A 72,089-nucleotide genomic window follows, 5' to 3' on the forward strand; every position below is an offset into this window, starting at 1 on the left:
ATTCGAGTCGCCAAGGTGGAGGCCCAAATTAAGTTCGAGTCCACCTCGGAATACAGGTGCAGTCCCGAGTAAAATCAACACTCAGGGCGCATACAGACTCCATTTTCAATGATCCACATATGGATGGAAAGATAATATGATAAGCTAACCAATGGCTTTGGTTTCACGCAAAACTCATCTAGAGTCAGCAGGAATCGTCGAAATAAGTGAGCGTCCAGAATCTATAAGGGTGCTGCGACACCGTCTTTTGGTCCGTTGGGCCGTGTATCGTCTTAGAGCCCATTAGGGGGCGCGTCCAGGGGGGTGACGTCCGAGGCTCTATAATTAGCAGCCGTCGCTCTCCTTAGGGTTTGGGTTTTGTTGCGTTCTTGTTTTCCATGTGAAACATACATTGTTTGCTGCAACTGTATCACCAAGATCGTTTGCTGATAAACCAGGGCACCTGTTCTTGATCTTGTTCGCATGTGGCGATTAGTCCTTTCGAATAAAGACTAGAACTCCTCTTCATATTCAGAAGCCTCATATTTATTTGCATTTTTAGATTGCGTTTATCCGTTCTTACTTGTGTTCTCGATTCGCTTACAGGAAAACCTTCTCGACGAGGTCAATCGCGTTCACGTGGTTGATAACCAACGGAGTAGTGGTGTTAGGGTTGTGGGGGTCCGAATCAAACTTGGCTCGAAGCCTAGATCGTGGATGTCGAGTTCTCCACCAATCGAAGTTATCATACCTATCGGAAGATAGGGCCTTGTCTATATCAAGTGGTATCAGAGACCTATTTGCCTGTTAGGTATATCTCTGTGTTTTTCTCTTTAGATTAAATCTGTTTTTGATTACCTAGAGTCCACAAAAAGTACAGATGCGTTGTGCCATCTTGCTAAAAAAGGAAAGTTTAGTTATACATGAGCATACAAGAAATAGGACGATTTGCATAATTTCTTATCTAATAGATATCAAGTCCAATTTGGTTTCTTCTTTAGCATGTACGTTGGACTTTGGAGAGAGACTTTTGGAAGCACATATCGTGCTGCCTTTTGATATCCTAGGACTTGAGTCTTGCATCATATCAGAGAGAAATTAAACTCTAATTGCATTGTACCACAAGATATATTTGAAGGTTGTATTGCGGCACTTATCTGGTTAAAAAATCAATCAAAGGCAGAAAAAGACAAAGAGGTGCAAAAACCAAAAGAAGGGAAAAAAAGCCACACCTAAAAAGAGAGAGAGAGAAAATAAAGAAGAAAAGAAAAAGAAAGTGAAAAAAAATTCAGAAGTGCTTGCATCCTTTTGAGTCCTTGTGCTGAGTTGTATTGTATTGCTTGCTTAAACTAGGTCCAGGGCGAGTTTAGGCCAGTGATATAAACTAACTTGGGACTACTTTTCAATCTTGCAATTTCTGAATTAAATTATTGCTATTCCTTGCTACTATATTATGCCTGTCCAAGCTCCACTTTCTTCTGACCAAGTACAGGTTCGCCTTACAATTGTTACACTCAAGCTGCAACGGTATCACAACCATCCGCCGATTGCACCGCCTGCTGCGTTGGTAAGAACACTTGTAACCATGGTAAGACGCTTGAGAGTGTGTGACTTTACTCCTTGGCCACATCCTAGTAGCTGATAGGAAAATACATACTTGTGTGTTTTCTTGTTTGATGCTAACAATGACAGGTTACTAACACTCACCGATATGAAACATGAATGATGCATGAGATACGTACTATTGCTGCTACACCTCCTCCCGCAGGTCATTCTATTCTTTCTTCCCCACCTACTTATGATGGTATTGGTGCTGATGAGTACATTGTGTGGGAAAGTAAAATAGATAATATTTTTGCTCAATGTCGTATGTGTGAACGGAGGAAGATTAAGAATGCATCTAGTGTCTTCAGACATTTAGCATCAACTTGGTGGGAGTCTTTAAGTTTTTCAGATAAACCTCATATATGGAACAATATGAAAATTCTTATGAGAGAAATTTTTGTTAATCCATCTTTTGTAATTAATTCAAATGATGAGGTGCATCAAATAGATCAGTCGCTTGTTATTCCTCCTGCTATGCCAAACCTTTTGCAGGACAATGTACAAAAGAGCGAGGATGACGTGACAGAAAATGAGGTACTCACAGGCTCATGTGAAAATTCAGAACCATCACCTATTACACCTGCTGACAATGAGAGAAAAGGTAATACCCATGATGCTAAACTCACAGAAGATAAGAGTTCTCTTGATGTGCTGAATTTTTCCACCAATCAAGCTATGGTAGAGCAAATATTAGTGAAATTTTTGCTTGATTTACCTTTGTCACAGGATGAATTGCTTGATGTTCCTTGTGATAAAGATGACTTGCATGATGATAGTTATTTTATTCCCATGCAACCATTAATGAATGATCATGCTATATGTGTGTTGGAATCAAACACTTGTGCTGAAAATAGACATGTTATTCATGAAGCTAGTGATGTTGATGAGTTGAAATTGTTGTCTTCTTTAAATACTTTGGGTTACATTGAATTTGATGTTCTTTGCAATCTTAGTTATTTGGAGGAAAAACTTTATGTATATGTTGATTTGCCATAGTTGTCTAGACATGCATATCATGTTTTTGGCAAATATAACAACAAAGGACAATGTATGATACAACGAGTTTACATTTGTACAAAACTGAATTCTCCTTTTGTTGTGCAAAATTGTGATCAATTAGAGGACTCTAAAATCAATAATGTTATCATGTCATATTCCTCTAGTTTTGCTTTACGATCACAAGTGGAATCTAAAGAAGGGGAGCATATGTTTCTTGTTAGTACTAATCTTTTGCAGGATAATATTGACAAAGATCGTGTGCATTTTAATCGAGGAGACTACATGTTAGTAGGAGAAGACATGCTGCAAACAAAAACATGCGGTCCTATTCTTTCTCCCAATATTGTCCATTCCCATTATTTTGGCAACCTCGTTTGTCTTCATGTTGTGCAGGAACGGCTTCAAGCAACGTCGACGCCGAGGATGGCTTTTCGTCAAGAAGGGGAGGATGATGAGGACATGACCACCATGCAGCCAACCATGCTTGGAGAGTCACATGGATGCCGTGGACATTAGCAAGGGTGTCCAAAACAAGAAGGAGGCCCAAAGCTTATCCGGTTCGAGTTGCCATGATGGAGGCCCAAATCAAGTTCGAGTCCACCTCGGAATCCAGGAGCAGTCCCGAGTAAAATCAAATCCCAGGGTGCATACGGACTCCATTTTCGATGATCCACATATAGATGGAAAGATAATTTGATAATCTAACAAATGGCTTTGGTTTCACATCAAAAATCTTCCGGAGTCAGCGGGAATCATCGAAACAAGTAAGCATCTAGAATCTGCAAGGGTGCTGCAACACCATCTTTTGGTTCGTTGGGCTGTGTATCGTCTTAGAGCCCATTAGGGGGCGCGTCCAGGGGGTGATGTCCGGGGCTCTATAATTAGCAGCCATCGCTCTCCTTAGGGTTTGGGTTTTATTGTGTTCTTGTTTTTCATGTGTAGAAAATTGGGGAAACCACACTTTTCTATATCTAAATTGGCAAAAACTTAAATTGACCTTGACAAGTTTTATACAAATATTTAAACCATTTATTTTATTTAATGTTTTGTATTCACAACCCAAAATTGGAAATTTTGGGGTGTGACACAGGCTATCGGCCCTACAGCCACCAAGGAGGAGGCCCGCGAGGGCTGACGTGATCGACCAATGTGGAGATCAAGGCAAACCAAGGCAGGTGAACCTGAACGATAGTTAGGACCAATCTATTGTTGTATCATGTAACAAACTAGGAACTCAATCTGATAGCCCGATCGCCCTCTCTATAACCCTACCTCTCCTACCTATATAAAGGAGAGTAGGGACCTCAGGCTCGAGATCAACACCATCCGCTGTTCCAATCTACCTCATAGCTAGGAACAACAACCCTTGTAATTGAGTATATGAATACAAGAGCAGCCACACCACTGGAGTAGGGATTAGTGCGCACCGCTCCCCAAACTAGTATAAATCTTTGTGTCTTCTGTACTACCATCTAGATCTGTCTACATGATCACATTGCTAGGCAATGCCAGAGCTAAATAATCCGACAGTTGGTGTGTCAGGTAGGGGCCTTCCGCGTTCAGACTAATCTTGTGTTTTAGATGGGAATCGTCTTCAACTTTGGTGATGAACTAGAAAAGGAGCAACCGGGCAAGAGGATCACCTTCGGCAAGCTCGACTTCATCACCGACCAATTTGGGGACCTATGCCTTTAGGAGCCAGAGCCAGTCGAGGAAGGAGAATAGTCCCTCTAGATCCGTGCTTTCGCCGCCGGACTAGAGGAGGCTATGGATGCAAGACCAGACACCCTCACAAGGTACCTCAAGCATTACGCCCATCTTTTCATCAAGGATGGGCGAGAATGTGAGCCGGTCCCCACTTTCTACATAAGCAAAACCATGGATCTCGACTCCGCATTAGATCCGATACCAATACCTCATTGTCCCACTTCAAAATCCTCAGCAAGATCGGGGCGGACGGTGACAACCCATGGTGAGACACTCTCGCAGGCTATGGTGGAACCCACCGAACCTCCCATGGAGGAACTCCAGCCACAATAACTGATAGACCAAGATGACATCGATGACACCCCCGATCAGCAAGATTGGTGGGACGCCACCGATCATTGACGCAGAGCCTTTCTGTCGCTTCCTCTACAGCTACGACCAGCTACTCGAGGACTCGGATTTTGATGGCGATGATAAAGAGGTCATCTCACACGCATTGGGCACTAACACCAAACCATCACTGGACGAGCAGTCGAAACTCGGATAGTTCCCAATGATGAAAGGGTGAAGCCTTTCCCCTAGTTTGGAAAAGCAGTGGGATAGCGAGGCCAGTCACTCGAGCACTGACCCCACCTCAGGAAACTCTCGATACCAACCGTGTGCCTAGAATCCGACGACCAATGGCTATGAGGAAGAGGGTGTTATCATCCCTCCTTCATCAAGAAGGGAACCCCCGTTAGGCAACAAATCATAAAACAGAAACATTCAAAGGAAGGACCCGATTACCATGTGCGCCCCCCTAAGCTGAGTATGGTTGGAAGCTCTACGAGCTGGCTTACATGAATAGCTGCGTGACTACACCGATCGTCTTGTCGTGCTCTCACCCGCCCAAGAGCCCGATCGTTCTCGACTCACCGGTCATTCAGGATTGGAAACCCAAAGCTGAACGGCCCTTCCATCATCAACAAGATGCCTCACACAGATGAAAGAGATAACAAAGGGCTACAAGGAGGAAGGCAATGGGATTGTTCCCCCAACTTCGAACCCAATGTCGACCTTTGCTCTCGAAGACACGATCTGGCAGTGGGAACTCACTGAGCACCCGAACATCAGCAGACAACCATCAGTTACGTTTATTTCACCCCTGCTATTTCACATTTTCCTCATTGCATTACATTCTATGAGAAATCTACATGTATCCATTTGATGTGAATGTATACCAACACCTCCTGAGCACCTCGAGGAAGTTTTTCCCGAATCACTCGGGGGCTGGCTGTATTAGAATGACCCAGTCACAAATGTCTATAGCTACTATGATTGAAAGGTTACACTAACCTACCATCATGATCAGAGACTTAGGAACGGTCCCACGGACCGCACACCCACCTCTTTTTTCCTTTCACTGAACAAAGTCTTATAGGCCTTGAAATTGTATAAGTGACTTAGCAACACCTCAGGTGTACTCCAATAGGATGTTTCATTCTGGTCGGATAATCACCAGGTAGCTAGCCTAAACCTTAAACCAGCATCAAATGCTAAAGATAAAGAAAGACGAAAGATGAAAAAGTGTGAAGGCTATGTGAAACATAAATTTGCTGCGAACGACATCGTTCTACTCCCAAACACATCAGGAGCACCGCCCCAAATGCCGATTAGACATAAGGCTGAGGCTCAATGTGTCAATGGCATTACCCACAAATGAGTTCTGGCCAGCCCCAACTCAACCAAAATTCACCATGAGTCAAAGCTCTATGCTCCTAAAACTCGGGGAGCCACTTCCTCAGAAGAACCGAGCAAAGCTTTGGTTTGGCATGATAAAACAACCAAGTTCCCTGACCCTAACACATCTTACAAGATATTAAGGTGCCACAAAATTAACGTCGGCACAGCTACGCTAACCGACCAATATGCCACCCGAGGTATGGCTATGACTAATCAAATGGTGTTCAAACAGAATGCTCGGGGCTACATGCACATGACAATACTCATCACAAAACCAAAGGACGGTCCCCAGACGACCTATCCTACTCGAATGGTAATACGCCCTACGGGCGCATGTCGATTATGGTGTGGCTCCAACTCTCGGTTGTGTCACACTGACCCACCCGAGCATTCGGGGGCTACTAGCGCACATAATCACCATGTACAGAGGACTCGACTTGCAAAAACACCATGAAACTACAGGGTCCAAGCTTTATTGCACTTTATTTTCACAAAGAGGTACATAATCTATTTCTAAAGAGGGGTGTCCTTGATGATCCGCTCCATGTCAACAACGGCAACAATCGCCTCAGTGTTACCGCTGAACTCATCAATCAGCCCCCGACGTCAACATCGTCGGCAATCTCCTCCATCGATGGGAACCCGAGCATCACCCCTCGTAGATCCACCTTGTGATAGAGCCAAAGATGTGTTGCGGTCAAAGCTCCCATGGCCCTATGGTGAATGCCATGGGCCACCACCTCCTTAATTTGTGTCAGGAGGTAGTGGAGCCAATTGGGAATGCTCATCCCTACCGGCAACACCATCATGATGGCAGCAATATTCACATCATGAAGCACCTAGTAGCCCTCACTGCTGGACTACGCTAGAGCAGCAGAGGAACGAGAACAGGCGACTGCATCATTCCATCCATGGGAAGCCTCCGCCAACTGCCTAGCTAGATCCTCGCTGGCTCGGCTCTGCCCTAACACCTCACCCTATGTGGCGGCTAGCTGCTCCTTAACGTCTATAAAGAAAAGGGGTAGAATTAGAGTTGCCCCCATCAAGACACAGATCGGACAGATCTCAAAGAAATAAAACCCAACTCACCGACAAGCTTCGCCTGGGTTGCCGCCGCCATAGCCTTGGCCTCGTCGGCCTTTCCATTTGTGATGTCAAGCGCCACCCTGGCAACTAAGATATACTCCCTTAGCCGCCCCTCCTCTTGAGTGACATCGCGAAGGGCTTCACGCCTCACGTCGGCCTCCTGCAATACGGCAAGCAAACCTCCCTCGCCACCGCCTTGCCTCAATGGAAGTTACAATGATGATGGAGCATCCCTATCAAGTGGAGGCTTTGGTGCAGCACGGGCCGTCGATATCACTCTGCAACAGATGACTTGCTTAAATTGCCTCCTTTCCCGACAAGATCAAGGGGCAGATCTGCACTTACCTGAGTTGCACCAGCGCCTCACGGAGAAGAACGGGGCCCTAGAACACGTGCTTCCTAGTGGTCCCCTCCTCCTTTGTTTCTACCCTTGCACGTTTGTTGCCAGCGATGGATGATGAACAAAGGCTCAGGAAAACTACGGCAAACTATGAAAGGTAAAAATGCAGAAGCTATAGCACAAGCTTACTAATCCTCTCCTCTTCCTCTATTTTTGTAGGCAGGGGATGCGCACGACTAATGGAATTCCAATAATCTTTGCAAGTAGAGGCGCTAGTTAAGGCTAGGCTATGTCCCCATGATCTCTGTGGGGACGCCTTTCGAGAAAAACGTGTGGGGAAATGAGCTACCGAAACTGATGCCTCAGCTTCACCGAGAAGGAATCCATCCGCGCAACCGTGAGAACCATGGGGCCCAATGGCCCAAAACTCGACGTGCCATCACTCGAGCTGGTGCAGGCGAGTGGTCTGACTGTCAAATCGTGTACTCGTCCCGGCTCACCCTCACGGCAGGTGTAAGCGGTAGTGATTCGTTCACTATCGACCCTGCCCCAACTAGAGATAGGGGGTATTCAGGAGGGTTACTAGCTGACCCTAAAACCGCTGACATTTAGTATCATGTAAATCTCCCAATACCCGGATGAGCTCTAAGTACCTTATTTCAGCGAATGTGTGCCCCTTTGTGGGAAACTGGAAAACTGGTTGGCCCATGGCTGTAACCAAAGTACGAGCTCCTAGAATCTGGAGAAAGAGTTTTATGATTACCCCCACTGGTCAGGCTTTGTCCTACCCCTCCTATTCATTAGGATGTGGACGTTCACTTGTTCTACCCATTACTAGCTCAAAGAGTAATATGCGCAACTGCCCATAGCTGCCCATGCGTTCGTTACTCGACCACAGTAATTCTTGGCTCAGGATGCTGTTATATTGGCCTTAGGGCTCTGAGATAATGACCTCACTCCTTCCACTAATGGGGCCATTGAAAATTTGAGATCTGTTACTTAACGGGTTTCGAAGAAAAATGTGATGCCCTGAGTGTTGTTAACCGAACAACCCGAATCAGGTCGTCCAAAAATCAACTGGCATAGTGACGCATGAGGAACAGCGGTGCAGCTTCCCCGTCCTCATTATTGTTCTACTACTAGGACTTAATGATGCACAACCACTAATTATACACTAAAATACCTTGGGAATCGACTTCCCGAGTACCGTGGTGCTACCACCCAACCACGACGCCTGTGAGCGTCCTGGAAGCCATGCTTCCGGTTATCGGGTGCCACCACCCGAACGTGACGTTGACAATGTCCTGAGGGCTATGCCCAGGAAACTACATTTCCCGATATAGGTGTACCACCCAAGCTAGGCGCTTACAGGTGCCAGGGAACTATGTTCCTTGATGTACGGCGTGCCACTGCCCCACTCGATGCTTGAAGAAGATTCTCGCTACCCGAGAAATGATCTTGGCACTCGAACGATGACATACTGGCTCCCCAAACGCTTGGGTATATCTAGTTGCACTGCTCGAAACTTTGATAACCCAAAGGTGCTCATTGGTACTTACAATATATAGAACTTGTAGGGAATTGTGACATCTCGAGGACTAAGGCTACATGCTAGCTTATCATTAAGTCCTATGGGGGCTACTGTCAGATATATGCACCAGGGGTACCCGCACTGTCTGTATATGTGACCACCGCCAAGCTATTGGCTGAGCAGCCACAAAGGAGGAGGCCCGCGAGGGCTGACGTGATTGACCAACGTGGAGATCAAGGCAAACCAAGGCAGGTGAATCTAGATGATAGCTAGGATCAATCTGTTGCGCGTATCGTGTAGCAAACTAGGAACTCAATCTGATAGCCTGTTCGCCCTCTCTATAACCCTACCTCTCCTACTTATATAAAGGAGAGTAGGGACCTCAGGCTTGGGATTGACACCAACCGCCGTTCCAATCTACCTCGTAGCTAGGAGCAATAGCCCCTGTAATTGAGTATACGAATACATGATCAGCCGCACCATTAGAGTAGGGATTAGCATGCACTATGCCCCAAACCAGTATAAATCCTTGTGTCTCGTGTACTACCATCTAGATCTATCTACGCGATCACGTTGCTAGGCATTGCCGGAGCTAAAAAATCCGACAAAGCCACTCAACACTATTCCTACACTCAAACAAAATAGTGCACCAGCATGAATGCAACAAAAGTGTTTCTGAAACCTTATATTTGATTTTAATATTCATGAAAATTATTATTTGGCCTAGGTAAATCATGAATAATTAAATCAAAATAAGAAAAATTATTTACTATTTCCGAAATTGATTTTTAGGGTGTTACAAACCTACCCCCTTAAGATGAATCTCATCCTCGAGATTCGGAAGACTGAAAGAGATGAGGATGCTCTCACTTTAGGTCTTCTTCTCTTTCCCATGTTGTCTCATCCTCGGAATGCTTGTTCCACTGAACCTTACACATTCTGATAACAATACTCTGAGTGACTCTTTCTGCTCTGTCCAAGATCTTGATAGGGTACTCAGTATAAGTGAGATCTTTGATATCAAGCTCTTCCAAAGGCAATTGTTCTTTAGGCACACATAAGCACTTCTTAAGTTGTGACACATGAAAAACATTTTGCACCCCCGATAGATTTTCAGGTAACTTAAGCTGATAGGCTACCTCACCTCTTCTTTCTAGAACCTTGAAAGGGCCCACATACCTTGGTGCCAACTTTCCTTTAACATTAAACCTCTTGATTCCCCTCATTGGTGAAACCTTGAGATACAGATAATCACCAACTTCAAAGACCAACTCTCTTCTTCTAGTATCTGCGTAGCTTTTCTACCTTGATTGTGCCACTTTTAGATGCTGCCTAATTGTTTGCACTTGTTTTTCTGCTTCTCTCAAGATATCTAGGACAAACACTTGTCGCTCACCTGCCTGGTTCTAGAATAATGGTGTTCTACACTTTCTGCCATATAATGCTTCAAAAGGTGTCATTTTCAAACTTTTCTGGTAGCTGTTATTATAAGAGAATTCTGCATATGACAAGCTTTTATCCAAGCTAGTACCATACTAAAGTGCACATGCCCTCAACATATCTTCTAGGATTTGATTTGTTCTTTTTGTTTGCCCATTTGTCTAGGGATGATAAGCAGAATTGAAATTTAGCTTTGTGTCCATGGATTCATGGAGTTTTTGCTAGAAGTGTGATGTGAACTGAGTTCCTCTATCAGAAACTATCTTCTTTCGTATGCCATGCAAACACACTATCCTCTCCATATACAACTCTGCTAACTTTGCTCCCGAGTATGTGGTTTTGATAGGAATAAAGTGTTCCACCTTGGTTAATCGGTCCACGACAATCCATATTGAGTCATACCATCTTTGTGTACAAGGTAAACCCACTATAAAATCAATGCCTACTTCTTCCCATTTCCATTCAGGTCTTTTCATGGGTTGAAGTAGTCCTGTAGGTCTTTGGTGTTCTGCTTTGACTCTTTGACATGTATCACATATTGCCACATATTATGCTATATATCATTTCATTCCATACCACCAGTACCTCTCTCTAAAATCAAGGTACATTTTAGTGCTCCCTGGATGTATAGAATAAGTAGAGTTATGAGCCTCTCTTAGTATCATGTCTTTGATAGATTTGGAATCAGGCAAGCAAATCCTTTTTCCACACCACATAGTTCCATGATCATCCAGGTGAAACCTAGGAGCTTTTCCAACTACAATGTTCACGGCAATTTCATTGATCTTTTCATCTTCCAACTGTCCTTTGTGGATTTCACACTCTAAAGTGGGTTCCACTTCCAACTCCATGGTATTAGCCACTATTGACAAATTCAAAAGTGCGAAATCTTCACGTAACTCCTTTGGAAGTTGGGACACATAAGCCATGTTAGCCTAACTCCTTTGGCTGAGGGCATCAACTTCCACATTTGTTTTCCTGGGGTGATAGTGTACCTCAAGATCATAATCTTTTATTAACTCTAGCCATCTGCGTTGCCTCAAATTCAAATCTTATTATGTGAAAATGTATTTTAGACTTTTATGGTCGGTGTAGATTTCACACTTATGACCGATCAAGTAGTGCCTCCATATCTTTAATGCGTGCACCACTGCTGCCAACTCCAAATCATGTGTTGGATAGTTCAACTCATGCTTTCTTAACTGCCCTGATGTATAGGCAACAATTCTGCCTTCTTGCATAAGAACACAGCCTAAGCCTTGTCTTGATGCATCACAATATATAGAAAAACATTTAGAAATGTCTAGTAGAACTAGCACTAGGGCTGTGGCTAACCTCTTTTTCAACTCTTCAAAACTAGCTTGACACTTTTCTAACCATACAAATTTGACATTCTTCTCAAGCAGAGTTGTCATTGGTTTTGCAAGCTTTAAGAACCCTTCTATGAACCTTTGATAGTATCCTATCATACCAAGGAAACTTCAAATTTCACTCACACCTTTGGGTGGATTCCAACTCAGCACATCTTTAACTTTATTTGGATCCACAACCACTCCTCCATTTGAAATAACATGCCCAAGAAACGATAATTCCTTCAACCAAAACTCACATTTGCTCAACTTGGCGTAGAGCTGATGTTCTCTGAGCTTCTGTAGCACTAGCCTCAAGTGTTCTTCATGTTCTTCTTCATTTTTGGAGTATACCAAAATATCATCTATGAACACCAGGACAAACTTGTCGAGGTACTCCATAAAGACATTGTTCATTAAGTACATAAAGTATGTAGGTGCATTTGTCAGCCCAAAAGACATAACTATAAACTCATATAGCCCGTATCGAGTTGTGAAAGCAGTCTTTGGAATGTCAGATGTGCGGATCCTCAGTTGGTGATACCTGGATCGAAGGTCAATCTTGGAAAATACACAAGCACCTCTTAGCTGATCAAACAGATCACCAATTCTTGGCAGCTGGTACTTATTCTTAATAGTCACCTCATTAAGCGATGTGTGGTCTTTTTCTTAATAGTTCACAAGCAAAACAGGTGCTCACCATGGTGATGAACTAGGGCGTATATAACCCTTATCTTGTAACTCTCTTATCTACTTCTTGAGTTCTTCTAATTCATTCACTCCAATTCTATATGGTCTTTTTGCTATAGGTGTAGTGCTAGGTAGAAGTTCTATTATGAACTCAACATCACGTTCAGGTGGCATTCCTAGCAAGTCATCAGAAAAAACATCTAGAAATTCATTTACTATTCTGATATCTTCTTTAGAAGTACCCTTCAACTGGCTGAGCTTACAAATTCCTCCTGTAGGCTTGGTGACTTCCACTTCAATTTCATCCCCTAACGGTGTTGTCAATACCACTGTATTGTTTTTGCATTGTATGATGGCTTTCCTTTGTTTTAACCAATCCATACCTAGAATCAGCTCAATTCCTGTTGTTTTCAAAACTATTGGGTTGGTAGTAAACTCTACCCCCTTAGAACCAAACTCATAGTAGGGCATCTTAACTTAGCTTCCTCTTCACCTCCTAGTGAGCGAACTATCATAGGGAGTTTCAAAGCACGCATGGGTGTACCATGTTTCTTGACAAATGGATAGGCAATATAAGAATGTGTTGCAACCGAGTCAAAAAGAACTGAAGCATAACTAGAGTTAACTGGGAAGATGCCAAGAATTACTTTTGGTGCATCTTTGGTGGTCTCAGCAGTCACATGATTAACTTTCCCACGCACATAATTTTGTTGTGCTGACTTGCTTATAGATGAATCCTTCAACATCTGATTACTAGGATGACCCTGAGAATTCTACGTTGTCTTCTTCAGGCAATTGTAAGAATAGTGGCCAGACTCACCACAACCATAGCACTTGTTATTCCTTGGTAGAACAGGGGTGTTGTGAGTGCTAGTCTTCATTGGAGCATTATTTGTTTGAATTTGCGGAGGATCTTGAGTTTGATACTGCACTTGCTGCTACAGGATATGCTGCTGATTCTGAGTGTGATTAGCCACATTCTAATGCCCTTGATGTTTCTGCTGATTATTCTAGGGTTGAGCGTAGCGAGGACAATTATTGTTTCTTGACTGCTGCTCTTGAAATTTCCTCTTTTTCTGCTCCATGTCATGCCATTTATTTTCAATCACCAGGGCCTTATCAACTAGCAATTGAAAGCTGGCAAAGCTATGAGAGAGTAATTGGTACTGCAAGCCATCATTTAAACCCTCCATGAATAGTTCTTGCTTCTTGTAATCTTCATCAACATATGCGGGTGCATAACGTGAAAGTTGGGTAAATTTATTCTTGTACTCACTTATGGACATTCCTCCTTGTTTCAAGTTGAGAAATTCTTTCTTTTTAAGATTCATAAGCCCCGCTGGCACGTGATGTGAGCGAAAACTAGCTTTGAATTCCACCCATGTAATTTGGTTGGGATTTGGGTGGCCATAATGGAATGCTTCCCACCAATCAAGTGCAGCTCCCTAGAGTTGACCTATAGCATAAAGCACCTTTTCAAGATCATTGCATTAGGCAATTTCAAGTTGCCTCTCCACTGCATGGAGCTAATCATCTGCTTGTAGTGGGTCGGGAGAGTGACTAAAGGTAGGTGGGCATCCCTTCAAGAATTCACCCTGCTTACTTCTAACTTGTGGAGCATGTTGTGGAGGATTGTTCTGCAAGTGTTGGATATTCTATGCCATCTGTTGGATTAGTTGAGTTTGCATCATAAGAAGCTGCTCCACAGATACTAGCGGTGGAGGAGGTGGTTGGTTCTGATTATTCCCTCTCCAAGTAGAACTCCTAGTTTTAACCATCTATTCCAAACAAGAGTTTCATCAGTTCAACATTTGTCAAACTGTAGCTGACTTGATAAAAGATGCAAGATAAGGGATAAGCGATAAAGTGTATGAAGGGTTGATGGGAGACATACAACATGAGGAACCCCACTATCTATTCACTAAGCCTTATACCTTAGTTCTTAAAACTAGATGTAGTTATAGGCATCACCCCACAACTCATCCACACTCAGTACAAAAATCCAAATTGGACATAATCATAATAACAAGCATGCAAACATTTAGCTACACTTGGCATGCATAAGACTCAACTAAAACTCGATACTAAGCGTTCTTTTTACATAATGGGTAGTCTTCTAAAGATTAACAAGGGTTCATCATCTCCTTCATCCAGGCCACGCAAGCAGAAGTTGAGATTGAGGATCTAGTAGCATAAGTACCAAAATTTTCAATAGAATGGAGAAGAGGAATTAAACATAGTTTTCATTAAAATACAAGGTAGAGAGAGTCCTTAAAATGATCATTTCTAACTAGGTTGAACGTCCTACAGTCAGCACTACTTTGATACCAATTTATAACACCTAATTTTATAAATAAAACCGAGGGAAGAGTATATGTGGGCCCAGGAAGTCCCAAACCACATATACTTACAAATTGTATTAATATCAGCACAAGTGCAACATTTACAACTTTATTACACTACAATATTGTAGCTCAAAAGCTTAACACATCAGAAGCATCTCTATCTTCGGGCTCCATTCCACTAGGACTCTGACTGGTGGCACCCTCAACTCAGATCTCCTGGAACTCTTCTAGAAACTCCTCATACGCTCCACCAACTAGTACCCATCCGGGATTTTTGTTGAACAATGACAAGTGTGAGCGCACCATACTCAGCAAGTATAACTATGGGGGATGCAAGGCTCAGAGGCTTGACTTGGGTTACTGTAGTAAGATTTTAGTTGATCATATTTTATTTTTATACCTGAGTTGCTAACTTAGTGAGAAAACCCATTCCCATGTGAAAAGTAATTATAGCATCAATATTAAAGATATCTCCCATCCAACCACATATTTGGCTATACATAAAGGATCCAGGCCACTCGTGTCCGTGACCACGACTGATATATCAGTTTGATCAAACTCTACAGAGTGTGTACACTTTCACCTTGAGTCATGATTCCCATGTGCCAGGGTTTGCAAAGCCCACAATACCTCTTCTTAGGAGGCGTGGCAGGGTCTCACTATGAAGCCTTTCACTAATTACCCTAACAAGTTAGTAGCCGCAAGGTTTCAATAGCAAGTGTATATGGATGCTCTCCTCCCAAGTGGCACACATGACCACAACCATATACTCACTTGGGTAGGACAATAGCCATATCCAACATGGCACCCCCTCTTGTGCCTTTTGGTAACCACTAATAAGCTAGAGAAAACTAGTTACATGACTAAGACCGTGCCCATTTGATTCTCAAGGCTGTACGGATGTCCTAGGTTGCCGCTTTAAGTGACAGTCCTTATGGAGAGCAACTGGAGCATAAAAGATCCCATGCTCCAGCCCCCCTTCTTACCAAGTTGCTAAAAAGCATCTTTTATTCATGGTTGCATATATCCATTTGTCAATATTAACATTAAGAATTTGTTGAGCGTAGCAAAACTATCCTTTTGTTATGCAAAACCTCTCATGGGTAACAAGGATTACAGATCAAGTATTTCTAGGCATGTCCTTAGGGTATATCAAATTTAGACACGTGCATATGTATAAAAGTGATTAGAGTTTCTGGGTAATAAGGAAACCATAGACTATACTTGCCTTGCTCACAAGCTTGATCTTGGAACTACTCCTCAAAACTTGATCCTCGAACTGCTCACCCTCTATACGTGAGATTAGCACCAATCAAGAATTCTAGACAATCATTACATGCAGAAAATTATACATCTATTAGAACATTACACCAAACAATAGAAACATATAGAGAAACACTTAAAAGCTATTCTACATGTTTCTATGAACACATGAACGCGAAGATCACTCTAATCGGACCTAAAATGAGAAAGTTATGAACAAAACCATTTCTAGGTACTTTTCTATAAATAAATTCATTTTTCGAACCGAGGCCTACAACGTGATTAAACATAAAACATAGGTGTTTTAGAGCAAAAATAGCCTCTCTGGACTGCGAGTTCAAAAACCAGAGAGATTGGGGTCTAAATGCTAAAAACTGGACCTAAATCTTAGGCTTTTAAAACTACGTTGGACGGCTGGTTAATTTCCAAAAACTCTAGGGGCCTTTGCGCAAACTATGCGGCTGCTGTCTGCTGGGCGCCGACATGGTGCCACGCGTCATAGCATGGTTGGTTAGGGCCATGGATGTGGCCGTGCACCACGTGCACGGGCTCGGTCCACCGTGGACGGCCTCAGCTCATGACGCAGGTAGCACTAAGGCAAAGTGGGGGCGATGGCGAATGTGACAAGGGACTCGACATGGCCGGAGGGGCTCACCATGACGGCGGCGGCTGTGGCGAGATCTGTAGAGAGAGATAACTCCGGTGAGCTCTAGCTCACACAAAGCAAAGGAAAAGGGCTCGTGGTTGCTCCTGGCGGATGCGGCCTCACCTTCCGTGGCTCGACGACATCACGATGGCGATGGCAGCTTGCCGAAGATGGAAACCGAGAGGTGGGAGGGGGTGCGGACACGAACTAGAAAGGGGAGAAAAGGGAGGCCTTGGCCTTGGCTTTATAGACTAGAGAGGGGAGCGGAAGGGGGCGCGAGGTGGTGGCCGCATCTACTGAGGTGAGTGGGTGGCCATTATGGCCACCATGTCAGCAGTTACAAGCAGAGGAGTAATGGTGGCAGCAGCTACTCAGCTAGAGGAAGGAGGAAGGGTGCGGGCACGCTGGCAAGCAGGGCCGAGCTAGCAGCGGCTGTGGGAGGAGAGCGGCGGAGCAGGCTGTGCCACTCCCACGCGAGCAAGCTAGGCCGCGATGGCCCAAGGCAGGAGTGGGCGTGGGTGCTGGTGGGCAGGCCGAGTAGGCCATGGCCTAGTCCTTGGGGTGGGCTGCCGCGCGCACAAAAGCAGGCCGGGCCGGCTCTGACTATGGGCTAAAAGAGAGGAGGGAAAAAGAGAAAAGAAAACTTTTTTCTTTTTCTGGTTTTTGAAAACTTGCCCAAATTCAAACAAATTGGAATTCAAGCCACTCAATACTATTCCTACATGCAAACAAAACACAGTGCACCAGCATGAATGCAACAAAAGTGTTTCTAAAACCTTATATTTGATTTTAATATTCATGAAAATTATTATTTGGCCTAGGTAAATCATGAAGAATTAAATAAAAATAAGCAAAATTATTTACTATTTCCGAAATTGATTTTTAGGGTGTTACAAATAACGACCGTCAACATGCCCCCCACACTTGTTCTTTTCTCATCCTCGAGTAAAATTGAGATAAAAGTAAACATAGACATAACATCTTAAGATATACAACCGACACAAAAACTTATTCCAAAACATTCCTTACACAGGTGGGATATGTGGTATTGGCGAACATATATCCTTGAGTGATTGAAAAGTAGAACATCTTTCGAAGCGAAGTCCTCTTCCCAAATTCTCATCTTAGTAACTTGGAGTTTTTTAAGTTTTCACAAGAAAATCATAGTTCACTTTATACTCCTCAAATGGTACTCTCAAATTGCTCAATGGTGTATGATTCCTTACCAAGGCATAACACTGCAATGCCTTCTTTTCATGGCATCCTACTTCTAAAAGGTTTATGCGGAGTTTTAGGTAGGGAAAAGTATGAAGGCATACTTGCATTGCATATATTGTTAAGTCAAACAAAGGATCCATTGAGAAAAATGTCATACTCTTAGATCAAGATGTGCATGTGTGTGGATATATGGTGGATTCATGTACTCCTCTTGTAGATATGATCTCTCTCTTCTAATTTATAAAATTTTGAGACATGGCTATCTTTCTTTTTCTTTCTAAACATGAGCTTTCCTGTGCCCATATATTTTTCTCTTTTTTATACTTGGACATTCATGTGTCCATATTTTTTTACTATACTTGGACCTTCATGTGACCATTTTTTTCTTCTTCTCATACTTTTGCATAGCCATTGTCTCTTCTACTAAACCATATATTTAGAAAGAGATCACTATCCTTTAGAACATGGAGTATTTATTTTGTGGAACCAAACAAGCATGTTTTTGTCTACTCCTAGTGTAGGAATACAATATTTTTAGGTGGATCTAAATGGAAAGCATGTTTTTGCGCCTACTCCTAGTGTAGGAGTAGTGCATATTTGGTAGTGTGTACGTGATCTTGATCTTGGGAGCATGATGAATTTCTCAACACGGGCCACAAGGTTTGACAAAATTCAACACAACTACAAGCAACTTATGTATAAAAGGGTTTAGATATGTAAGAACATCATATGGCTTTGGTAGGAATTTCTCACCATTGAGGAGTATGTGATACTTTGGTTTTGTAATATTTTATCAAAAGGAAATTCTCCAAGTACATTGATTAGAATTAGTAGGATTTGTAAGCCAGAACTATATCACACTCCACAACATCTTAGTCAATATGATTGTCCTATAAAGATATTTTCCCCACAAGCATAAGTATATGTATATGGAACAATCTTTATGCAAGCTTCTATCTCAAACATGTTATAAACATGTCAATTTTCATAATTTTAATTGAAGTGTGATTTTGGTTCATTTTTAAAAAAGCATGTCAAAGTATCACACATGTACCACAGAGATGAGAGAAAGTGTCAAACCAGCGTTTTGAAATGAAGCCTTAGAAGTGGAAGCTGGTAGGTGGCTTAAGGCACCAGCTGTGGTAGAATCGTCTAATCTAATGCCCTCCCAAGAGTACTTGTCTTCCATTAGATACTAAGTACCCAAGAGAGTGCACTAAATCGTGCTATTCCGTCGAGCACACCTCAAGGGAGAACCCAAAAATCAACTTTTTTCCATCAGGATCATAAATGAGAGAATAAAGCTTACAACATTTTTAAGCTATTTCTTACATCACTTTATTACAGTAGCAGAATATTACCATAATTGATTATAACAGCGGAAAATAACAATGTTATCAGAGTTTTTAGCGGAAATTTATACAACGATAAGTTTAAGCGCTAACATGAGGAACATTTATATACATGGAATGATAATAGGCTATAAGTCTTTTCCTTTGCAAAATATTTTGTGAAAATTTTGAATAAACTCTACATCAACAACATAAGGAAATCCTCGCTGAGCCCACCAGGAGGTTTCCACACACAAAATCCTTCTACCATTCATCGGTCACCTGCAATGCAACAGGGGGAATAAAACCCTGAGTACTCGATTGTACTTAGCAAGACTTACCCGTCAGGAGGAAAATAGAAGACTCCAAGGATATGCAAGGCTATCTAGCTTGTGGGTTATTGCGTCTGCAGGAAGCATTACTAAACGTGCATCCTTATATTCAATTTTATTAGCAGTCATCATTAGTTCATTAACTAACCATTCTATGTAAGCACCTATGCTACTTTCAAGCATGTGGTAAGCAATCAGAACCATTTATCACCTTTCAAGTTCTAGTTCTTACTATGGTGCTAGACCATAGCCAAGTCATACCATCTCACAAAAACGACGATTCGTGAATCAATGTATCCCAGCTGGGTACCCCAAAACACACATGCCGCTAGTACCCTAGGCACAAATGAGACCAACCTATTTCACTCCTGTCGAGGGGTCTAGGTCCCTGTCCAAACTTGGACTCTAAGCCCCCACACTTGAGACCCGGTCTTAGCATGGTGCTTAGACCTCCACCTTTCCCCACCTCCAATTAGTCAGTCCGAAAAGAGCCAGAACCCATGACAAGAGTGCAATGAGCCCTCCTGCTCCAATAAGCAAGTATATGCTCAGGATAATAAGTCAGTGACCTTACTACCATCCACAGCAATGGACGATCCTCAATCGATACAGGCAGAACAAGTGCAATCCAAGCCTCGCTCAAATGCCTAACCAAGTCTAGATCCAAAGTACCATTCCGCCCGGTCTCCAATTATCCTCCTTGTATATTCCATGTGATAGTAAGATAATAACAACAATAATATCTTTCCTATCTCTCGTGAGTGACATGTAATCACCCGACTTCTACCGGATCCCATAGCATAGCAATCTACACGATCCTGACATACTAGTAATACTCATAGGGTAAGTATATATATGCAAGTGGTTTTCATTCAACTCCTTAAAACTTAATGCACAAGCATAAGATAAAGCGCAGAACAATAGGGGTTATGCACCGGGGCTTGCCTGGGTAAGATATAACCAAAAGTTAGCATCCCATCATGGCGACACAATCATCGGGCACCATCTTTTCCGCTATTTCGGTCAACTCCATGATCCATCGTTGTTCCTATTATGACATGCGTGGATGCAACGCAGAGACATAAATAATCAGCGGAAACTTCAACTCTTAGAATTACGATTATGCCTCTCAAGCTAACGAGCTAGCTCTAATGACTAATGCACTAGGCTATGTTTCCGCGTTGTCAAGAAAGGCTTCATTTTTGGAAAACGTTTTAGTTTTACAACCCAAGGAGTTTTGGCATTTTATTGATTAAATATATATATATATATATATTTGAACTAGGGCTCATTTAGGTACCTTAGCAAACTAATTATTATGAAGCTACAAAAATTACAGTGAGCACCTAATAATGGTAGGAATTCACTGTGAAAGTTTTAGAGCCAACACTATTACCAATTTATCATGAAAATTCCTACAAGTTTATATCTTAATAATATTAAGCATCCCAATTTAATTAGATAGCCCCTGGAAATACTATGAAACTATGTGAACAAGACATACCAGCAGATAGATCATGATTTTAGGAGCCTAACAAAATTAATTTCACAATTGTTGGACATCCACATGATTTTATATTAATTACCAAAGATTAGCTAAAAATCTAATTAGAAAATACTAACTCATTTATCCGAATAGAAAAAGACAAGCGGCCCAACATGGCCCACTACGGCATAGCCCGCGCGGACGCAACCCACGCATGGGGGGAGCCCGCGCGTGCTTGCAATTTTGCAAAGGAGGGCTCGGGTTTTTGGATAATCACGCGGAGCAATGGAGCACTATTACTATAGACTCACGCTTTGCATTAAAGACCCTGGAATGTGTTGCCTTTGCAACGGGGCGGTCCTCGGCGTACCCACGTGCGGTAGCGCGGTACACCGGTAGTTATGCCAGGCAAACTAGGCTCGCTTCGACGGAAGTAAGGGTCCGAACACCACCTATGGCTAAACGCGTAAGGTTGGGTGGCGGTTAGAGACTCGGAGGCACACGGGTACGAACTACAGCAGTGGCGTGACTATTTCGACGAGCTAGAGCACCTAGAAGACTAACGAGTGAGCGGGTGAGCATAAGGAGCTTACAGCGAGCTCGTCCGAGGTGATGGTCTAGTCAGCGGCGGCCCGAGCAGAGCTAGCCACATGCGACCGAGCGGGGCGGTGGTGCTCCGTGATGGACATCAATGCGTCACCCCACCGTCGATGAGCACCCTGGCCAAAATAGCGCGAGCACCGGATGGAGGGAGTCAAGGCGAGTTCAGGGTTACGAGCAATTGAACTGCTATTAACCCTATGAGTCTTATCCCCAAACCTCTTGGCACGGCGGCATTTTGACCGGCGTATAGCGAAACGCTAAATTGGCGGTCGGTAGCGCTTGGCCGATCATGGGGAAGATGGGGCGCCTAGTTAACCTCTTATGCCACTTACTGGCGTGAGGAATCAAACTATGAAGCCCTGAGCTAGCGAATTAGAGGGCAGAAAAGGTGGAGCTTTAGCCATGGTCATGCCATAGATTTTGCAAAGGAGGGCTTGGGTTTTTAGATAATCATGCAGAGCAATGGAGCACTATTACTATAGACTCACGCTTTGCATTAAAGACCCTCGAATGTGTTGCCTTTGCAACGGGGTGGTCCTCGGCGTACCCACGAGCGGGGGCGCAACACACCGGCGGCAACGACAGTTATGCCTGGCAAACTAGGCTCACTACGATGAAAGTAAGGGCCGAACACCACCTACGGCTAAACACGCAAGGATGGGTGGCGGTTAGGAACTTGGAGGCGCCCTAGTGTGAACTGTAGTGGCGAGTGGCTATCCACAGCGGCGGCGTGACTGTTCCAACGAGCTAGAGCAGCTAGAAGACTAACAAGTGAGCGGGTGAGCATAAGGAGCTTACAACGAGCTCATCTGAGGTGATGGTCCAGTCAACGGCAGTCCGAGTAGAGCTAGCCACATTCAATCAAGCGGGACAGTGGCACTCTGTGATGGACATCGACGCATCACACCACCGTCGATGAGCACCCTAGCTAAAATAGCACGAGCACCGGATGGAGGGAGTCAAGGCGAGTTTGGCGTTTTGACCGGTGATGAGCAAAATGCTAAATTGGCGGTCGGTAGCGCTTGGCCGGTCATGGCGAAGATGGGGTGCCTAGTTGACCTCTTATGCCACTTACTGGCACAAGGAATCGAACTGTGAAACCCTGAGCTAGGCGAATTGGAGGGTAGAAAAGGTGGAGCTCTAGCCGTGGTCATGCCGTAGAGAGGGCACCCGAGTGAGGGCGAGCGGATTAAGATGGGGCACCCAAGTTGATATATGAGTTTTCATCGCCTTCTCATGAGAACAATTATTCCTGAACCATATTTATTAAACACGGGCGCAACTCATAGTCAGGTGTAGGATGGGTTTCGAAGATTTTGGTGGCTCTAGTTGTGTGCTCGTGGGAGCAGCAAATTGATTGATAGGTGTGTTATTCATAATAAATATAATAAAAGATGCAAGGACAAACTTGGTTCGACGAAATCACAACAACTATTTCCCCAGCAATGGCGCTAGAAAACTTGTTGACACCTGTGGTAGCACATAGACAAAATCCGTAAGCGCACGGGTATCAAAGTAGTTTTCACCCGAAGTATTTTTAAGTATCGTATCCACGGGGAAACATGTGTATTGTCTAAATACTAGTTTGTCCAGGGATAGCAATCAAGGTAAAAAGTATGAGTAGAGAGGATTCCTATGGTTTTGAGCCTAGGTAAAGCAAGGCTTATGATTCTAGTGTTCACTTCGGGACGCCGCTAGACGGTAGAACACCACTAAAGATAACTCTGCCGACGTGTCTACGGTCCTACTAATTTAAGAACCTACTCAACATGGGGTGGACTATAGAGAATAGCTAGGGCTATCACCACCCACTACCTACCACGCGTCTAGCAAGGAGCAGGGAGCATACTCAGGTAACCAATAACCCAAGCACCATGCTTATGCTATCGATTACTACTCTAATCTAGAGGCCTAGCAAGGATTAAAGCACTCAAAGAACTGAGAACCCATTAACAAGAGAACACAATACTTACTTTAAACAAAAATTAATTACCAGAAGTATCTTAGATGCAGACTTGGAGAAGCCTGGATCCGCCAAAGTACAAATTGTAGATGTAGCACCGACAAGCCGGTACTTCCTCCAAACTCTTCCCTCACTCTCTATCTCACTATTTTCTATTTAAGAAAGATAGATCCTAATATGGAGGACTATTCTTCTCTTGATTGTGATCCGCTTTCTAGAGGGAGTCTGGGGGCCTTTTATACGGGTCACCCGGCAGCCCGTGGGCCCATGAATATGTGGCAACTCATCATCTCGACCCTTGATTCGAACCAACCTTGATACATGGCGAAGATGGACTCTCAAAGGCGGTCGAGAACCAACATACAAAGTAGATGGTGTTTATTTTCAATTGGCATCTATTATTTGCTTGCTTTGGTCGTGTTGTCATCAAGCACCAAAAAGGGGGAGATTGTAAGGAAAATGGACCTTATGGTCCATTATGTTTGGATTTCAGTGTTCGATGATCAACATGACCATTTGGACTAACGACATTTGGTATACACAATATAGTTTAAATGGATACAAGGTGGGCTTGGACTTAGGCAAAGTGATGATCCAGATGATCAACATCTCAAGCAAGACATTAGAAGTTATGTTGAAGACCTACAATACATGCTAGAAGTCTAATACACCTTGAAATAGAAGCCCCGATGTGAAGAGAAACAAATAAAATTGAAGTCAAGTCAAAGAGAAGAATGAATTGGTCTTGTCTCATGATTTTGGATTTGCTCAAATTAATATGATATTAGTTCAAGCCATAGAGCTCTCCATTAGCTTTCCATAAAGTACACGATCATCAAAATCAGAGTTCGAAGCTAAAAGTTATGTTAAAAATACTAAAGCATGAAGAGGAAGATGGAAAAAAGGAGTTTGGGATGATGATGGAAACCTCATAGTTGGGTCAGCACAGTACGCTAGTTGGACCACAAATGCACAATGGATGAACCTCCACACATAGCGGTTAGACTACCAACCATAGTGGATGACATGTGGGACCATCGACTGAAGGTGACCGTTGTAACCATTGGAGCTCCTCACGGTTGGACCGCCATGCATGGCGGTTGGACCACTAGGTCCCTCTGGGCGCGAGATCAAAGGACAAATTGCTAGTTTTGAGTTGGGAGCTATAAATACCACACCCAACCAACCATTTGGGGTGTGGAGGAGTTGGAAAACTATTCTAGGGAGTTGCTATTCCATTTTAGAGCTCTCCACACATGTTGATTATTACTGAAAAACTTGGTGATTAGTGTAGGTTATTTGCGAAGTGCTTAGTCTAGTTAGACCACTGCTAAATGTGCTTACTCTAGGTTTAGGCCTAGTGTTTAGTGATGTTTGCATAACCCTTGCTATCAGTATTAGGGGCCTGTAGTCTTGCGAGACCGCAACTGCGTTTGTGGTGTGGCCACCACTGGTGTATTGGAGGGAATGGGCCCGTAGTGTTTCTTCCGAAAGCTCAATAGTGAAGACAACGGAGTGCAGTCCGAGAAGACCATCTCGGAGACCCACTTGCACACGGAGAAGTCTCAGGGGCTATCTACGAAGTTACCTGACCGGGAGCTTGGCCCTTGCGAGGGCTTCCTTGTGAGGGGCTCCAACGAGGACTAGGGGGAAGCGAGGATCTTCTCAATACCTCAGTAAAAATATTAGGGTCATCGACAGGAGTTTGCATCTCTCTCTACCACTCTTTAGCTTCCGCAATTATATTATGTACTTAGGTTGTTTGCTTTATATTCCTAGCTTAGTTTGATAGGCTAGAGATAGGATTGGAACCTAGGTTGCATAACCCTTTTGTGGGTGTGCTTTATATTCCTAGCTTAGTTTGATAGGCTAGAGGTAGGATTGGAACCTAGGTTGCATAGCCCTTTTGTGGGTAGAGATAGCAACACACCTAGCAAAACCTTAACTGCACATCTAGATGATTTATATATTGCATAGGTTTTGACTAGGTGAAGATTAGAGGCCATAGTTTCAGAAATATATTTTTAGTTGACTAATTCACCTTCCACTCTTAGGCATCACAAAACCTTCAAAGTCAATGAATCTTTAAAGACCCAACTAGATCCAATCCGTATTCCTTAAACTAGGAAACAACTAGGTCCGATAAGGTTTTTCCATTGTATACCATACTTCCAAACTATATACGGAGAGGTACACCCCCGATCAACAATCCGATTGAAAACCATACAGCCAATAATTATCACCACCCCCGCTCCTAGCACATGACACATAGAGAAGCTGTTATTCACTAGATGTATGATATCACATACCCAAACTAGTATAAATCCTTGTTCTTGTGTGCTACCCATCTAATTCTCTATACTTGAAATGTTGATCACTAGACAGACGCAAAATCCTATGACACTAAGCCCATATGCACAAGTTATAATAAATGTCACATGCCCATTTGCCTGTCTTTTTAATGGACTTTAATGTTTAAACCCATGAGTAAAGATGGAAGGTGTAACATCAATTAGTATGATACCGCTAGATGATATCGAGATGGAGGTGCTCCTCCCTGTATATAAGTACAAACCCCTTATAGAAAAAAGGTGTACCAAAACTATTATTATATATGAAGCCCTTAGCTTTGGAAATCCATAAGGTTGTCAGTTAATTTTTTTGTATAATTTCTTTATTACGCCGTCATGTATTTTTTTTCATTCTCTCCATTGTGTTATCAGCAGACTAATCTATCCCGATCATCGGTGTGCACCAGTAACTAGGAGAGCAAGTCTATGGAACCTCTCCCCCTTGGTTGACAAGCATGATGGCTGGCGTTCGTTTCCATGGACCACCATTCATTCAAGTCAAGCGGTTTTGCACACCTTAGTCTTCATTGTGGACTTTGTTCAAGCATTCAAGACACAACAATATGAGAACCACCCATCCACTGAATCGTAGGGTTCGTGCCCGAACCGGTATAAACCTATGTGTTTTGTGTACTACCCTATTAAGACCTAGTGAACAACACTAAATTTTGATCATCAATGGTATGAAATAAAGTAAAAAACCACATCAAACACTAATAATTTGTAATCCCATAATTATAAATTATTATTTATGCCATTATTAAACAAAGTAAAATATCACATCAAATCTACATCTAAATTACAAGTATCTTCTATCGTTTAAACCATATAAATAACCATAAATTACACCTATTGACATTTCTAAAATATCCTCTTCTATTACTATAATACTCTTAATATACAAAATACAACATAAAGTAAACATACATGTTGTCCATTATGTTGGTCAAGTATACATGTATGCATGAGCAATAAATATGTATTTTATGTTTTACTTCCTCTGTTTCAAACTTTAATTTTTTTTCCTAAGTCAAACATGATTTGCTTTGACCAATTTTATTGGAAAACATATTAATATCAATAATATCAAATAAATGCAGTATCAAAACATATTTCGTGGTGTGTGTAATGAATCTAATCTAGTGATGTAGATATTTGTGTGTTTTTTTATGAACTTGGTCAAAACTAGAAAATTTCAGCTTAGAACAAAATTGAATCGACATACAATTTGAAATGTGGTGAGTGGAAATGTTCCTTAACAACTCATATACCAATTACACTAACAAATAATTTATATTATATTAAAATTCATGACAATGATTTATGGAATTGTACTATGGATAAATATATACATTTAACTAAAACATTATGACATATAAATATTTGTACTGATACTATTAAGCACTTTCTCATGATTGTTTGATATGAAAAAATTAACATCTTGAATGGTGGAGGATGTTAGTGTAGACAAAGTTGGCTATAACCTTTCTCATCATTTTGATTTCTTTGGAGTAAATAGTGATTATTAGGCTTGAATATAAATATTCTCTTGAGGTTAGCATCATTATTGCCCCCTGCTGCCTCTCACCTCAAAGTCTACTACCAATCTTGAGCTCTATGGTGTAGGATTACATAATTCTTTATGCCATCATATATAGTAATAAACAATTCTCAATCTAAAATCCGTAGGTTTTAGTAAAATACAAATGGAGAATCTGAACAAAAAAGACAATAAGCACAAGAGTTTTAACTTAATCCGAGGTTAAAAAAATATGTAGAAACATCTGAAAATCATAACCAATAAATTTTACACAACCGGTAGAAAATGAACAAAGAGACAAGTAATTTTAATTACATATAGGTATTACACACGAACATCTAATGTTTCTATTTTCTAATGATCTAACCCATATTAGACCACAGGTTGATGAATTAGTGAAGTTCAATACACCATCGCTTCTCTCCCTTGCCTTTTGTATTAGGCATACATATATGTGAAAACAAGTAAATCAAACTTAATTTCATCATCAGTGGCTCAACAACATATATCTTTAATATGCTGCTCCTCTCCATCAGAGTATACCTTTATCTTGTATTTTTCACATGACAAATCTCACAATCATACAGGAAGCTAATTAAGGATCCAAATATAACCACACATGCATCCATGCAACAGACAAACCTAACAGTTGTCAACTCTCCGCTGAGGCCGCGCCGATGACGATCGACGAGCACTGACGAATGACGATCATCAGCACCGCCACGCGGAGGCGGCGATGATGGCGCGATCCTGCCAGCCGAGGAGGAGGCAGCCCTTGTCCTCGGTGAGCCGGTACCCGTCACCGGCGCCGTAGAGGCCGAGCAGGACCTGGCTCTGGCCAACGGCGGCCGGGCTGAGCGGCACAGGCTCGAAGCCGCGGCCTTCCATGAGGCGCCTCCACCGGTCCAGCCGCTCGTGCCGCGCCACCCGCTCGGCGCCCTCGCATGCCACCACGTTCCGGATCTCCGGCGCCAGCAGGCACTGCTCCACCTTCATCCGCGGCGCCGAGTCCGCCGGGAACGTCGCGTCCAGCGAGTCGAAGATCGCCGAGTAGTAGTGCAGCGCCTCCAAAAACCTTCATACATACAATCAATCACGAGAGTGCAACACGATTAGTACTTCCTCATCAAAGGTAATTAGTGATGAATTATTGATACGAAATCAAACGATTTTTGAGTTGACCATCTTCACTGCCAACAAGGCTATCTTGGCAAGATCAAACGATTTCCGATGACTTACCTGCCCAGGAAGTAGGGGCCGTTGTGGCCGGCCTCCTGCTCGACGAGCGTCATGATCTTGGGCGCCTGGTCGCGGATCATGGAGAGCAGCGGGCCGAGATGCACGCCAGGAACGCGGTGCAGCCTGTTGACAGCGTTGACCGCGAGCGCCTCGCCGACGCGGCGCTGGAGCCCGCCGGGGCGCAGGCGCTCGAGCCGGTCGGCGACGGCGGCGTGGAACTCGAACGGCACGCGCAGGGACGCGGCGAGGGAGGCGAGGTGGCGCCCGGTCTCCCTTACGGCGGCCGAAGGGTGCCCGACGCCGGTGAGCCGCAGGGTCGGCGGGCCGCCGGGGCGCGCGGCCAGCGCCTGCAGGAACGCCGGCCACTGGTAGCCCTGCAGGATGTCGAGGTCGACAACGTGCACGCGGTCCTCGCCGTGGAAGGCCTCGAAGATGGCCTGGTTAGCGGTGAAGTGCGCGAACTTGATGTAGGGGCAGGCCTGGTACAGGATCTGGTAGATCTTGAGCGTGTCCGGCGACGGAGGGAACGTGTAGGGCGCGACGCCCGAGCCGGCGCCGCCGCGCGGCGTGGCGTGGCCACCGCCCGAGGAGGAGGAGGAGGAGGACGGGTTGGAGGAGAGGGTGAGGCGGGCGGCGAGGGCGTCGGCAAAGTAGGATGCGACGCGCTGCATTGAGTCGCCCAGCGGGGAGGCCACGCGGCGGAGGAGGTGCAAGTGGCGCAGCGCCGATGGCTGGTCCCCCTTGGAGACGAAGTCGGCGCACGCCAGGAGCAGATGCACCAGTTGAAGACCGCTGTCCTGTTCCTGCGTGCATCATCAGTGAATGGAGTTAGCACTGTTAATTAGATTAATTTTTGGGGATTTTTGTGCGGTTTTTTTTTCTTCTAAGGACTGATTTCACATATAGGAGCAGTATTGTGTTATTGTGTATAGTTGCTCCAACTAGGCCCAACTTAATATGAATCAGAGATGTTGTACCAAAAGCCAATCGAAGTTTTGACCATTATATTGGGTGATGAAAGACCCCACAACCAAGATAAACCCTTGCACATGTAGCAATAATATCATCACTGCTCGGAACTTCAGAAAGTCTCAAATGATGCAACCCCAGATAAAAGACATGCGCAAGATTATTAAGGACTTGTTTAGTACAACTATGATTCACTAATGAAGCAGTTTCTTTTAGCTTGGTCTGGTGGAGCAGCTCCACAGGTGAAAAAGGTTTGGTAAAACTTCCCCGGTAGACAAAATGGTGAAATGTCCTTAAGGCCCTTGTGTTTTTTCTTTTCTTTCATCTTTCTGTTTCTGTATCTATATCCCCTGCCTCATCCGCATGCCTCCAGTTTCTCCCAAATGCACCGCCTCCACACCTACCCCTCTCCGACCCTGCCCCCACTATTTCTCCTCTCCACTCGTCTTGTTGGACTCCGATCTCCTCTCGTGCAACACGACACTTCGCCTAGAGGCTTCGGTGCACCATGACCCATCGAGACTATGACTCCACCTTGACGCTCTAGTCTGCCGTGACTCCACCCCCACGCCATGCCCACCTCGGCGCCTCTGCCCCGCCTGCTGCTCCTCACACACTGGATGAAGGGTAGTTCAGGAGAGCCCAGGTGCTTGGATGAAGGAGTAGGGCGAAGATACTATTTTGGGCTCCATTGGAGGATTTCTGCTCTAGAGAGCGTGATTTGTGGAAGGAGCAAATCGAAGATGTCGCTTGCTATCCCTTTTGGTTGGCGAAGCCGTGGAGCTGCTATCGGAGCGGTCCTAGGAGCGCTACCAAAGAGGGCCTAGACCAAGCAATCGCTTCAGACCATCAAACAAAATAGTAGCAAGAAAAACAAGAATAAACACCCTAATAAGCAGGAACATCACAGGAACTCTAAATTGATCAGAAAAATAATTATTTCGATGGCCAAAAATAATTTGATATCAAAATATATTATAACTCTAAAACTGTACTCCTGATCGTAATAAAGTCTAACGGAATTCAAGTGCGTAAACGACACGTGTTCATGAGAAGCAACACGGTGGTTTTTGGACTGCACTATTGTCACGTACGCACGTTCCGATGGTATCGATGATCTCAAAATATCCTAAGCATCTAGTTATATCTCTGTGTGGCTCCATTCCAAATCCTCGCAGAGGTCTCTACGCAGATGCCAACTAGCAGCATCATCAAGGCCACTTTTACTTTGGCAAGCTGGTTAACGCGCCTAGGAGTACGACAAAACAGCAATCGTAGCCGGTGACCGAACTACCTTGCTTCCTCACACAAGTAACGCGTATGGATGCAAGCATCTTTTCCTCTAGCTGCAACCGTTTGCATGCATATGCATGCATGCACTGTGACCATTTGGCCAATCCAGGAAAGCCCTTTACCTCTCATCTAGCTACAAACCTATACATAATACGAAACAATAAATGAATATGCCTATGTTTGAAATATATGTCAAATTTTCAGCAGACTTTCACCACACCGCTGCCCCTGGAAGGCGGGAAGGTCCTCTATCTGGGGAGAGGCTGGCGTCGTGATCCGGGGACGGACGTCGTATAGGCCAAGCGAGGAGTGACGGACGACGAGTAGGCTAAGCAGTCCAAAAGCTTTTGCCTTGTTGTATCCATGACCGTATAGTCCTTTGCTTCTGTTGTAGCTGCTAGGCTTTTGCTCTAGCTGATCGACGTATCCTAGCTGCTGGTCATGCACGCTAGCGTCTTGCCAGTGGACATGGAACAGCCGGAGTTCATCGATGCTATAAAACAACTGCTTTCGTCTTAATGAAATATGGGTACATGTACCCGTTCGTGAAAAATATGTCAAATTTTGACGAAGGTTTTGCGAATCATTTTTTTCGGTTATTTAACGTTCGTTAGATGGTAAATAAATCTAAATTAATTACCTGTTCGGCCTCTGCCTGGATGACTGAACCCAGCATGCTGTGCAGGGATGAGTCTGCTGCAGCTGCCCACTGATCAGATTTGGCCATCTGGTGCTGCAACGTCGTCAAGCCATCACCGCCGCCTCCAAACTGTGCTGCGTAGTACAAGTCAGACGTCAAGCCGACGCCCATCTGGAGCCCAGCGGCGGCTGCCGCTGCTGCGGCCGCCTCCTCTGCGCCTACATAGGCCGGCTCCGGCATGGCCAGGCACTCCGACAGCGTCGGCAGCTGAGAGGACGAAGGAGGAGCCACCGTGGTGACTGTGGCGGAGCTCCCACCGTTCTGCATTATTCCGGCCGCCACATGCTTCCCCAGCATCTGCTGGTACCCTAGGTAACCTCCCTCCTTGTACTTGTAGTCGTCGAGGAAGGAGGGTTCCATGGACGGCAAGGACAGGTTCTCACCATGGCCGTAGGACGACGAGTACGAGAGAGACGACGGGCCGGTGCTCTGCTTGCCGCTGTTGCTGTGGGCGTTGTTGATGTACACCTTGTGCAGCGGGCTCTGCGACTTGCCCTTGCCATGGTTAGCAAGGCCACCGTACAGCGGCTGGGCACCGGCGGCGCCACTTCCCTGATCTAGTCCATGCGCGTAGCCCTGCTGGTGGACGCCGGCGGTGCTGAAGAGGTTGGCCGAGAAGGGTGATCGCCTTGGGGAAGAGTCTCGCCGAGGTGAGGATACCATGTACTCCCTCTTGGGGGATGACACCATGAAGTCCCTCCTCGGTGAAGACATCATGTAGTCCCTCTTTGGGGAAGACACCATGTAGTCCCTCTTTGGGGAAGACACCATGTAGTCTCTCTTGGGAGAGGAGACCATGAAGTCCCTCCTAGGGCTTCCGGTCGCCGTGAAGTCCCTCCTAGGAGAGAACACCAGGAAGTCACCCCCCGAGGCGCCCATTTGCTCGGCGAAGAGCGACTCCCACATGGCAATGTCCGGTGACTGGATCTCACTGTCGATGTCTCCGTCGAACCTGAGGGCTTGTAGGCTGGCTAGGGCATCATTGGCATCGATATCGGCCAACGATGGCACAACGATGTTTGACTCCGACACCGAGGCGGTGGGCGATGTCGGAGCTGCTTGTTGCTGCTGTAGTTTTGCGCCGGAGCTTGTGTCGACGCAGTTGAGCGTCCCCATGCTTGAACACATGAGAGAGACCAACCAATGATCACCTCTCCCCACCCACAGGAGGGTAAGGATACATATAACAAGAACACTCTGTAAGTTGGATGGATAGCAATGGAGAACACAGCAGTGCTTAGGTTGGCATTGATAAAGCTACAATTTTCTATGAATTTAACCCAGGTTTGTGAGAGAAGGCGAAAGTGCGTGGGAAGAAGCTTGCAGCGTGTTTGGCTCCTCTATAATTCGTCCAGCTTGGTTGCAGGTGTTGAGGGAGGGATAAAGGGAGGAAGGCAGCGTGCCATGAATAGACCTTCTTGGAGGCATTGCCTTGGCGTATGCACAACACGTCAAAATAGAGTTTTGGTCGGTTGCTGAGGTAATGTTTCTGCCAATTCTCTTTGTACTGTACTACTGTTGGTTATTGTCTATTGGTCGATGGCACCTGCCAACAAAACGATAAAGCAGGTCTCACAAGAAACCAGATGTTCCAAGGTAGAAGGGACAAGGGACTCACTTGGGAGGAAACCCTGCTAGGGCATCATGGGTAAAATATGAGGAGAGACAACACACTTCAGCCCCCTTTAGCACGGCTCATCCAAAACGGCTTCACCGGTGAAGCCAAAGCCGGTGAAGCCAGAAAAACTAGCTTTTTTCGGCTTCTAGTTCATTTTAACCCCGGCTTACAAAACGGCTCCACGCTACAGTGCCTCGATTTACGCAAAATAGATGAAGCCGAAGCCGGCATAAGCCGTGCCAAAAAGGCCCTTCCTATATATGCAGCGCCACTACATGAGAAGATCGGAGTTCTCTAAAGGAATCAATGCAAGTATGTGCCACATATCTAAGTTACAGTTAACTGAAAACACACGAAGAACATATGTTGACACAAAAATGTAGCGATGTGATCAACACACAGCAAGCCGGACGATCTAAGTGGAACGAGACCAGAGATCTGCTTGGCTTCAACACAGAAACAGCCGATTCTGAAACCCAACGACGTGCTAGTCAATTTGACCTGCAATTGATAAGAAGAGAAAAATCTTATCAGTAATTTAAGGTGGAACATGTCGGTGTCGCACCAGACAATTCCGAATGTACGGCTAGATAGCCGATTCAATGAGGCTATCGACTAAATAGTCGATATCCGGCGTATCTATGAAATGAAGATATTTAAATCAAGAATTATCGGCTAATATGATAATGATACGAATCAAAATAACCGATGCTCATGGAACAACAGAAAGCATCATCGACTAAATGGAACATGATTGATATAAAGCGTCGAGCCGATAAGTTTGATGAAAAGAATATAACATGCGAACAAATCGATTGTCTAATATAAATGATTCTAGAAACAGTTTTGAGTCTAATATATTATCATCAACAGTGAGGTTCAATCGGATCAATGCAGCTATGATAATGATAATAATCTAAAGCCAAAGAATCTATAAAACCATCTATATGCTGACAAATTCATGAAAATATGCTATATGCGTGAAAATATAAGCAAATCGGCTGAAATAGCCGATGCAGTCATAGGTAACAAACATAGTACATATCTTGATCATGAACAAGACCACTAATCGATAATTTCTAATCTAAAGTCTTACCAGTGAGGTTCGACCGGATCGATGCAGCTATGGTAGTGTCATTATATTAGATCTCATTAACTAGTGAGTTTATTCAAGATTGAAACATGTCTTTGGATGCATACTATGTTTGATTGGAATAGAGATAAACCAGCCGATGTAGCGGAATTAAGCCATTAATTATAAGGTTTAAAGCGTGACCAAATCAAAGGACGACCAATTGAGATGATATAATGCCGATCTATCTCTATATCAATCAGGTGATTTTGTTATAATTAATAAAACATTAATTATAGCAAGATCGATAATTGGTGAATCAACCAAAACAGTAAGGAAAATCTTACTAATCTTAGCAGATTCGATAACCGGTGATATTATATTAAATAACAAGTTATTTAACATAAGATCGATAACTTTGATCTATATTATGATTCGTAAGAGATCAATCAGCTGATGCAGCCTTACAAACTACGATACAGATCGATACCTAACTTATATTATGGCTCATAAAAGATCAATCAGCTGATGCAGCTTTACAAACACAATACAAGTCGTGATAGTACTCACAAGCAAGTTGGAGGTCAATCAGTCGATGCAGCCCTATTTGCTGAAGAACTCGTCGAGATCTATAGTACTCCTACTCCTAATGCGATGGCGAAAGCCGAAAATATTGTATTGATTGAATGTTCGTTCTTTTTTACAATAACCATGGTCTAATATTTATACCTAGAACCTAAACATGAATCCTACTCAAATACGACTCATTACAATTCTTGAAATAAAAGAAAACTTCCTAACTTAATAATAACTTGGACCCCAATTTTCCTTATTTGTAGAGTCCGACACATCTTCCTGGCGCCACTCAAGCATAGCCCATTGACGCCGTCTGCTGACGTCATCCACAAAATAGTTGATTCTGACATCACATCTAAATCAGCTGATACCAATTCACATCTAATCGATTCCTTGATTGACACAATCCTGAAAGCTTCGAGTTCCCGTGTTCTTCTTCCCAAATTTTGATGTAAACAACATACAAAGTAAATGATTTGATACAAGGTGATCATCTATGATCATTTGGATGATATGCATGAGTACCTGTTCTACTTTCTTCTGAGGTAGTCAGGAACTAGGTGAAGCCTATTAGTTTAGTTTTCTGTGTTTGAAGTACTATGTAGTATTTAGTGCGTCATACATAGAATTTTTTTTGGACATCACTACTCTTTCATTAAATTATCCCTACTAGCGAAAGGGTCTCTAGCCTAGTGGTTATAAGAGCCTTAGTAGCACCTCAAGTCCTGAGTTTGACTCCCCGTGGGAGCGATATATTCTAGGATTTAGGGGGTGTTTGGATCCTTGGGATAAAGTTTAGCCCTTGTCAAATCGGATCGGATGCTAAAAAGGACTAAACATGAGATAATTATAAAATTAATTGCAGAAGACGAGGCTAATTCGCAAGGCGAATCTATTAAATCTAATTAATTCATCATTAGCATATGTTACTGTAGCACCACATTATAAAATCATGGACTAATTAGGCTTAATAGATTTGTCTCGCAAATGAGCCTCCATCTGTGCAATTACTTTTGTAATTTGACTATGTTTAATATTCTTAATTGGTATCAAACATTCGATGTGACAGGGCTAAAGTTTAGCCTGCTGATCCAAACGGGGCCTTAACGGTGTTGTGTTTTCAGTGATAGGTGACGTTCTCGTCGATGACGAGGTACCTTTGGTGACTTCATCAATCTTAAGGATTTGCCAGTCCAGTCTTTGAAAATGCTCATAGGAGTAGGGTTTGTGTGCGTGTGTTCATAGGGGTAATGGTGCGTACGTTATGAGTGTCTGAGTTATACTGTGTAATCGGAAAAAAAATTATCACTACCAGCGCTCACTGTCATATTAGTAATAAGTAATAGCAAAAATAACGCAAAGGTGCATTGGTATATATGTACTGATAAACTAATCTTAATCCACCAAATAACGTAGTATATATAATAAAGTGTTGCAACCAATATATACTTTGATTCTATATTCCTTATATAACATATATTCTTTGCGTGTGGACTCGAGAAACTTTCCTAGGGCTCGTCCGTATATGTATGAGCATTGACAATGTCGTCCGCCTATGCCTTGGATTTCCGAAAGGCCTAGAGTGGTTTGGAGCTGTCCCCCTAGGTGGGTTCTCCAGGGAAGCATCCTAACCAGCTTAATTCTCTTGTGTTCTTCCACACTGTCCCCTTTCTATAGCAATAGGATATAGCAACATGGAATATTACATATATATCTCCTTTGGACTCTTGTACACCATGCGGATGACAAAAAAGATGTATCATATACGTATCTCTCTACCTCTCTATACGTACAAAGGTGAGCTACATTATTGTACAAAAAATCAACAATGCATGGGGAATTCTTTTGCTTATTTTTTATTTTATCTGTGGTATATAATTAAGTAGAGGACAAACAATGCAAATCTCTTTCAGGTGGGGCCCACCCGGCCGTCTGCCCAATTGTACAATTGCATGCTACAAAGGTGGACATCACACGTGAGGGACAGCTTCATCATATCTTGGGTTTGGATGCTTCTCCCTTGGCTTATTAGGCTGCCATTCGGGTGGCATTATTTGTTTGCTTTTGCGATGGTAATTTTGTAGCACTAACAAATTTGACTTTAGCTTCCTTAAACTAATGTACCGTCCAAGAAAGATAGCTCCCATTGCCGTTAGAATACAGTTGTGTTAAGAACAAGAACAAGTAAAAACAAGGCGTGTATATCTAATGATATGGTACAATAGTTGTGCAGCTATAAGGCTAGCTAGCAGAAATTAACCTCTACTTCAGAGACAAAACATATCTAAGCTGTGGCACTTATTGCGTTCTTTCTGTTTGTGAGAACAAACAATGACTTTTATGTACTGATATATAGCTTGCAAAGGAGTTGTTTGTTCTAGCTAGTCTTACATTTTTTTTTATAGCTGAGCACTCATCAATGTTTTGGGATTCATCATGGAATATCACCATCATCCAAGAAAGTGTGTCTCTCTTCGTGGATGCTTTTGAAGGGTCGATATGATGCTTCCTTTCTTGTGGGATTCTTCAAAACATTATGGTGTTCTGACTTTTCTAAGCCTATCAGATGATCTTCTAATTAGGTGTACATAATATGTTCAATCAACATATAGCCTGCGAGAATATATAGACCAGAGTCTGGAGCTTGAATGTTCTTGGATTATCGTATTTAATTTCACCGTACAATTTTTGTGCTGAAATATAGTAGTAATCTTTATTGTTGGATACTGATGTGGTGGTATATTGGGTGTTACAATGTCCTAATAATAAAGATAACATTTTTTTTTAAAAAATAGAGGCATATGTAAACCTAGCTAAAGTGTGAAACTTCTCTAGAAACCAAAAGGTTCCTTTTAAAGTCTTCAAATCCTATGGGTTTCCGTTTCACACAGCTCCGCTTCACTAGTGATACAATTTTTTTTGCTTCAGCTCTATGACCAGCTCTATCGGTAGAACTGAAGTTGTTTTGGTGAATCATTTGACAAAACATCTCGACATATGTGGAGCTCCTTAAAACATACTCTCATAGAATGCCACGTAGAGACCCACAAAGTGAGTTGAAGCTAGGAGAAGCAGTTATTTTCAGCTTCATCTCACACCGTACCAATCCTTCACCACATTTTAAGGAGCTAGCTTCACATGTAAAACTGTTTTCAAATATCCGTTTAGCACAAAACAGCTTCAACCAGCTCGTGAAGCTGCTGGAGAAACTTTGCCAAACGGGACAAGTATTCTAAATAATCAAGAGTATATCTTGGAACACACATACAGCTAGAACACCCTTACAAAAGCATGTCATGAAAATTTTCACAACACGGTATCTTGGAACAGTGTAATAGTAAACTGTTTTTGTGATTACAGTCGGGGACTCTAATTCTCAAAAGACTACTGACATATGCTTCAAGAACAACAGCCTAAGCTTGGAACAAACCACCACAAAATGAGACAAAACTTCCCATTCGCCATACCGTGCAATTTCAGATGTGTAGTACGTATTAGTTGAAATTGTAGCACTTCAAAATATATATACTCAATTTTCCTTCCTTCTAGAGCAGCATCATTGAGTCTTGGATTGCATCATTGTTAGGCAGATGATGATTGCCCCATACTTTATAGAAAAATGCTTGACTTACTGGTAGTTACAGCCAACGAATTATTCATATATACAGTATACTGCTCCAAGTTCTACGTAGATGCGTGCAATATGCTAAGTGCCAACGCAGATTTTTCTGCACTAGTACGTTGTCTTGGGCATCCGGTTAACACTTCCGACAAGAGCAGAAAAGATTTTTTTTTTTCGCAGTAGTTTTGGGCGGTATTTGTATGTGCGCCGACGCTCGTGCCGTGCACAAAACTACTAGTACGTACTATCTGCTTACATGGTTCTTTCTAGGACACTTTGGCCACCCGCACAGTGGTACGCATAAGGATATCAATGTCACTAAATTCCTTTAAAAATAGGCAAACCCTTATGATGAGTGTACCACTTTGGGTTGGATACCAAAGGGATTTCACTACTAAAAAAAGGGCACAATTGGCTGGCGAACACCCAAAGTGATGGTCGTTTGCTGGCGGACACCCATTTTGGAGCTGTTTGCGAGAAGACACTCTGATTCATTAAAATTTGGCCATAGGACACCGCGCCCCAGTTTCAACCGGTTGAGGAGCGAGAAATTCTCATTTTGGACATCTGGTGCCCCTGAGCCACAGTTGGGTCCAACCCCAACCTGGTCTGGTTGGACCAGATAATAACCGACCCGGCCCCCGACCCGACCGATAGGGTTAGGTCGCACGCCACTTTTCCCAATCCCACTCCCACTCTCACTCCCGCCGCCGCCCACTCGACTCCAGTGCTCGCCGCGCCGCCGTCCACTCCAGTGCCCGCCGCCGCTGACACCTCTAGCCTCAGTCGTCGTCCGCCATGGGGGGCTGAGGATCTGGAGCACCCCCGCGACCCGAAGATGAAGTCCCCCAACAGGAAGAACGCGCAGTGCCCTGGTTCTCAGCCTAGGGTTCGTCAATTGAAATGGATTCCAAAAGGGTGAGATTTCTTGAACCCGTACTCTTTGGATTTGTATGCCTGCGGATGCGTTAGAAAGGTTGTGGTTTGAAATCGTTTAGTTTGGTTATTTTCCTTTGTTTTGATTTAGGATGGATTCGACGGCCGCTTGTAGGTTGGCGATTAGAGTACCTGCCTATGTAGAGCAAAGACCAGATGGGCTCCATGATTATCATGGAGAGGTTTTGCACAAGGAGGCAGTTGGCCTCAAAGTTGTCTGGGTTGAAGATTTTGCCCCATGTCATGAAGGAACTGCACGACAAGTGCAGAAATCTAAAGTACACCATTCACAAGAGTGGCCCAATGGTGGGAGAAGTAGGAGTGAATAAGGACCTAGTCCCATGGAGGTTCATTGTTGATCTGGACAAGAAAGAGTGCACTTGTAGAGGTTGACAGTTAATTGGTCTGCCTTGTGTGCATGCCATAGCTTTCATTGACACAAGAAGAGTTGAATTGGAGGACTTTGTTGACCATTACTACTCCGTAGAAATGTTCAAAGCAGCTTATGCAACTGTTGTGGCTCCTATGCCAGGCAAGGAAGAATGGGAAAATGTGGAAATTGGCTTCAAACTCCTTCCTCCTAAATGCAATAGAGCAGCAGGAAGAGAAGGATAGTTGGAGTTGAAGAAGGTGGGTCAACCAGCAAGGGCAAGAAAAGGTGTAAAAGGTGTGGTGGATTTGGCCACCTCTAGAAAACCTACAATGAAACTATCCTAGACCCTGATGCACCACCACCTGCACCACCAAAGAAGAAGAAGAGGACTTACAAGCCAAAAGTGGTTGAGATTATAGAAACCGCAGATGATCCATCTAAGAAGAAGAAGAGGAAGGCCTCCTCCAAGGGGGAACAACCCAACATGAAGAAGAAGACAACTCATGCTGAGCCTACACCTCTTGATCAAACTATGTAGTACGTGATCCACCTCTTGGCACCATTTTTCATCTTGTTGAGCCTACAACTCCTGCTTAACCACATGTTTCATCCTGCAGGGCTCCAAACTCCCCAGTCACTAGGAGGCAGGCCAAACAACAAGTGCAGATAGCCCAAGGGCAATGACTAGGAGTTAGGCTACCTCAACGCTGACATCCAGTCCAAGCGCTTGCACTAGGAGCAAGAGGGTCTTGATGGACGTCTAGGCACTGCAAGCAACACAGAAAGAGAAGAAAGATTTTGCCTTCTGTGCTTTTATGTGATTTTATGTGCTTTTAAGCCACCTATGCCATATGAACTTGGCAGAGTTTAGTATTGTAATATATTAAACATGGTATTATAATCTGGCATATGAACTTACGATAACTTGGTATTATATTCTAGTGAACTTGAAGGCTTGGTAATGTAGTGAATTCAAGGCTGTTGTTACTTGTTGTATGTTGCTGACCTTATTCAAGTTGGTCATGCTGAAAATTTATTAAACTGGGCAATGTCAGATAACTGCATTTCATACATTTCACAAACATTACAAAGCAAAGTTCATACTTGGTTATACAATAACATGCACATGGTAACAATGCACACAACTCCTACAAACACACTGGCCACATTAATCCACCTAAGAGCTCTCTGCTCTCTAGCTATTCTACTCATAGTAGCCCTATGAGCACATACAACATTGTTCAAGTTCACCATAGAATTCTCCAAAGCCTTCAAGCCGGCTGCTGCAGCATCCACGCTATCTCCTACGCTCACTAGCTTCCACATGAAGAAATTGCACTGCCCGTTGCCCTGATCGCGCCGAACAACACAACATTGGGATGAACCCTAGAAACGATTTGAAAATTCCAAAATGGACCAACAAGAAATGCAAATAACTCACCTAGTCACGATTCCTGCAAGTGTAAAACTGCTTATCTGGGTTGTTTTGGGTTTTGGACGTCCTCTCCACAACCGTCGCCGTCCTGCAGAAAGGGCACAGCGGCTGCGCCTCTCTCGCTCCACGTGAACCTGTCGAGGACGAAGCACCTGAGCCTGTCGCCATCTTCAACAGGCCTCTGCTTGCGCTTTCGTGTCGACGACGCCCGCCCGCCCGCCCGCTGCTGCCGCCTTTATCGTGGAGACGGGGAAGGAGAGTGTGACAATTGGAGTGAGATGGGGTCAGGGGCTGGGCCGGTTATTATCTGGTCCAACCAGATCAGGTTGGGGTCGGACCCAATTGTGGCTCAGGGGCACTGGATGTCCAAAATAAAAATTTCTCTCTCCTCAACCGGTTGAAACTGGGGCGCGGTTTCCTGTGGCCAAATTTCAACGAATCAGATTGTCTTCTGGCAAACAGCTCCAAAATGGGTGTTCTCCAGCAAACGACCATCACTTTGGATGTCCGCTAGCTAATTCTGCCAACAAAACTATTTGCAGAGACACCTCCTTTTTTTCAATAGAAGTGAATCAATCTCTAACCGCCTCTAAAAGTGGTTTCCGAAGCAAGCCGTCTCTAAAACAGTATTTGTAGAGGGTCTATATTTTTAGCCATCTCTATAAATGTACATATATTTAGATCTAGCTGACCCTACAAATGGATTTCTAGAGGCACTGGATCTAGATGTGCCTCTAAAAATTGATTTGTAGAGGCAGCTAGATCTAGATCCATATCTAAAATAGGTGCAACACAGTAAAATTCATAACTTTTCAAGTGAAGTTGGATGAAGACACTTTGGATCCAGCAAATTCTATTTGAACTTCTCAAATTTTTGAAATTTCTCAATTTTGAATTTTTTAAATGACCTTGGATGGAGAACTGACCAAACCTCAAGTTAAGGTCTAAAAAATATATAAAATATTGCAGTTGATAACTTTTTCATGGAAATAATCTATGGTCTGAAAAATTAGTTTAAAGTCCTTGGATGTTGAAATTCAAAATTTTCAAATGGCCTTGAAAAAACCAAAGTTGTAGATCATGAAGAGTTATATAACTTTGTAGTTGATAACTTTTTCATTTGAAATCATGTCTTCAAAGAAAATTATGTTTGAATTTCTCATATTTGAAATTCATTTTTTTTCAAATGACCTCGGACAGAGAAACGACCAAAGTTATAGTACTCAATGATATCTACAATGACCAAAACTAAAGTTGTAGTACTCGATGATATCTATAAATTTAAAGTTGAAAACTCTTTCACTTGAATTTGTTTAAGATCCCAAATACTCATTTCAATAATCAGGTGAAATTAATACAGGTGGAATGTTTGTGCCCTCTAGTTACAAGTAACTTTGGGGGTGAAGTGATTAGGGCAGCTAATCGCGTGACTTTTGACTTGCAACAGCTCGCACATGTGGCTGCCTGGTGGGGGGGGGGGGGGGTGCTGCTATCCACCTCTACAAATCCCATTTTTAAGGACCGCTAGACAGCCGCCTCTACAAAATACTTATTTTTAGGAACCTAAGCTTAGAGGCTGTTGATCCACCCGTCTATATAGAGCATCTACAGCCGCCAATATAAATCGCCTCCGTAGTGTTTGTTATAGTATCCAAGCCACCTTGTATTATTGGATATCATCTTACTATCATATTCAATATTGTAGAACACACCATCCATGCTGGCCCATCACTACTTGGTGTGTTCGGGCCGACACAGAGCTGACTTCATTGCTGGATCGTAAACCTCTAGAACCCGGATAATGGTTAAGATCCTATTAACCTGACAGTGTGTTGAGCCATAACCCAACACTGATATGACGAATATCTACCGGGTGTTATATCATTGAACCACCGTGTCCTCTAGGTAGCTACAATAAATGTTGTAGTATAATTCATATAAAAACAGTTGTAAACTTTACTACAGTTACCCCAACAAGTGTTCCTGCAGTCATGACCTATTCTACATGCACCAAGGCAACTGCACCCAGTAAAAAAACATTAAAAATGGACGGACGAGATCCCACTCTAACGTCTCCTTTCTTTTGCTCACTCAAATGCAATGGATGATGATCGAGGGCGTCGACCCAAACGGCGACGGCTTCATCTCCTTCGAGGAGTTCAAGGTCATGATGGTGGGGGGCGGCTACTTCGCCAAGATCACATAAAACTTATATTTTTGACTCATATAATTCATTCAAGATATTGTCACGGAGATAGATGAGAAATTAAATTATTTTCTAGGCATAAATTCGACCTTCTATCCCTAGATTACCATAAAGTAATTCTCATAATAAAAAAATGGCCAAACAAAATCTAAAATTGACATGGAAGCATAGTTTGAGTGTATATGCTTGCCATTAAATTTTAAAATGATTTCAATGTATGGGGTTTATGCATCGTTCACAAAACGGATATTACCTCGAACGTAGTTTCATGTAACTCAAGCCAAACTTTGAAGTTTGCACACTCCTATGCACCTAAAATTTTGATACAACCCAACATTTAACCCAAGTTAAGGAGATATGAGAAATATGAGGTTGTTTTTTTTTTGGAAATGGCTTACTAATTTTTATAGTTGAAATGAATTTATACCTACGTATTGAAAGAAAATAGAGAAGAGACTACACAACATGCGACCATAATTTCCCTAGACATAATAGATAACAAGCAACCAAGAAAAAAGGTATAAAACAATTAGAACAACATACATCAATTTATTACTAATCAAAAGAGATTAACAATAAATGTATTTATCATACATATAACAAGAACATTCCATATTCATTCATATTTTTCATGGACAGAGCATATCGCAAAGAGCGTACCTTATTTTTCCTAGCATTTATTTAAAGATCTAACATTTATGACATTTTTCAAAGGAAAGAAGGATTAAAATAAGGTAGTGATGGCTAAGGTTCACCAAGTCAAGGACACTGGTAGTGATGGCTAAGGTTCATTGCCAGGTCAGTGACTCCCAGTAGTGATGGTTGTGGTTGACTGGCAGATCAGTGATACAAGAACATCACTACTCGTTGTAGTTTTCACCCGATAGTTAAGCCGTGTCCCTGTAAAACTGACATGTCCCTTCCATAAAAACTCATCTCCCTCACTCCACCTCATCTTCCAAAATTTCAATATCCCTCGCTCTGCCAGTGCTAGCGCCTACCGTCAATGCACCTGAGCCCCCCGGCCCATCGACGCTGCCTCTACATGCTTCGGCCCATCAGTGTCGCCTTGGCGCAACCCGACCCATCGTTGTCGCCGCCACCAACCCCCTAAGGACCGTTGCCATCCCCGTCCCCATCGCTAGGACCTGCACACCACTGCCACCATGCTCTATCTAGTGTGCACTACTGCCACACACTCTGATCTAGATCCACAAAGCTTCCTTGAGCAAGGATGCCATCCATCTTATCCTTCATCCTACAGTGTTGTTGTCGCCATTGTCAAGCTCCAACCACAAATAAGTGAGCTTTAACTTCACTTTTCCCCCTCATAGATCACCCAACACTCATTCAACACCCTCTACTCCTCGTTGCTTGCACATGTTTGCTAGAGAGAGTTGCTCCTGTCTGTGCCATCATCCCAGCACTGCATTGTTAGACCCAAAAATTTATTTTCAAATTTCATGGATCCAAGTGGCATTCCTTGACAAGCTCAGGAGTTGCTCATGCATTTAACCATAAATAATTTGATCGTGAAAGGAGTGTCCAAAGAATTTTCCTTGCTTCTTCATAGGACAAAAAGAAAAAATGATGGTGTTGTGGCCCGATTTTCTGATAGGTATGATAGATTTGATTGGTGGATAACTCAACCCCTACACGATTCATGTTTCAAACCAAGTATGATTTGGACCTCTGCAACCACTACACCATAGCTCTATTGGTTATCAACCGCGCACAATGCGATTGACCTCGCCTAGAAGGTTTTTCCTGCAAGCAAATTGAGAACATAGATAAGAACGTGAAGAACACAATCTAATATTGCAAATATTGATGAAGTATATCAATCTGGTGTAAGGTTCAAGTCTTGATTCAAAAGGACTCATCAACACAGGTGAACAAGATAAATAACAGGGGCCTTGATTCATAGGAGTCGAACTTGGCATTACAAGTGTTATATGAGTAGTGTATGTTTCATGAGCAAAACGAGAACTAAATAAAACCCAAACCTAAAGAGTGTGGCAGCGACTAATCATAAAGTCTTGGGTGTGCAAACCCCTAGATGTGCCCTCTAATGGGCTCTAAGACGATACACGACACAACTAACCAAAAGACGTTATTGCAGCACCCTAGTAGATTCTAGATGCCAACTTGTTTCGACGATTCCCTTTACTTTGGTGGAACTTTAATGTCAAATAATCAACACCATCGGTTAGCTTATGAAATTATCTTTCCATTCATAGGTGGATTGTCGAAAACGGAGTCTGTATGTGCCCTGGATATCGTTTTTACCCGAGAGTGCTTCTGGAATCCAAGATAGACTCCGACTTGAGTTCAACTGGGCTCTGCCATGACTTTGATGACTTGGATGCCCATGCTTACTACTTCCGAATTGACATTCATTGGCAGCCCATCGCTGGCAGATATTTTGGTTCCAGCAATGATAGAGTATCACTATTGATTCATGACTTCAACCGGTTATGATAATACAACCGATAGTGATAGGTGGACTATCACTGTCGGTTCAAGCCACGAACTAGCAGTGATAGTTGTTTTACACAAAAAATTCATAACTTTTTTCATATGAGATCAGATTATGATAAACTTTATATCAAAATTGTAGAGTTTAAAGAGATCTAAAACTTTGTAGTTGATAGCTTTTTAATTTGAGATGGTTTACATGTCTAAATATTCAATATAAGTTCTCGGATCAGATTTGACATTATTAACAATGTCGAATGGAGACAAAGTCAACATCAAAGTTGTAGTACATGATAGGGTGTACAACTTAGCATTTAACAACATTTTCATTTGAGATTGTTTTGAGTGTCTAATATACAATATAAAATTCAAAAAATTATAGTTAAAAGAGTAGCGTCAGCTGTATAGTCACATGTGTCATGTAGCTAAGCTGGTATGTGTGCTTAAGGAATGCAAACATTGAGGTTTCGAGTTTGAATCCTAAAAACATGTATTTTCTCTTTTTATCATCTAACTGGCATTTTCCCACTGCTGGAGTGATGCCCTCATCATCCTCATGGATCTAGGAATAGGATCAATAGAACATACAACCTATTTGCAAGTTAAAGCATAACATGTTTCAACATGAGCATCAATTTCAGCAGTAGTAGATTTAGTAGCAAGGAAAACACACCTTTTCAATTTAATGCTAGATGTTTAGGTGTTTTTCCCAAATCTAAAGCATGTCTATTATTTCTATTTTCAGCAAGTTCCTTGTGACATTGCACAATTTCAGTGGGAGTGAAAGAAAGCAAAGCAATTTTCATTTTTTTGTGCATGAACGTGTATTTATTACTTCTACCAATGTGTGTAGCATCAATGTCATATTCCCATGGATGACCTATCAATAGTGTCGGTGTTTCGTAAACCGGACTAGTAAATTTATACGATTGTCGCACTGCTCTAGGAAGACGATGGTAGCATCCAATAGATACGAGGATTTATACTGGTTCAGGCCGGAGCCCTACGTCCAGTCTCAAAGAAGATCGAGTGCATGTTTCTCGCTTGAATGCTCTGAAGTTCTTACAACGGGGGGTGCAAGAATGGTGAAAGAGGTGGTAGAACCTATGCAAAATGAGGGGCAGCCCGAAGAGAAGCTCCAAGAGCCCTACTGCTATGGATGGAATGATAGAGGACGAAGAATGACACCATGTCCATAGATGGGAGCCATGGCTGTCCTTATATAGAGTTCAGGGCCAGGGCTCGTTACAAAGAGGAGGTTCCCCCGACCGAAGGGTCGATAGCCTGAGGGAGGTCCTAGCTAACTTGGCTTGCAAGCTACGCCGTCTTCTGATGCTCGCTAGGGTGAGGCTATCATCATGGTCTTGTGGCCATGTCGCGGCAGGGTCTGACGTGGTTCTACTGTGCTGGCCGTGGCAGCACTGTAGCCACGGTGATGGTTCGTCAGTTGTCCTATGCAATGCGGCATCTGTCATGGTCTTCGCCATCGCCTCCAGGTTTCTTAGGGCATCATACTCATAGTAGGTAGCTGCCCTGGGTTGTTGTTCACCTAGTTGCTTTGTGGGGCTGAGAGCCACGACCCTGATTGTTCGGGTCGGGGCACTTCGCTAGCCAGGGAGGTCTTTAGGTCGAGACCCTTGCCATGGATCCCATCCCATAGTGGGTGGAATCGTGTGCACGTCTTGTCGGTATGTATTCGGATAGTGAGTTTCGTACCCATTGCCACCACTGTGCGGTGTTGTCTCGTTAATGCGGTATGACGCTGGGTTAGCGTCTGACCGGACTGAGGTGATTGCTGTCATATCAGTCCTTGCGGGGTCAGCGCGGCGTGATCGCCGTCATCAGAACAGGCACGTTGTGTGGGGCTCGACCTCTCCCTGTCTCTCCCAAGGGTCGTGATAGGGAAGAGGTCACATATTTGAGCATCAAGCGGCTAGTGCTAGAGGAAGGGATCGTGATCACCCCTGGCCTTAGCCCCTGGCCTACTCTACTTTGCTTTTGCTGGGCTTTGGTCGTTCGGGCCTTATCTAGCTGCTGGGTTGTGGACCTTGTGGCTCACTAACTAATCGGTGCCCTAAGACACCTCAGGGTTATGACCTCGACAGTAGCCCCTGAGCGTTTTCGCAATCATGAAGTGATTAGGAGAGCACTGATACATGTGTGTTTGTGTGTTAGAGCATGGGTCGGTGGTCATGACCTGCCCGAGCTTTGTCGCTCGACCCCTTGCGGGCTTGGTGCATTCAGTGCATTAGGTGGCCATTTGTGCCTCATCATGTTATGATGCCATGTCGACACGGTATTCGCTCACCGAGCCCTACCATGTCAGTGTGCCGTGTTTTGGAGTTCGTGACCTAGGCTGAGCCGAGTGATCTCGTTGACCCTGTTGCGGCTCCGCCTTTAGGAAGATCTCGATTTTCCCAACCTCTCACGGACGTCTAGTGTGGGCTGGGACCTCCCTAGGCTCACCACGTGGCGAGGGGGTCCCAGGCTGCTCGGTCTTCCCCGGTCTTTATAAAAGGCTCTTTTTCTGCTTTAACCACCCCTGACTTCTTTGGGAGATTGAGTTTCGAAGAGGGGAAGGTTTTGGAGAGGACCGTGAGGTTCTTAAGCATGCGACCCGCTAGGGATTGTTTGCGGTGGCTAGAGGTGGCCATCATCCGTTCTGGCAATCGATGCTAAAAGGGATCTTACGGGCGGAGGAGTGAAGGAGGGTGCGACCACCGTGTAGGAGGCAGTGCAGCCTTTGTGACATGGCTGCACTTTGGCATCCCTTTTGCTCCATCTTGGCGCCAGGATGGTTGCCAAGATTCTTGTTGGAGCTAGGCAATCCTGCCGCTCTCTTACTCCTCTCACCTCATTCCCGGGGTGCGACACTACATGAGGGCCTGCGAGTTTGTTTTTTTGCTTCGTCTCGCTTCCCCTGTAGCATTGTTCCCCATAGGCCTTTCAGTGATACCACCACTAGGGTGTGGTGGCATCAGATTTTTCTTTCCTTGTTGTCCGGATCACCCGCACATCGCTTTGTAATCATATAGGATATGAATAAAAGCTCAAGGAATCCTCCTTCCGGAGTTGTTTGGGGCCCAAAGCTGTGATGAGCCCCTGAGCCATTTTGGCCAGATTCAGGCTTGTTGACTAACGGTTTCCCACCCGGGCCGTTCTCTCATCGTGCGAGGTTGCTGGGCAGCTTTGGGCTTCTCTACCCAAGCTCCTAGGTTGCATTTGACCAGGCATTCACTTTTTCTCCTGTGTGGATCGTGGGCTTGGGCCTTTGTCCTTGGGTGTTCGCAAGTCGGAGTTTTGCAGGCTTTAGGTGAGTCATTGGCCTCTTGCCGCACTGGGCGGCAAGATCATCGATTAACCATGGACCTTTCCTCCTGAGTGTCTATGAGTTGGAGGTTACAGGCTTTGGGTGAGTCATCGGCCTCTCGCCGCGCAGGGCGATGAAGTCATCGAGCGACTTTGGACCTCTCCTCCTAAGTATCTGCGAGCTGGAGGTTGCAGGCTTTGGCTGAGTCATCGGCCTCTCACCATGTAGGGAGACGAGGTTGTCGAGCGACCTTGGACCTCTCCTCCTGAATATCTACGAGCTAGAGGACATAGGCTTTGGGTGAGTCATCGGCCTCTTGCCGCGTAGGGCGACGAGGTCGTTGAGTGACCTTGGACCTCTCCTCCCGAGTATCTGTGAGCTAGATGTTGCTGGCTTTGGATGAGTCATCGGCCTCTCACCGCGCAAGGCGATGAGGTTGTTGAGTGACCTTGCACCTCTCCTCCTGAATATCTATGAGTTGGAGCTTACAGGCTTTGGGTGAGTCATCGGCCTCTCGTCGCGCGGGGTGACGAGGTCATCGAGCGACCTTGGACCTCTCCTCCTGAGTGTTTGCGAGCTATAGCATCACATCAAGAGGAAGGTGCTGTTGCACGACTTTTTTAGCCGTTCCTAGCAATGACCTCCCTCAAGAGATCATCTGCCTTGGGCCTAGTCTTAGGTCGCTATTTTCTGGTCATGAGATGGTGCTGGCCATGGCCTAGTCCCGTTTATCGGGACCGCTCAGACCGGGCCCTGGCTTCCTTCTACTACCCTTTTTCGTCCATAGAGGGTCATGCTACCTTGTTACGAGAGGGGAGAGGCTTGAGCACCATAACCATGTGGTCAAAGCGGTGTGCCTCGGTGGGGTCAATGGGTAATTCAAGTGGGACCCGATATCCTCCCCAATCGACGTGGAGTTTGGATGTGCCTCACGTGAGACGTCCCATGAATCATCGGCTGTCAATCCCGTTGGTCCCCAACCACCTCCATAGCAGACAGAGGGCAAGATGCCTCCACCCTAGAGGCAGTTAACCTAGGAGACTTCGAAGCAGATGACTTGAACAGAGGGAGAGATGGTCGCATGGCGACACACCACTGATTAGAGCTGTGGGGGCCCATCTCTCTCTGCCCCTATCCCTTTTTTGGCCTCGAGCCTGTCTAAGGGCTGGCCCAAGTGTGGGTTTCCTATGCACAATGTGGGGTTGTGTTCGCAGCAGGTCATCTTTGCGTGCAGATTTGGGGGCATGCGACCTCCCAGATCACATGGCGTGGACGACATCTACTCGCTGGCTACAGGGCGCCCTTTGAACCAAGGCGTGTGAATCGAAGCGATATGAAGAAATGAACACGAGCAGGGCATAGCTTGTCTGGGTCACCATGTGGGAGACCACCACCCCACCTTCCATCTAGTCACCGCTCCTATTCTGTGGGATTACCAAAGTGGTTAGTAATGGTTGTGGGCCTATTTCACTTTGCCGAGGTTATCCTTGTGGCTATAAGTCCGCTGGGAAGGCGCATTGTAGCAAGCCTCGTTCTCCCGCCTCTTGCATTGCCATCTTCTCCTCTTTTGCTTGCGTGTTTGCAACTGCTCTCCCTCCAGTGATGGATCTTAGGAAACATTCCCGTGAGGAGTCTTCTGAGGTCGATGGGCCATCGTCGCTTCTCTCATTTTCTTTGCGAGAGCAAGGGTAAGTGGTTTCATGTCGTTATTCAGGTCCAATCACGTTTGAGCTAATCATGAGCGTATTTAGGGTTGTTCCTCTGGCAACGATGTCAGAGACTGGGGAACCCTAAGTGGCCCCCATCCCTAGCCCATTCTGGCACTAGGATCGGCGAGCCCCTGTCCCTAGTCCCTTTCTGTTGGATGGCAGGGGATATGGAGCTATGTGCTCAAAAGGGACAAAGCTCGCCGATAGCACTCAAATTTTGTCTGCGAGGTGACCCAACTGAAGGTCCACATGGACTACCTCTAGGCGGCCCTTCAGCTGGTGGAGGAGGAGGTCGCTGAGGCGCGGGCGGTGGCTACCGCCATGCGGGTGCGGGCGTACGGTGAGCGCTTCTTTCATTCCTGGCTTTTGTTCGCTGAATTCTTGCTCTTAGGTTCTGACGGGACTTTGTGTATAGCAGTGCTGGAGGAGCAGCTCATGGCATCCCACCATGAGGTGGGGAGGCCCACCCTCATGGAGGCCCTTCGGGGGGACCGCCACTAAGGCGCGGCCTCCAAAATCCGGTGGGGACTTGGCTTTGCTAGGTGATCTAGCCGCCGCTGCGGAGGCTGCTGCGGCCATAATAGAACCATCTAATTTATAAGAGCACAAGTTTAATAGCAATCACCAAAGCGATCAAACTATCATACATGAGCCCATATAAACCTGGTAGTCCAATGAAATCACGAAGGATCTCAAACAAACCAATATACAAACCAAGATCGTACATGTTTCAACATAACCAGTCACATGTTACATCGTAGTTCATAAATAGTTCACAAGTATCTCACATACATCGGAGTTCACATAGTTATTACAAACCAAGTTTAAATAGTGGAAGCAAAGTAGTTTGACATCAACATCACACTTAGTTCAAATACATGCTAGTACCACGGTCATTTCTAGCAAAAGTAGAACAGAGAGGATATCTTAGGAGTACCATTCCCCATGGTTTAGTCCTCATCCATGGCAGGATGAAGGCAGTTCTTACAGTACCCATGATACATCATATCATCTACAACAAGAGGGAATAAACCCCGAGTACGAGAATGTACTCAGCTAGACTTACCCATCATAAACCAGAAATAATATGACACCAAGGGGTATGCAAGGTTTTATCGTTGGAGCTAGCTTGACAACATTTTGCATAAAAGCTTAAGTAACATAACTTAGAGATTTAATATCTTTAACATCAAATTGAATACCTATTCAGTTAAGCACCTCTAGATTAGCACATGTACTAGAGCAATCACTTGATTAAGCTAACAAGCATTAGTAACCATATCTGGTACAATAATTTGAGCATCATCATAACCATCAAGTTCCATCAATTAATGCTACGTTGCCGCTGCTCAGTCAAGTTCTTACTATCCGGGAGAGACGGCGACTCGAATCGATTCCAACTAGCTGAGGAGTTATTCCTAACATAAACCCATACTTCCCCCATCGGGGTCGCGTCGGGTCACCTTTGGTATAATTTAGGTACAGTCGTGGGTCCGAGCAGCACCGCACCCTCAGGGATTATACTAGTCTGCCAGGAAGTTCAGGCCCGGCCTACCCTTGGACTCACGCCACTGGCTCCCCACATATCCTTACTGCCTCTAGTGTGCGCATTTTCACTTATCGGGTCCCAGCCTGAATTGAGCTACTCGGCTTCGCGGTCAGAATGAGTTATACTGCCAGCTAAGTGCTAAGCTTGCGTTCAACATGACATGAGGATGTACAGTGAATCGGTCCTTAACCGACACAGACGGGGATAAATAGGCACCAAGACCTCCATGCCTTGTTGCTTCTCTATCTCAATCCCACCCGGTCTTCTTTTTATTCATCAACACATGGCTATTTCCACGATAGCAATTATAGCCAACCATGACCAGATATCTACCTATATCTCGTAGGTGACAGGAAATCGCTCGACTTCTATCGGACTAAGCATGGCTAAGCATATATTCGATCCTAGACCTACATTGGATTCAAGATATATTGGTTTGGACAAGGAAAATATATACAACAAGTGTTTTCAATCAACTCCTATAACCTAATTCATCAGACATAAAGGACGCAAGTGATATTTGTAAAAACATAGGAGGCTTATAATTCTCCGAGGCTTGCCTTTCAGAAATGAGGAAGGTTGGTGGTTAGGACACTCAGGAAGATCTTCCACGTTGACTCCTTCTTCCGCCTGAACCTCCTGCTCCTGGGCTGCCCGTTGCTCCTCCTGATGCTCGGGTTCGAACTCGAGTAGAGTCACTCCTTTCGGGGAACCTATTGCATGCATATGCACAAATGAGTATCGTGAATGCATAAGAGATGAGGTGATATGATAAATTGTATACGCATGAGCGTTGTTATCCGCAAGATGTATGATAAGTTTAACATTCATTGACTAAGTAGATGTATAACTTTCTTCTAGTTGATCTTTACTGAGTAGGTGCATATCTCTTCTATAGTACAAGAAATATACACTCACCAAGTTCTAGTAACCTAAGGTAAAGTTGTTCATCATCAGTAAGAGGCAATTCCAGAGAATAAGCATTTCTAGAGACCAACTTTCAACAGCTATAACTCTCAAACCATTTAGCCTATTGCCATAAAAATTTGATACATGCAAGATGAGTAAGGTATCTACAACTTTGTCATTGACAAGATTCACAACAAACATTATTTTACCCATGCAATTTACTTAACAACCGAAATTGTCTAAAACCATCACTATAATTGAATTATAGAGCAATTAATATTTCACTGCATACAAGCAATCAAATTTGGGCACAACCAATAGTACCAACAGTTCAAAGACATCATATACACTTTAGAAAACATAATGGTCAAGCCCAAATAAATTATTTAAATGCCTTTATTAATTTATTTGGACACTAAGGTGAAATAAGAAAAATAGATCAAAAGTGCACAGTAAATTTTGAGAAAATTATAGTAGCCTACATATGATCCCAAAAGTCTACTATATAAATTTCATGCCATTTATATAAGTATAGCCATCTCTACAAAAATGACAAGTTGCATTGGCTTCTTTTAGCAAAAATAGTTTAGCCTAGTGAAAAGTGTCAAACAACAGATTTCCTATTTTTTTACATTCATCCTAGTACCAAATCACTGTGTAAAAATTTTCATGATCATTAGTTATGTATTTTTACCCCATTTATTTTCACTAGAAACTAGCAATTATTTAAGATTAAATAGGAAGACCATATTCCAAATAAGCTTATTGTAGGTTTAGTATTTTTCTTAGCTAGATAAAGTCAACACAAGATCAAAAAAATTAGAATCACAATTTTATCACTTTCCTAGCTCAAGTTATGCATTTTACAAGATATAAACTACTTTAAAAGTACTTATCTGGCTTAATTTAATTCTCCCAAAAAATATTCCAAACAGTAGGTTTTATATTTCTATCAAATAGTACAATTCATGATGAATCCAAAAAAAATTGGTTCACTCAATTTGGACACCTCTAACTCCAGATATGAATTTTTGAAACATGTATTCAAATCTATGAAAAAATAAGAAAGTCAAAGAACACACAGACTGACAGATGGGGCCCGCGGTCAACGGGGCCTGCTCGTCAGTGAAACAGAGGCAGGGGACAGAGGTAGATCGGCAATAGCTCACCATCGGCGAGGTCTCCAGTGAAACCCTGCGCACCATCATGTTCCTCACGTCAACCCGCACCCAGGGGTACCCCAGGTTGGGTCGGTGGCACACCGGAGCAAGCTCACCGACGAGCATGGCGGACGGCGGTGGTCGCGTGGTGGCGCGCCGGTCGTCTCTGGCCATGGTAGGCTCTGGCGAGGATGGTCCTACCTCTACGGTGACCTAGCACAACTCTAGAGCAAGATCTGGCCACGGTGAAGTAGTGGGGAAGCCTGACCGCGTGGATGGCGGCATGGCAGCGCCCAGGGCACATGACGAAGCTCCCTGTTTCGGCTAACCGGTGGCAAGAGGTGGGACTCCATCTTTTTAGTAGGAGCTAGCATTCGTGGCTATGCATAAACACCTTTGAGCGGGGGATGGCGAGACCTAGGGGCTGCTGGCCGCGGCGAGCTCGAGCTCGTGGCCATGGCGGGCACGACGGGAGTGGTGGTGCATTCCCGCGTGATAGTGTGGTAGCCTCTACCCTAGCTATAGCCTAAGCAGTAGTGACCTAAGGCAACTATGGACTAGATGATAGGAAGGCAGGCGATGTAGTGGTGCGACCTGGCCACGGTGAGCCGAGAGCGCGGTGGCACTCTAGTGATGTCGCGGCAGCAGAAACGACCGTTGGCCTTTACGTTGGGCTCGAATGGTAGCTCTACTGGTCGAGGTGGTAGAGCAGAGCAATGCAGAGCTAGTGGCATGGGTGATTTAGAAATGGAGCAGTCACGGCTGTGCATGAGGTCGGTGAAGCTCACAGCGGCAACAACGACGACGCTCAGTTTTGCTTGGCGGGCGAGAGAGAAGCAGAGCGAGAAATGGAGGGAGCAGCGATGTCGCTTCACTCTTTACTCCCCTTCTGTCTGACTAGCTAGGCCAATGCTGACATACGGCCACCACGCGGTGCGCGTGGCCTGCGCTGGTCGGCCACGACGCGCGCGGCGAAGGGCCGGTTCAGGCCATCTGACAAGGCAACTTTGCGCCTCCATAACTCCTAAACCATTCATAATTAGCAAAAAAATGTATTAGTGAAAGTTGTAGAGCTATGTGAGATCTCCAACTTTGATTTAGGAACCATCATCTAATTCTCAATGGTTAACCAGTTACAATGCTCCCAAGTGAGGCACATTGAAATTGTAAATGGCTTTAGTACAGCAAATTCTCCAAGTCCAAAAATAGTATTTCTTTACAACATTGGAGCTATTTTGGACTATGTTAGGCACTGAATTAGGTCTAGGCCCAAAAATGAAAGTTGTTACTCTAGTCAAGTACTACAACTTTGCTTAAGGGTGCACTGCCATGTAAATAATTTATGCTATAGTTCAACTTTGGTCAAAGTAGGATTATGAAAATTGGAGTTTCTAGAATAACTATGACTTGGGGGCTGTTTTGGTCCAAGTCATGAATACCAAACTTATTCCATGTACCATCCTAAGTGTGTCTAAGGTGTTTTAGTGATCAACATCAACCACTTGCATGAACAAGCATGACCATAATGCACACACACGTTGCAACATAGAATAACAAAGGGTATGTTTCATATGTTTCATATGAGTGTTTCATATGTTTATGCTCATATATGAATGAATGATGCTTATGCTCATGCAATGCAAGTGTAAAAGTGCAAGCCTAACACCTAGGGTGTTACAAGCCCTCCCCCTTAGAGAAATCTCATCCCGAGATTCGAAAGACCTACCATTTTTATAAAAGGTGGGATAAACCTCACGTAAATAATCTTTTCATTCCCACGTCGCATCTTGCTTGCTATGATTATTCCACATCACTTTGTGAAACTTGATCACACGGTTTCAAGTTACTCTATCCTTGCTATCTATGATTTGCACTGGCTTCTCTTAATAGGCTAGATCCGATTTTAACTTGATATCTCTAACATCCACTCTTTCTTCTAGAACACGTAAGCATTTCTTTAATTGGGATACATGAAAAACGTTGAAGATGGCCCTCATTTCTAGAGGTAACTAGATCTTGTAGGCTACTCTTCCACTTTTCTCAATGATTGGGAATGTACCTACATATCTAGATGCAAGCTTTCTTTTTACCCCAAACCGTTGTATCTTTTTCATTGATGACACTTTTAGGTATACATAATCACATACTTCAAATTCAATGGGTCTTCTTTTCTTTTCCACATAACTCTTCCACCTTGATTGAGCAGCTTCTATATGTTGTTGAATGATATATACCCACTCTTTAGCTTCCTCGATGAAGTCAATACCATAGTATCTCCTTTCTTCGGGTTCAACCCAATTCAAAGGAGTTCTACATTTACGGCCATATAAAGCTTCAAAAGAAGCCATCTTAATACTCTCTTGATAACTATTGTTGTAGGAAAACTCAGCTAAAGGTAACCATTTTTTCCATGAACCTTTTGAAGAGATGACACAAGCTCTCAACATGTCTTCCAATATTTGATTTACACGTTCAGTTTGCCCAGAGGTCTGAGGGTGATAGGCAGAACTTCTGACTAAGTTGGTGCCTAACATCTTGTGCAAATGTTCCCAAAAACAAGCAATGAACTGAGGCCCTTTGTCAGACATAATGGTTCTTGGCACGCCATGTAGACGTACTATGTGGGAGAAATACAACTCAGCATACTCATGCGGTCGATAGTTGGTTCTGACTGGAATGAAATGTGCAGACTTAGTTAGGCGATCCATGATCACCCATATGGAATCAAAATTCTTATGAGTAGGTGTAAGTCCAACAATAAAATCCATGCTAACTTCTTCCCACTTCCAACCTGAAATGGACAGTGGTTGAAGCAGTCCAGTAGGTTTCAAATGAACATCCTTAACTTAGCAACAATTATCATATTTAGCAACATAAGCTACAATTTCTATCTTCATTTTGGTCCACCAAAAATGGGTCTTCAAGTCCTGATACATTTTACTACTACCTGGATGAATGGATAGTTTAGAAGAGTGAGCCTCACCTAAGATCTGGTTTCTAAGTTCCTTATTGTTCGGCACTACTAGTCTATCTTTAAACCATAGGACACCGTTCTCATCTATTCTGAAATGCTTAGCCTCTTGCTCTTTCATCTTTCTTTTGATGTGGAACACACCCGGATCGGTCTTCTAAAGCTCGATGATCTTACTCTCAAGAGAACAACTGATCGTAATATTATGTAGCACAGCAGGATGTAACAAATTGAAGCCATCTTCTAACAGAGAATTGCAATGAGACTTTCTGCTCAAAGCGTCTGCAACCACATTCGCTTTGCCAGGATGATAATGTACTTCTAAATTGTAATCTTTGATCAATTCCAGCCATCTTCTTTGTCTCAAATTCAATTCGGGTTGAGTGAAGATATACTTAAGACTCTTATGATCTGTGTAAATATGACACATATTGCCAAGCAAATAGTGTCTCCAAATCTTCAATGCATGGACGACCGCTGCTAATTCCAAGTCATGAGTTGGGTAATTGACTTCATGCTTCTTCAGCTGATGTGAGGCATAAGCAATGGCTCGGCCTTCCTGCATAAGAACACATCCCCACCCGGTACCTGATGCATCACAAAACACATCAAAAGGTTTCTCGATATCAGGTTATGCCAAAATAGGAGCTAAAGTCAACAAAGTCTATAAAGTGTGAAAAACAGCTTCACACTCTAGAATCCACACAAACTTCTCATCTTTCTGAAGCAATCTTGTCATTAGCTTGGCGATTTTGGAGAAGTCCGGAATGAATCGACAATAGTAACCTGCTAAACTAAGAAAGCTCTGAACTTCGTGAACTAAAGTCGGGGCCTTCCAATCCATAACTCCTTGCACCTTAGAGGGGTCTATGGAGATCCCATTTTCTGATAGCACGTGCCCTAGAAAAGGTACCTTCCGAAGTCAAAACTCATACTTGCTAAACTTAGCATACAACTTATGTTCTCTTAGCCTGGTTAGAACAACTCTCAGGTGCTATACGTGATCCTCCTCATTTTTTGAATAGATCAGAATGTCATCGATGAACACAACCACAAACTTATCCAGCTCAGGCATGAAGACCGAATTCATCAGATATATCAAATATGCAGGAGTATTTGTTAGCCCAAAAGACATGACCAAATACTCATACAGGCATACCTAGTGGAGAAAGCAGTTTTAGGTATGTCTTTCGGCCTGATTTTAATCTGATGCTAACTAGATCTCAAATTGATCTTAGAGAACACCTTAGCCCATGACAACTGATCAAACAAGATATCAATTCAAGGCAAGGGATACTTGTTTTTGACCGTTACGGTATTAAGTGGTCGGTAGTCAACACACATCCACAAGGATTTGTCTTTTTTCTTCACAAATAAGGCAGGACAACCCCATGGAGATGAGCTAGGTCGAATGAGATCTTTCTCTAAAAGCTCTTACGATTGAACCTTAAGCTCGGCTAGCTCATTTGGTGGCATTCTATATGGCCTCCGAGAGATGGGTGTTGTACCCGGCAATAACTCAATTTTAAACTCTACATCCCTGTCGGGTGGCAACCTAGGCAATTCATCTGGAAACTCATCTGGAAACACACATACCACTAGAATATCAAGGAGGGTCATGGTCTGAATAGCACAGGCTAAGTTTTGGAGATCAAAACTTCTAGGAAGTGGCACTAGGAAAGCATCATTACTCTAGGGTTCCCTGAACATGATGGTTCTAGTCGAAGTGTTAATGAGAACTCCATAGCCACTCATCCATTTCATACCCAAGATTACATCTATCCCCAACCCTGGCAATACTACAGGATCTGAGGTATACTCTCGGTTGCTTATTGAGATATGCACATCTCTGACTATCTGGTTGGTAGAGATATTATTTTCGGCTACGCTTATGCAATAACCACCCTTATCTACAGTAACTACCCTTTGATCATGCTTGGATACAAATGTTTGACTCATGAATGAATGTGAAGCTCTAGAATCAAATAAAACAACTGTGGGGTGTTGGTTCACAAGAAATGTACCTACAGTAACAACTTGATCTGAAGGGATCTCTTCTAGGGTGGTATAGTGCATGTGTCCCTGACGTGCATTTGGATTACCCTACTTTTGGTTGTTGTTCTTCTTGGGATAGGGACAATTTCTTTCCCAATGGCCAGTCTTGTTGCATTTCTAGCATGGCATGTTGCTAGGTGGAACACTGGAGCTTCCTTGTCCTTTGCTACCCTTTGGTAGGGCAATAGAAAAGGCCTTGCGATACACTTTCTAGGTCTGACTGGTCTGTACCTTCTTCTGAGGTGGTCTATACTTTGGAGCAGGTGGGGGAACTGAGGTCTCGCAGCAATAGGAGCTTTTGATTGAGATGCACCTGCTTCATAAGCTCTCTTACGACTCTTAGATGTTGAATAGATGTTGTTCTGATTCTCCTGAGTTAAAGCATCACTAACAAACTCATTGAAAGTGGTACGGTTGCTGTTAGCTAGAGTCTTCATCAGCTTTAGACTAAGCCCTCTCTTGAAACTAGCAATCTTCTTTGCATCAGTGTCAACAAAATATGTGGTATACCTTGACAGATTTGTTAAAGGCATACAGATACTCAGTTAGGCTCTTGGTACCTTGTGTCAGCCTCATAAATTTTGTATGCTTCATGCTCATAAGACCCGGGGGAATATAATGTCCCCTAAATGCTGTCTTAAACTGGTTCCAGGTAATTTGAGCATCCCCAGGCAAAGTGGATCGATGATGACTCCACTAAATGCCTATAGCCCCTTGCAGTTGGTGTGATGCGTATTATGCCTTCAGGTGCTCTATGACCCTTAAGAGATGGAATTTCTGTTCAATTGTATTCAGCCATTCATCTGCCTACAATGGCTCCTCTGCTTCCTTAAAGATATGAGGCTTGGTATTAAGAAAGTTCTTAAAATTGCTAAACTAGTTAGGTTCAGGTTCTTGGCGTTGGTCCCTTCCTCGTCCATGGCTAGCACTCTGCGCAAAACCGTGCAACACTTCTCCCATGGAATGTTGGGTTTCCATGAGATGGGCCATCATCTCCGCTGGCATCGGATGCGGTGGTGGTGGGAGGTCCTCATTGTTATTGCCACGGGAACCACTACCACCCGCATCATCTCCACCAGTGCCCCTACGGGTGCGCGTCATCTGCAGAATTGCAACCACAAGTAATTATTGATAATGTTAGAAAAATTGTAGAGGAATTATATAATTATGCCAAACTGAATTTACTGGAGAGAATTTACATTTATACAATAAAATAGAGGCATAATAATTCATTTCCACAACACAACATAACCAATTATATTACTTAGCGATCACGCAATGCATTCTCGTGCATGCCAAATACTTGCCAGCACACAAACTGGATATTTATGAAGGTTCAACAACGACATAGATTAAACATGCAAGGTTCCGAGATTACATCAAAGGAGTACATCATGAGATCGAAACCTAAATTATGAGTTCATTACATAAAGGATCGAAGATTGAGAGCTAGCGCATCTAGCTAGATACTATAGCTAAGCTACTCCTCGAGGTGGTCGCTGTCGATGTCAGACACATCATCACCGTGGTCATCCTCAAAAGGCTCGACCTCTTCCTTAGGCTTAGTCTTGGCGCCCACCTCCATGCCATCGTCCTCAGCAATCAACACATTGGGATCTTCTTCCATCACCGGAGCTGGAGGAAGAATTGGGTTCACCATGTTGTTGAGACAATGAACATCCAGCTGAAGCTCCTCAATCTAGCATATGAGTTCCTACTCTCTGTGATCAAACTCTATTGCCTGCCTAGTAGCCTAAAACATAGTCTGGATTCTAGCTGCCTCCCTAGCCTCAGCAAGGCGAATGACCTCATCCCCCTCAGCACGGATGTCCTGTATCTCTGCTCTAGCTATATCTCTTTCTACAACAGCATTTACCAACTGAACCCAGCGAGCTTCCAAAGCTATAATAGCATTATCGATTTCCCACTGAGCCTCTCTAGCTGCCCTTCGATGCCTGCGCACATGCCCTCGTAGCTGGCGTTGCGCGGCCTATGCTCGCTGGAGCTCTAGCATGCAGCTGACGTAGATGTCTTGGCGGGAGTAGAACATCTTTAGGATGGTGAACATAGCACTCATAGCAACACTAGAACTCTCTGCTCGCTCATCAGGGTCTCTCACCAGTGCATTGCTTCCTGGCTGCATCTAAGCGGTCACCATTGGATCTACCCGGGGAAAGGTTCCAGCTGGACCGTTGATGAGCTCATCACCAAACTCCTGACAAATCTCACTCAGTGCCTCCAAAGCTACCACTTGGGCACCTTCCCAAGGAGACTACTCATCTAACTCAATACTCCAACCTTGCCACTATGGATTGTCTGCACTGGCTAAAATGGTCACCCACACATCATACCACGGCTACCCCTCAGCTGCCACTTCCCTCCAGAAGTAGCAGGGTGGCTCAGCATACCCAACTGAGTTTAGCACCCTCCATAGCAAGGTAGGAGTGCCAAACACAGCTAGGAATGTGTCACTGTGAGGCAGGGCTCCTGGTGTTGCCATTTGTAGCAAAGTGTGCAACTCTTGTGAGAGGATATCATACGTGAGAAGAAATTTAATGAATGGGGTAAGCAATTATAAGTAAGGGAGGAATGCAAAAATGTAAATGCATGAGTGAACATGATGCATGCACGTTCTGTACGTCCTCACGAATATTAGGAAAATTTTAAAATTCTAATGACATACACAGTGGCACACATACGTTCTCTCAATATACATAACTAATCGGGCTACATGTTTCATTGTTAGTGTACCTGCCCAAGAATTTTATTTCAGCCTAACCCACAATCATATATGCCAAAAATGTAAATTTGGGCTCTAGGTTGCAACTAAATACTTCCATATATATATACCCATACATATACTTCTATATCAAAGCTACCCAAAAGTAAATATGTGCCATACATACATATAAATATGCTTCTACAGCCGTATCAAAGCTAACACATAATTAAATACCTTAGTATATATATGACACATATATATACCACAGTACCAAAGCTACCTCTCTCCTTAGACCACACGCTGACCCTTGCAGTCTTGCCACTCTTACATTGGGAGTAGAATTAATTGATCCATACATTACCACTCAAGTGAATGGCATCCATACAATAGCACGTCGTATGGACGACGAAAGTAAAAACCCCCCAAGTTAGTACTTATTTAGCCACCTGATAGTCCTTAACTGGGCATAAATGATATGACCACTGGCATACTCTAAATTTAAAATTTAGATTTTTAACACACCTATATATATAGCTATAAGTTGTCAAACTGATTTTATAAAACAAAACCTTTGTTTTAAATAACTATATGACAAGTTTAGTGTTGAACCTTGCTCCGATACCAGCTGTAACAGAACCGTTCAATTTATAAGAGCACAAGTACAATAGCAATCACCGAAGCAATCAAACTATCATACTTAAGCCCATATAAACCTGGTAGTATGATGAAATCATGAAGGATCTCAAACAAACCAATATACAAACCAAGATCGTATATGATTCAACATAAGCAGTCACATGTTATATCACAGTTCATAAATAGCTCACAAGTATCTCACATACATCGGAGTTCACATGGTTATTACAAACCAAGTTTAAATAGCGGAAGCAAAGTAGTTTGACATCAACATCACACTTAGTTTAAATACATGCTAGTACCACAGTCATTTCCAGCAAAAGCAAAACAGAGAGGATATCTTAGGAGTACCATGCCCCATGGTTTAGTCCTCATCCACGGCAGGATGAAAGCAGTTCTTACAGTACCCATGATACATCTTATCATCTACAACAAGAGGGAATAAACCCTGAGTATGAGAATGTACTCAGCTAGACTTACCCGTCATAAACCAGAAATTATACAACACCAAGGAGTATGCAAGGCTTTATCGTTGGAGCTAGCTTGACAACATTTTGAATAAAAGCTTAAGTTACATAACTTGGAGATTTAATATCTTTAACATCAAATTGAATACCTATTCAATTAAGCACCTCTCGATTAGCACCTGTACTAGAGCAATCACTTGATTAAGCTAACAAGCATTAGTTACCATATCCGGTATAATAATTTGAGCATCATCATAACCATCAAGTTTCATCAATTAATGCTACGTTGCCGCTGCTCAGTCAAGTTCTTATTATCCGGGAGAGACGACGACTCGAATTGATTCCAACCAGCTAGGGAGTTATTCCTAACACAAACCCATACTTCCCTCGTCGGGGTCACGTTGGGTCACCTTTGGTACAATTTAGGTACAATCACGGGTCTGAGCAGCTCCACACCTTTAGGGATTCTACCAGTCTGCTAGGAAGTTTAGGCATGTCCTGCCCTTGGACTCATGCCACTGGCTCCTTGCACATCCTTACTACCTCCAGTGTGCGCACTTTCACTTACCAGGTCTCGGCCTGAATTGAACTACTCGGCTTCGCGGTCGAAACGAGTTATCTGGGCAGTTAAGTGCTAGGCATGCGTTCAACATGACATGAGGACGTACAGTGAATCAGTCCTTAACCGACATAGACGGGGATAAATAGGCACTAAGACCTCCATGCCTTGTTGTTTATCTATCTCAATCCTGCCCGGTCTCCTTTTTGTTCATCAACATATGGTTATTTTCCACGATAGCAATTATAACCAACCATAACCAGATATCTACCTATATCTTGTAAGTGATAGGAAATCACCCGACTTCTACCGGACTAAGCATGGCTAAGCATATATTCGATCCTGGACCTACATAGGATTCAAGATATATTGGTCTGGACAAGGAAAATATATGTAGCAAGTGTTTCCAATCAACCCTTATAACCTAATGCATCAGACATAAAGGACGCAAGTGATATTTGTAAAAACATAAGAGGTTTATAATGCTCCGGGGCTTGCCTTTCAGAAATGAGGAAGGTTGGTAGTCAAGACACTCAGGAAGATCTTCCACCTTGACTCCTCCTTCTGCCTAAACCTCCTGCTCCTGGGCTGCCTGTTGCTCCTCCTAATGCTCGGGTTCGAACTTGAGTAGAGTCACTCCTTCTGGGGAACCTATTACATGCATATGCATAAATGAGTATCATGAATGCATAAGAGATGAGATGATATGATAAATTGTATACGCATGAGCATGGTTATCCACAAGATGTATGATAAGTTTAACATTCGTTGACCAAGTAGATGTATAACTTTCTTCTAGTTGATCTTTACTGAGTAGGTGCATATATCTTCTATAGTACAAGAAACATACACTCACCAAGTTCTAGTAACCTAAGATAAAGTTGTTCATCATCAGTAAGAGGCATAGAACTTGCAGCTAACATTTAATCTCAATTAGCCTAAGCATCTACACAAGCATCACATAAGACAAACAATTACAATTGACTTAGTCATTTCCTGCTGTAAACAGCAGCTACTTATTTCGGCCATATCTAGAGTTCTACTCAACCAAATACTATGATCTTGGACTTTCTGGAAAGCTTATAAAACTGCCTATAACTTTATTACAATCATCTCAAGATTATTCAATGGATATCAAGGTCAAAGAAGCAATTTCTCAAATCTATCCAGAAATTCCATAGAACAAGCATTTGTGGAGACCAACTTCCAACAGCTATAACTCTCAAACCATTTATCCTATTTCCATGAAAATTTGACACAAGCAAGAGGCAGGGGACAGAGGTTGACCGGCCATAGCTCGCTGTCGGTGAGGTCTCTGGTGAAACACCGGGCACCATCATGTTCCTCACGTCAACCCGCACCCAGGGGTACCCTAGGTTGGGTCGGTGGCTCACCGGAGCAAGCTCACCGATGAGCATGGCGGATGGCGGTGGTCGTGCGGTGGCGCGCCAGCCGTCTCTGACCATGGTAGGCTTCGACAAAGATGGTCCTACCTCTATGGTGACCTAGCATAGCTCTAGAGCAAGATCTGGCCACGGTGAAGCAGTGGAGAAGCCTGACCGCGTGCATGGCGACGCCCAGCGCACACGGCGAAGCTCTCCGTTTCGGCTAACCAACAGCGAGAGGTGGGTCTCCATCTTCGTGGTAGGAGCTATCATTCATGGCTATGCATAAACAACTTTGAGCGGGGGATGGCGTGACCTAGGTGCTGCTGGCCACGGTGAGCTCGAGCTCACAGCCATGGCGGGCACGGCAGGAGCGGCGGTGCATTCCTACGTGATGGTGCGGTAGCATCTACCCTAGCTATGGCCTGAGCAGTAGTGACCTAAGGAAACTATGGATAGGATGATAGGAAGGTGGGTGATGCAGTGGAGCGGCCTGGCCACGGCTAGCCGAGAGCACGGCGGTGCTCCAGTGATGTCATGGCGGCGGAAACAGCCGTAGGCCTTTACCTTGGGCTCGAACGGTAGCTCTACTGGGTCAAGGTGGTAGAGCGGAGCAAGGCGGAGCTATTGGCATGGGCTATTTGAAATTGGAGCGATGACGGCTATGCGCAAGCTCGACGAAGCTCACAGCGGCGACGGCAACAACGCTCGATTTCGCTTGGCGGTCGAGAGAGAAGCAGAGCGAGGGCAAGAGAGCGAGAAATGGAGGGAGCAGTGGCGTTGCCTCACTCTTCACTCCCCTTTGGCCCGACCAGCCGGGCCATCACTAGCGTATGGCCGCCACGCGACGCGCGCGACCTGCGCTAATCGGCCACGACGCGTGTGGCGAAGGGCCGGTTTAGGCTGTCTGACGAGCCAACTTTGCGCCTCCATAACTCCTAAACCGTGCGTAATTAGCAAAAACTGTATTAGTGAAAGTTGTAGAGCTATGTGAGATCTCCAACTTTGATTTAGGAACCATCATCTAATTCTCAATGGTTAGCTAGTTACAATGCTCCCAAGTGAGGCACATTGAAACTATAAATGGCTTTAGGACAACAAATTCTCCAAGTCCAAAAAAATATTTCTTTGCTACATTGGAGCTGTTTTGGACTATGTTAGGCACTGAATTAGGTCTTGGCCCAAAAATGAAAGTTTTTACTCTAATTAAGTACTACAACTTTGCTTAAGGGTGCACTATCATGCAAGCACTCTATGCTATAGTTCAACTTTGGTCAAAGTAGGATCATAAAAATTAGAGTTTCTAGAATAACTATGACTTGGGGGCTGTTTTGGTCCAAGTCATGAATACCAAACTTCTTCCATGTACCATCCTAAGTGTGTCTAAGGTGTTTTAGTGATCAACATCAACCACTTGCATTAACAATCATGACCATAAAGCATACACACGTTGCAACATAGAATAACAAAGGGTATGTTTCATATGTTTCATATGAGTGTTTCATATGTTTATTCTCATATATGAATGAATGATGCTTATGCTCATGCAATGTAAGTGCAAAAGTGCAAGCCTAACACCTAGGGTGTTACAGCGGCGATCGTGAAGACGAAGGTGGCCTTCACAGGCATAGTTAGGTTTTCTAGGTGGTGTCAAGCGTTCGTAGTCCATCGCTCGTGTGCTCCGGTAGGCCAAATTGTAAAGAAGATCTTTCGTATGTGGAGTTTGTTAATGGTCTTTATTTCTATTCACTCACGCCATTACGTGGCTTTCGCTGTTTTGGATTATTTTTACTTTAGCCTAAAGCAATCGGGCCTATGGCTTTGGTTCGTTGATTGATCGCTTCACTTTGGGCAAGAGCTGGGTACGAGCCGCGCACCAAGCTATACCTCTTATAATGCCGCATGATGTGGGAGGTGAGAGTGTGTGTCGGTGGGGCCCCTATGTAAGCTCCCTACATGGGCCACGATATCATGGCCGCCTTTACTGAGTGGGTCGTGACATGAAATGTCTCCGAGACGAAATGCGTGGGCCTTCTGTTCCTAGCTTCATCCGGCACTATGTGCTGACTGGTTGGGTTTGTCATCGTGTCTACATGCATATATGAACGTGTTCAAATAATGAAGAGAAGGACATGATTGATATCACCGGTGCTTGTTTAGGGAGCAGGCGCTTGCCCCGCGGTTGCTGCTCGCGTTGAGGAGAGCTCCCGAGCGCTCGCTTGTAGAGAATCCATCACGGTTCCTGAGCCGCGAGCTGGCGAGGGCGCTTCTCGGCTGCTTGAGGCGGTCGTGGCTAGCGTGGGTCGTCCTCTTGGGCTGCCTCGGGCTTGCCTTTGCCATTTTGACGCCTTTGGTGGGCTCGCGATCTTCCTAGGATATCTTCTCCGTGTGTCGTCTATCATCGCTCTTGGTCAGGGTGACCTATGTGTCCTGGTGCCTGGGTTCTTTTGGTGCTATGATGCTTTTGTCGCCATGTCTTCGCCTCTGATTGTGACTGCCGCTTTCCGCGGAGGACCGTTGTGTCTTGTCGCTGCGGAGGTTGGCTTCGATTGTAGCGCGGTTTGATCCGCTGATAGCGGCACGCGGTGTGCTCATGGAGCTCACCTCCTCAGAGGCACGTGGCTCTATGCAACATGTGATGGCCCATAGGGATGAGTGGCGCAGTCTGCCCGCTGTGCAAGATTGGATCCTGACTCCGGGTTTGACCCTTCGTGGAGTGGTGTCGGCTAGCGACTCGGTTAGTGTCGATGATGCTGCGGGGTGATGGATGATTTTGTTGCTCGTGCACACCCTGGCTCGTATCGTTCCATAGGTGGAGCCATTGTCTAGGCTGCGTTTCTACTATAGGGTCCAATTCCACCACGTGGCAGGTCCGATCGGGTATGAGCCGGTGACAGGTGTTGTTTCGCTAGTTCGGGCGATCTCACAATTCCCTAAGAGGACATGGCCATCACGGACCATTCCCCAGGTGAGGTCACCATGAGCCACGGCCGTCTGGCTCCCTAGGTGGAAGTCTCAACCATAGCTGGTGATGAGAGAGGGCCCTGGGACCCCTACGTAGGTAAACTCTAGGATGCAGCCCCCATAGGTAGTTCCAAGAGTGCGCCTACCATAGGCCACGGGACCCAGATTCCCAAGATGGAGGTCTGGGCCATGGCCAAGGGTGGACATGGGCATCGGCCCTTTGGTGTGGTTAACCGCGTGGTTCCCCAGAAGGATGTGGCCAGTCATGACCATTCCTCGGGCGAGTTCGTTGTGAGCCATGGTCCTTCAGTTTCTCAGAGGGGAAACTTGGCCATGGCTTGCAATGAGCGAGGGTACTGGCCCCTCTGAGTCAGTGATCTTCGATATGCAGCCCCAATGGTAGTTCTGGGAGTGTGTCCACCGCAGGCCACGAAACTCAGATTTCCAAGGTAGAGGTTTGGACTGTGACTGATGGCGGGCGCGGGCGCTGGCCCATCGATGTTGATGAACCCATAGTTTTCATGGTGGATGTGACCGCCGTGGGCCATTCCACCAGCGAGTCCACCGGCGGTGCGAGGAGCCATCGCTTCCTTCCTCAATAATCGAGAGTGCACGATTGTCCCCTACCTGGCGCGCCAACTGTCGGTGTTTCATAAACCGGACTAGTAAATTTATACGATTGCCGCACTGCTCTAGGAAGATGATGGTAGCATCCAATAGACATGAGGATTTATATTTGTTCAGGCCGGAGACCTATGTCCAGCCTCAGAGAAGATCGAGTGCGTGTTCCTCGCTTGAATGCTCTGAAGTTCTTACAATAGAGGGTGCAAGAATGGTGAAAGAGGTGGTAGAACCTATGCTACATGAGGGGCAGCCTGAAGAGAAGCACCAAGAGCCCTACTGCTATAGGGAGCCCTACTGCTATAGATGGAAGCCATGGCTGCCCTTATATAGAGTTCAGGGCCAGGGCTCATTACAAAGAGGAGGTTTCCCCGACCGAAGGGTCGAGAGCCTGAGGGAGATCCTAGCTAACTTGGCTTGCAAGCTACGCCATCTTCTGATGCTCGCCTGGGCACGGCTATCATCATGGTCTTGTGGCCACGTCGTGGCAGGGTCTGACGTGGTGCTACTATGCTGGCCGTGGCAGCACTGTAGCCACGGTGATGGTTCATTAGTTGTCCTATGCAACGCGGCATCTGTCATGGTCTTCGCCATCGTCTCCAGGTTTCTTGGGGCATCATACTCGTAGTAGGTAGCTGCCCTGGGTTGTTGTTCACCTGGTCGCTTTGTGGGGCTGAGAGCCATGACCCTGATCGTTCGGGTCGGGGCACTTCGCCAGCCAGGGAGGTCTTTAGGTCGAGACCCTTGCCATGGATCCCATCCCATAGTGGGTGGAATCATGTGCACGTCTTGTCGGTATGTATTCGGACAGTGAGTTTCGTACCCATTGCCACCGCTGTGCGGTGTTGTCTCGTTGATGCGGTATGATGCTGGGTTAGTGTCTGACCGGACCGAGGTGATTGCTGTCATATCAGTCCTTGCGGGGTCAGCGCGGCGTGATCGCCGTCGTCAGAACGGGCACGTCGTGTGGGGCTCGACCTCTCCCTGTCTCTCCCAAGGGTCATGATAGGGAAGAGGTCGCATATTTGAGCATCAAGCGGCTAGTGCTAGAGGAAGGGATCATGATCACCCCCGACCTTAGCCCCTGGCCTGCTCTACTCTGCTTTTGTTGGGCTTTGGTCATTCGGGCCTTATCTAGCGGCTGGGTTGTGGACCATGCGGCTCACTAACTAATCGGTGCCCTAAGACACCTCGGGGTTATGACCCCGACAGTAGCCCCCGAGCGTTTTCATGATCATGAAGTGATCAGGAGAGTGCTGATACGTGTGTGTGTGTGTGTTAGAGCATGGGTCGGTGGTCATGACCTGCCCGAGATTCGTCGCTCGACCCCTTGCGGGCTTGGTGCATTCAGTGCATTAGGTGGCCATTTGTGCCTCATCCTGTTATGATGCCATGTCGACGCGGTATTCACTCACCGAGCCCTACCATGTCAGTGTGCCGTGTTTTGGAGTTCGTGACCTAGGCTGAGCCGAGTGATCTCGTTGACCCTGTTGCGGCTCCGCCTTTAGGAAGATCTCGATTTTCCCAACCTCTCGCGGACGTCTAGTGTGGGCTGGGACCTCCCTAGGCTCGCCGCGTGGTGAGGGGGTCCCAGGCTGCTCGGTCTTCCCCGGTCTTTATAAAAGGCTCTTTTTCTGCTTTAACCACCCCTGACTTCTTTGGGAGATTGAGTTTCAAAGAGGGGAAGGTTTTGGAGAGGACCGTGAGGTTCTTGAGCATGCGACCCGCTGGGGATTGTTTGCGGTGGCCAGAGGTGGCCATCATCCGTTCTGGCAATCGATGCTAAAAGGGATCTTGCGGGCGGAGGAGTGAAGGAGGGTTTCTCGAGCCATGGTGATGGTTCGTCAGCTGTCCTGTGCAACACAGCATCTGTCATGGTCTTTGCCGTCGTCTCTAGGTTTCCCGAGGCGTCGTACTAGAAGTAGGTAGCCGCCCTAGGTCGTTGTACACCTAGTCGCTTCATGGGGCTGAGAGGCACAACCCTGATCATTGGGGTCAGGGCACTCTGCCAGTCGAGGAGGTCTTTAGGTCGAGACCCTTGCCATGGATCCCATTCCGTAGTGGGTGGGATTGTATGCGCGTCCTGTCGGTCTGTATTCGGACAGTGGGTTTTGTACCCATTGCCACCGCTGTGCGGTGTTGTCTCGTTAGTGCGGTATGATGCTGGGTTGGCGTCTAATCGGACCGAGGTGATTGCTGTCATATCGGTCCTTGCGGGGTCAGCACGGTGTGCTCACCTTTGTTAGAACGGGCACGTCACACGGGGCTCGACCTCTCCCTATCTCTCCTAGGGGTCATGACGAGGAAGAGGTCGCATATTTGAGCATTGCGCGGCTAATGCTAGAGGAAGGGATCATGAGCGCTCCTAGCCTTAGCGCCTGGCCTGCTCTGCTCTGCTTTTGCTGGGCTTCGGTCGTTCGGGCCTTTGCTAGCTACTGGGTTGTAGACCATGCGGCTCGCTAACTAATTGGTGCCCTGAGACACCCCAGGGTTATGACCCTGACAAATAGTGAACAAGCTTGCATAGGCACTACATCAAGATCAGCATAACCATGGTACAAACCGATGGAAAAATGCTCTCATGCTGAATGTGTTACCTTTTCCATACCACTGTTGTTGAACCATTGAAGATCGTATGGATGTTGATGAGCACATGTTGTCAACCCTAGGTTTTTTACCAGATCTGAACTAACCAAATTATTGCTGCTCCCACCTCAATTGTAGCATGAACACAACAATCTTGGCGAGGAGAAACATCTAGAACAAACTATGGCATTGCACTCAACACACGCTAGACAATAATCGATTGGTAGGTTGCAGAGCATGCAGCGATATCAATTGCTTCTTCTGTGCTATCCTTAGTTTTAGTACCTCAATCATGGTTAGCGGCAAACACATATTCATCTTCTTCATCTCTAGCACTAACATACCCACCATCATCATTAGCAATATAAGCAAGCTTGTTGGGGCAATCCCTCATGATGTATGTGACCCATGCCCTTGCATCAGTGGCAGACAATTTGTGCAGA

The 72,089-nt window shown here is 44.5% G+C and overlaps 1 protein-coding gene across 1 annotated transcript; it reads right to left on the minus strand.

Moving 5' to 3' along the window:
• Nucleotides 1-27,964: 27,964 nt before the first annotated feature.
• LOC136486859 (GRAS family protein RAM1-like) lies at nucleotides 27,965-32,855 on the minus strand. Its single transcript, XM_066483904.1, has 3 exons — nucleotides 31,668-32,855; nucleotides 28,766-29,568; nucleotides 27,965-28,601 (listed from the first exon to the last, which is right to left on the minus strand). Exons 1-3 carry the CDS (start codon nucleotides 32,853-32,855, stop codon nucleotides 28,238-28,240), a joined length of 2,355 nt encoding a protein of 784 aa, XP_066340001.1. The 3' UTR covers nucleotides 27,965-28,237.
• Nucleotides 32,856-72,089: the final 39,234 nt, after the last annotated feature.

The sequence above is a fragment of the Miscanthus floridulus genome, chromosome 10, assembly GCF_019320115.1.
Source record: "Miscanthus floridulus cultivar M001 chromosome 10, ASM1932011v1, whole genome shotgun sequence".
Lineage (NCBI taxonomy): Eukaryota > Viridiplantae > Streptophyta > Magnoliopsida > Poales > Poaceae > Miscanthus > Miscanthus floridulus.

What these genes read in the sequence shown, in the direction of transcription:
- LOC136486859 (XM_066483904.1), bottom strand. Translation starts at nt 32,855, where the DNA reads ATGTGTTCAAGCATGGGGACGCTCAACTGCGTCGACACAAGCTCCGGC. An exon ending in TCCAGGCAGAGGCCGAACAG is followed by an intron (nt 29,569 to 31,667) that starts GTAATTAATTTA and finishes TGATGCACGCAG; the next exon opens with GAACAGGACAGCGGTCTTCA. An exon ending in GGCCCCTACTTCCTGGGCAG is followed by an intron (nt 28,602 to 28,765) that starts GTAAGTCATCGG and finishes GTATGTATGAAG; the next exon opens with GTTTTTGGAGGCGCTGCACT.